Here is a 72,089-nt window from a genome sequence, read left to right as displayed (position 1 = left end):
AGCCAGGCAGAATGGCTGGGCCCCCTTGGAATTCTTGGAGTAGCCGGGCCGGCTTCCTGGTGAGGCAATAGCTTGGGTGATGGGCCATTAAGGGGAAGAGAGGAAGGGGCTCTGGCATCAAGCAGGTGTCTGGTGCCCCTCTCTCAGCTCAGAGGTGGTGAGAAGGGCAAAGGCAGAGTTGGAGATCAGAGAGTGAAGTGATGTGAACTAGAGGTGAAGCAGCAGGCTAGGAAACCAGAAAGAGATGCTCAATTTCTCTTTGACTCCAAGGCTGTGACTATGAGAGAAGAAAGACCTTCCTGGGATGTTGATACTGTGGGTCCTTCCATAGTAGACTCAGGTTGTATAAATGTGCAAATAAAGTATTCCACTACAATTTATTATTATTATTATTTTTGCTCCCAAGGCAGTTGAAGGGGACATAGTGTGCTACTTCATCATCTCTCTAGTTCAGGTGGGTTTGAATAAATGCCTTTATAAACTATTAACATACCTCAAATGACATTTCTGTAGGTTTATTAACATAGCCTCTTCTTATTTCTTCATCAGCCCAGAGTGTAACAGTTAGACAGGAGGGCCACAGGAACTGGCTGCTATAGAAACGACAGCTGCCTCTCAGAAAAGAGAAATAAAGTATTTTTCTGCCTCTTTCAAAAATATCCCTTCCACCTACCCCAGGTGACTCGTTTATTTCTTCCAAACATTAAAGGGGCAAGCATCTGTATAAGCAACATCCCATGGTCTTCAATTCATCCTTTCAAACAGTGTAGCTTTCATCACTGCAACAGATGTTTCCCTTCTAATTAGAGTTTGAGGACCAAATTTTCCTCCACTATCTTTCAGTTTCCTCCATCACCACCTGTTTTTGTTTTCAGGTTCACAGCAGGACATCTTTAAATGATGAAATGACTTTCACTAAATCATAGAAAATTATCAGCATTTTAGTGTGAACTCCTAAACAAATTTGATGCAATATCCTCTAGTATACAGTGGTACCTTGGTTCTCAAAATTAATCCATTCCAGAAGTCTGTTCTAAAACCAAAGTGTTCCAAAACCAAAGCGGGCTTTCCCATAGAAAGTAATGCAAAATGGAGTAATCTGTTCCAGACTTTTAAAAACAACCCCTACAACAGCAATTTAACATTAATTTTACTATCTAACGAGACCATTGATCCATAAAATGAAAGCAATAATCAATGTACTGTACTATAAATTAAATAAAAAAGTATTGTAGATAATTAAAATTATAATTATTATTTTTTCTTACCTGCACTGATGATAGTCATTTTTTGGATGGGGGGCTTTTATCCATTTCTACAGTCACACAATCAATCAATCAATCAATCAATCAATAGCTGAATCCACACAGTCACAAAAACAAATTAACTGAAAAAGCCTCAAAGCAAAAAACGCAAAATAAATAGCAAAAACAAAAGCACCAAATATAAGCTCCAAATATCACCTTAGAACACTGTAATCAGAAACAGAAGGCTTGAATTACAATGGGGGGACTCAAATTAGCAGTGCAACAGGAAACACAGAGGCACTCAGAACGGAGCATGTTTGGCTTTCGGAAAAAAAGTTCAAAAACTGGAACCAACTTCCGCTTTTGCAACGTTCGTGTTCCAAGTTGTTCGTGAACTAAGCTGTTTGAAAACTGAGGTACCACTGTATACATTTTTGCAAAGCAATTTCCCCTAATATAATGCATTTTTGTATGCAATCTTTACTAATATATGCATTCTTATGAACAGTTTGTTCTAGTATCTGCATCTTTATTCACATTTCTTGGCTGGAGAATTACACTGCAAAATTCAGAGAAGTGTGAATTTCAAAGGATAATGGTGTTTTAGTTTACAGTGGTACCTCGGGTTAAGAACTTAATTCGTTCTGGAGGTCTGTTCTTAACCTGAAACGCTTCTTAACCTGGGGTACCACTTTGGCTAATGGGGCCTCCCACTGCTGCTGCGCCGCCACACGATTTCTGTTCTTATCCTGAAGCAAAATTCTTAACCCTAGGTACTATTTCTGAGTTAGCGGAGTCTGTAACCTGAAGTGTCTGTAACCTGAAGCATCTGTAACCTGAGGTACCACTGTATATATTGTTTCAGAAAGTATGAATTCAGTAGATTTGCCTTTCAATGCAAATGTAATCAAAATTCTCCCCTGTCCCTAGAGACATATATGCAGTCCCAAAGCTGAGAGGAAGCAGGATTTTGCAGGCTCAGAGATCTCTTTGTGACAAGCCAATTAGTAGAGAAAATTGATGCAGTATTGCAACCTCTCGGTGATTATGAAAGCAACGACTGCTTCTAGAAGTAGTGGTAGATAACACTGTTTTCCCAAAGAATAGCTGGTTCAGTTGCTTATTTCAGTTATTACTCCTCAGATGTTACAGGTTTTTAGGTTTTAGATGGCAAATGCTTAGCTTGTTTCCAGTTTTGTTATGTAGGCATTTCAGCTTAATACTTTGTTTCTTAAGCAAGGCACTACATTCTCTCAGTTTCCCCACCATATATCAATCACACACCTGGGGTACTTCTGGCAGTATAACAGACCCAGGGGGTCCCCTCATCCCTCTTCACTGGCTTGGGATTCTTCTCTCCCCTTATTACTGACAGGAGACCCAAGGAGATGCTATCCTCACAGCTCTACTTCTCCTGGCTCAGACTCAGCCCTCCAGTTCACTCCTGTCTGAATACTTTCCCTAGACATTACACTGTCTTCCAGTCTAAGCTCAGAGGCTCCTTTTTCTAGCTGTAGGTATTTTCCTCAGTGTGGTTGTTCCACACAGACCAGACCCAGCTCTCCTTCTCTCCCTCCGGCTCTCTCTTCAACCATCTCTCCATCTGAGCTCTTTCTCAGAAATGAGTCCTTTTATACACCCTCCCAAAGTGCTGGCTCCACCCCCTATGACTAGCTATATTGGTAGCCAATCAGAGAGAAGCTCCAGCCCTCTGGTGGAGTTCTGAGGAAATGCACCACCAGACTCTGGTCTAGCTCAGCTGTCTACCACAGTAGCATTGTTTATAGCTATTCACAAATTATTAAGAATCACATTAAGATGCAATAAAGCTATAATAATTCCTATATATAATGAAACAGAGAGCAACCTGGTAATTTTTGATCTATTAGTTTACTGTCAGTAATGAGTAGGATGTATGGAATGCAAAGACTGGACTGAAGACTCAGGGCACTTTCAGACTGCTGCTTTTTTCAGATGAGATTCAACCATATACCGGCAAATTCTGGTTGTGCAATAAAAGCTGATCTGGAGTTCCTGAGCAACAAACTTGCTCCCCCCCCCCAAACCAGTCTTTGCCCAATAATGTGCCTGGAGATTGATCCTGGAGCCATGCAAATCAGGTGCTGTACAACTGAGCTACAGCCCTTCCCCTTGAAACCGAAATTACCGTATTTTTCGCACCATAGGACGCACTTTTTCCCTCCTAAAAAGCAAGGGAAAATGTGTGTGCGTCCTATGGAGCGAATGCAGGGGGGGAGGCAGACGGGAAAAGCCCCCAAGAGCCGCACACAAGCTGTGTGCGCTCTTGCGGGCTTTTCCACAGGAGGGAGAAGGGACTGACTGGCCGCATCAGTCCCTTCTCCCACCTCCCAGGAAAGCCAGGAGAAGCCGTGCAGCCCTTTTAAAGTGCGCGCGGCTTCTGCCGGTTTTGCGGGAGGTGGGGGAATTCCCCCACCTCCCAGAAAAGCCAGGAGAAGCCGCGCAGCCCCTTTAAAGAGCTCACGGCTTCTGCGGGCTTTTGCGAGAGGTGAGGGAATCCCCCCACCTCCCAGGAAAGCCAGGAGAAGCCGTGCAGCCCTTTTAAAGTGCGCGCGGCTTTTGCCGGTTTTGCGGGAGGTGGGGAAATTCCCCCACCTCCCAGAGAAGCCAGGAAAGCCCTGCGCAGCGTCTCCCGGCAAGGAGACGCTGCGCGGGGCTAAAGGGGAAGGCAAAACAGCGAGCGGGATCCATCCCACTCGCTGCCTTGCCTTCTTCCATAGCTGCGCGCAACCCCTCCGCAAGGAGACGCTGCACGGGGCTATGGCTTCTTTAGCCCTGCGCAGCGTCTCCCGGCAAGGAGAGGCTGCATGGGGCTAAAGGGGAAGCCAAAACTTGGCTTGCTCCATAGCTGCGCGCAACCCCTCCGGCAGGGAGAGGTTGTGCGCACCCTGTACGCTGCTCTTTGGGGCTGGGGGGGGGAAAGATTTTTTTCTTGATTTCCCCCCCTAAAAACTGGGTGTGCCCTATGGTCCGGTGCGCCCTATGGTGCGAAAAATACGGTATATTAGAGGCAAGTTGCATTCTTACGCTGGTTAACATTACTCGGATTTTTATTTTTATTTTATTTTTGTATGTGTTTAGTTGCTATGCCTTGCTCTTAACATGAGTAGTTTGATTCTCTCCCCCCACATAACACACATATTGAGTGTGTGCTTGAAAAATGGAATAGACATTGTAAGTTAAACTATATATATATTCAGAAGCACATGGGGCAAAGGCAAGGGGAATTCTACATTCCTATTTATTAACTGTGAGAAGAACTTCACATGTTCTAAGAAAATATCTCAGTGACACTTAAATAGCTGTCATGCTTCAGAAAAAACCTATTCCATTTTTTTAAAATAAGGTAATTTGAAAAATGAATTGATTTTTTTGTCTTACAATCGTATCATTTTCACTTTAAAATTCTAGGCCAAGAAATTAAAGCCACTCTCTTCAAGTTTCTATGAAATGTTTTTTTTTTAAGTACCAAATTTCCACCCCAATTTTGTACTAATAATGGAGGTACAATGCCTGCTTGATATGTACTCTTTTTCAGCTGCCAGGGTTTTCACACTAAAGGTTTGTTTCATGACTGTGAATAAAGGGCGACATCACATTTCTCAAGCACTTTGAAGCAGCTGCGGGGGTCACCCCCTTCCCGCTTGGGACTCATCCATTCCAACTTCCATGGCAACATGTGGAAGAGCAGCAGGCCTGATCCTGGCTGGGTGAGGCCTTCGCCATGGGAACTGCATGAGGTCTCCTAAAATTGATTCAGCATAGGAAGAACAGGCAGCATTTGCTACAACTTTCAGTTCCTTCCATTTATTTACATTTCTATCCACCATGTTATAGATGCTATTAGGTGCAAAACACTTTAAAAGTGAGCATGATATTATTGCTTAGTTTATTATTGCATAATCCATGGCAAGATTATTCTTGTGTAATGTCGCACCTATGTGCAGGTGTGCTCCTTCCTGTGCACTGATAAAACACCACCCCAAAAGAGTCTTGCTACACGTATTTATTTTTATTTTTCAAAAAAATCACATCACTGCTGTTTTTATCAGTATATACATGTGCTTCAGTAATGTTCAAGGGAGTGGGGAGAATGCAAATCAACTGAAATAATTGCTGTGGCAGACCTCATACACATAATGCTCTCTGCAAGATATGAGAGCAAAGAGGGTACAGAACATCAGCACAGATCAGCTGAGGAGAGGGCACATTTCACCCCCATGGCAGTCATAGCTGCAGAGGTTTAAATCTTCCCATCAACCCCATTGCCACAATGTGGATGAAAACAGGGCCCTCCTATAATTAAGCTCACTTTATTTATTAGCAGTCAACAAAATGTTAACACATATCATACCAGTTGACAATGACAATTGGTGGCCCCAGAGAATGAGAGGAGGAGCAAGGTTCCTGTGCAGCTCCTTGAGGTTCTTGGAAATCTATACAAAATTCAGAATTGGGAGTGGAAAATAAAAGGAGCCATTTCTGAGGGCTTAATTTGAGATGGGAGATAGTGATTAGGATAAGGTTTGTCAGAGAGAGTTAGTTCAAATTTGAGTTTAACATCCGCTCTGAGAATATCTAGAGCTAGAGGAAGGAGCCTTGTAGCCTAGATAGGAAGACCATGTTGAGTGTCTGGGGAGAGTATTCAGTGAACTGGAGGACTGAGTTTGAGCCAGAAGAAGGTGAAGCTGTGAGGAGGATATCATCTCCTTGGGTCTCCTTCCAGTCAGGAGAGGAGACATCTTCTAGAAAGAGAAGAAGAACCCAAGTCCAGTTAAGAAGGCTGTGGAGATCTCATGGGTCTGTTGTACTATTTGAAAGTACCTCAGGAGTGGGATTGTTAAGAGGTTGGGTAACTGACTGTTAAGTTGTGGGTGAACATATCAGACGACACAGCGATTCTGCAAACAGCTCTTGTTTATTCACAGGACAGAACAGAACTGAACTGAAGGGTTCGGCCAGCCTGCTTATATAGAGCTCCACTAGAATGCAACAGTAACCATTTTCTGTAACTATCCAATCACTGAACGTCACTTTCGATCCCTTATTTGCATATGTGGACCTGAGTGAAAACTATCTACAGTATCCTCCTGCTGGCCCAGGGTGAGAACTTCAGTATATAACACTGACCAAAAGAGTCCCCTGCTCCTGAACCAAATTAACAAGCTGAGAAGGAAGCTGTGCTGTGTCAGAAGTATTTAACTGCAATGTCTGTCATAACTAGGTAAAGCAATGAGAGTGAAGTTCAGAAACTGAGTTAAGCATTTTACCACCTATTCTAGAAATCTGAACATCTACCTGAAGTGTAACAACTGATTTTTAGCAACTGAAGTTTAAGAAAAGCTATGCATATACTACTGTGTTTAAGCCTGTGATGTCTTGATATTTAGTTTAAGTAAGTTAACTTCTACCTGAAAGGAAGCATATCCTGACCCATCTTTGTTTTACCAACTTTGTTTTGTAAATAAAACCTTTCTTCTTTGTTCAACTTCTGCCCAAGTCTCCAAATTACTTGTTTTCCCTTACACAAACCCCCCAAAGGATAACTTGTGGTAATTTAGAAATTTAATTTACTGGTGTACCGTGTGGGAAGGACGTGGGTGACACTGTGGTCTAAACCACAGAGCCTCTTGGGCTTGCCGATCAGAAGGTCGGTGGTTCGAATCCCCGTGATGGGGTGAGCTCCCGTTACTTGGTCCCTGCTCCTGCCAACCTAGCAGTTCGAAAGCATGCCAAAAAGTGCAAGTAGATAAATAGGCACTGCTCCGGCGGGAAGGTAAATGGCGTTTCTGTGCACTGCTCTGGTTTCACCAGAAGCACCTTAGTCATTCTGGCCACATGACCCGGAAAAACTGTCTGCAGACAAATGTCAGCTCCCTCAGCCAGTAAAGCGAGATGAGTGCCGCAACCCCAGAGTAGTTCACGACTGAACATACCTGTCAGGACTGTCAGGAGTCCTTTACCTTTACTTTTATCGTGTGGTAGGTTCACCACAGGTTTAATTGGGGGCAGTTAGTGGTGGGATCTGCTACACACATCAACAAAGAATGCTTAGTTTATTACACGAAATGAATGTGACAGAATACATACATGTTGTTTCAGACAGTAAAATTACAATTTAGGCAGACAGCAAATCATACCATACATATATGCCTTTATCTGGAGAGGAACAGAACCCCTAACTATTTCATAGCCTATAGAACACGGACCTGGCAATTTTGCCAGCGAACCCACACTAATAGCAAGATAAGAAATGGAGGTGGGGGGTGGGGGAGAAAAATAAGGTGTCCTTAAGGTGTGTGCTGATTCCTTGGGAGCACTGGACAAGTTCTGTCCTGTTGGAGCTAGAAGAGCTAACTGCCTATTTTGAACCTGGGGTCAAGGCATGGCAGTGGCGAGGGAAGAGGGACCTTGAGATAAGCAATTAGTTTTACTGTGCTTTTGAATTTATTCCCTGCCAGCTACTCAACTCTCCCATCTTGCAAATTAAGTGTTTGAATGAAAATAACTCTAGTGGGCTGGGATTTAACTGGCGATCTTTTGTCTGCCCCCTGTCTTGCAGTTATCTTGATGGCCCCAATTCAGGAGTTAAATAGACTGTACTTGGCAACTAAATTTGCATTATGCAAACTCAGGATATCCCTGAATGCTTTTCAGAAGACAGGCTGGAATCAGACTTGCCCAATGCTGATCAGAAGGTTGGCGGTTCGAATCCCCGCGATGGTGAGCTCCCATTGCTCGGTCCCTGCTCCTGCCAACCTGGCAGTTCTGGTTCGCCAGAAGCGGCTTAGTCCTGCTGGCCACATGACCCGGAAGCTGTACGCTGGCTCCCTCGGCCAATAAAGCGAGATGAGTGCCGCAACCCTGGAGTCGTCCGCGACTGGACCTAACAGTCAGGGGTACCTTTACCTTTACCTAACTTTGTCAATTATCAAAGCAGAAAAATGACAAAAGCCAGTACATGTATTTATTTATTACAATATACCATGTATATGCATGATGCTTCGGGTGTCATACATCAGCATAATCTTCACAACCACTATCCAGAGGTAGCCAGAATGCTTCAACCTGAGGGTACATGAGACCATTCTTTTGGTTCAAGCACAACACACTGGGCAAAATGCATTATTTTCCAAATGCTCCATTTTACTTTAATCTTCCAGCCAGATTTCAAAATGCTGTACTTATTAGTGAGAAGCACCTCCTGCAATGATATTGTACATTATTATTAGTGATTAAATTCTGTCTAATTACTAATTCCCAAGAGAACACTTAGAACCATCTGAATCTTTATAATGGGGCCTGAGAATTAAAAGAACAAGCTTGCATCTGTCTTTGAACAGTGAGAGTGACACCAATTATTTGTTATATTCATTGCTCAGCTATTATTTGATCTGTTCACTGAACATAATAAACATAATTAAAATTAATGATATTTAAAGAATACACAGAGGAACAGATGTCAAAATTGGTTGTAAGAGTGATGTCTGGATGTTGGAAGATGCTCAGTTCACACATGTATGTTCAGCACTTAATAATGGCAGTATTATGAGGACTTGCAGATGTGAAAAAGGCACAGCAAAGTAAACATGAAAGATACACCTATCATTTCACTCCCCAAAATAATCATTTTTCTGTGGACTCAATCCACGTGTATTTGAAGATTTCCCAATTTTTCCTCCTGAATTGTGCAGGTTTTCCCTAAGCAGAAAAAATGCAAAAATCCAATTAAAAGGTGCAAAAAGTGGTAGTTCTTTTGATTCAGCTGAAACCAAAGTTATTCAGTATTCAGAGGAGATGCCTCTGATGTCATTTTTTTGTGAGTGCACAACACAACCCTTCTTCCTCTCTTCCATTCTGGTCCCCTGCAGTGAACCTGCTTATTTTCATTTCTGGGAACGGCTACAGCAAGGTGTCTTTCCTGTTCACTTTGGAAAATACGGCTGCAAGCTGTGGTTGCAGTGACAGAGGCATTTCATCATACTGGCAGCAAATGACACTGTATCTCATAGAAATTTGGGAGGAACAATTCAGGAGCAGCTCTGCAGAAGCCACAGAAATATCAACTGTTTTGAGCATGTTGCTTGGGAGATGTGTGCATAGGACCACAAACATACAGCTTTTGTATAAGAGGAAAGTGCAAACATGTACTCAGTGGTCACTGGGCAAAAGATTCTCTCATTGCAGGGGGTTGGACTAGATGACCCCCGTAACACCAGAATAGGGGCTAATTCTGCAATCTGCCCTTATTTCAACCAGTTTCACCACATCCCATGTGAAGCCAAAGGGGGTTGCTGGAAGGCTCAGCTTCAGCTGAAAAAGGCGTCCTGAATGAGAAATATGTCACTCAGGAACTTCAAAGAGCAAATGTGTCTGAGTACCTCCAGGAGGATGATACTGGTCTGTTGAACTGCAATTATTAAAAAACAAAAACAAATGAAAAGTCTGGCATGTCTTGCACTCCAGAAAAACTGAGGAAATTTCCTTACTAATGGGCATCACTAGCACACCACATAAAAGCCAAGTCAAACTTTCCATTCTTAGTAAAATGTCATTTTATCATACCTCCTTTTCTATTAGTTGCCCACCAGAACTTGTATACCACAGAAAGACTCGTGTTAGTAAACTTTAAACGGCACAATATTTCATTATTATTATTGACCATGCAATTAAACACGGCAATTAGCTGCTTCAAAACAGAAATCCATGTTTTTACTCCTTTATCTTAATTTCTAAAGTAGAGCCATTACATAAATAAATAAAAACAGAAACTGAAGAGAACATAAACTGATGACCGTATGGTGACCTTATGTGTGGGCATGACTCCGTGAAAAAGCAGGGCCTGAGGCCAGTCTTCAGTATTTCCTATTGCTAAACGTTCATAGCATCTGTTTTGGATGTTTTGAATGTCTATATATAAAGCATGTTGTTACTTGAAACAAGGTTTCCTTCTGTCCCTCCATTGCTTGCTTTCCCAATCCCTGCCAACCATGCAGCAGTCAGAGTGCCACCACTAACAGCCCCCCCCCCCCGTCGATTGTAGGGCTGGAAATATTTGGGTCCCAAGTCATTTAGGGCTTTGTACACTAGCACCAGAAAGTGCAGAGCTTTCCAGATGGGTGACACAAGGTCCCATCCGAATGGCCCACTTATCAATCTTGCAACCACGTTCTGTACTAACTGCAACCTCCAGTCCATCCTCAAGGGCAACTCCATGTGGAACACATTACAGTAGTGGGAGATCAGTAGAGCATGGATAATGGAGGCCAAGCTATCCCATCCAGGAACAGCGATGGCTGGAAAACAAAACCTAAGCTGGGAATAGGCACCGCTAGCCACAGAAGCCAACTGAAACACAGAAAATGGGTTGGGAAAGGGTAAATGATACACATGGCATCCCCCTCAATTTAGTTTGGAAGACGAAGGGGCAATGTGCTTCCTCTGCTTCACCTCCTTGATCCCGGGGACTGGGCTGAGTCAAAGTAGGGCTGGAGGGCTGGATTGCTGGAGAGATGTGCTGAATGCAGGTTTTAAATTTGCTGCTCAGGAAAGCAACAAGACAAGTGTCAGAGGCTGGTGCTCTGCATCATCACCTTCATGCCTGACAGTCATGTGGCTAATGGTAAAGAACAAGTTGAAGATGAACAGGTGCAAAGAGGAAGTGAATTTGCTTCCCAAAGTTCTGTTCTGTGTTGTAAAATATTCACTGAACATTTGTTGAATATTCAGCGCATAATTCATTTTGGTATTTTACATTCAGTGATATTTCATTTTTATATGTGATATTTTACAGTATTAGTTTTCAGGCATATTGGTATTTAACATTCAATTATATTTCATTTCACTATGATATTTCATGGTATTTGATTGTTGTCAGGCCATATTAGATAGTGTTTAACTGTATTTCTATAATTGAAGACCAATTCCATTAAGATAACATGCAAGGCATCCGACACAGTTTGACAGCTTGAAAGAGTTTAATTCTTTCTTTTTAATAAGAATTTCTTCTTGTCTGCTAAAATCAAAAATATGAAAACACTGATGTCCCAAACATTCTATTTTTACATTTTTAGGTAAATATTCTGATTTTTGCAAGATTCCACAGGGTTGCAAATCAATATTTAATTCTATTCTATTTCAAATGCAAAAACTTCATGAAAGTAAAATTCAGTGTAGCAATGATGGTCCTGTGAACAGCAAAAATAAAATAAAATAAAATAAAATATATACACAATGGATCTTAAAAAACGTATGCTGCATTTAAGCTGAATTTATGTGCTTCAGTAAGGTTCATTCTCAGAGAAGGATTTAGAGTTTAGACAAACGGTTGGTTTTTAGGTCAACCACAACTGAATACACTTCAAATACTTTGTTCATTAACATTCTATAAAAATTGTCAAAAACAATTAAACTTTTTTTCCAGTCAACTTGAACCTGATAAACGTTTATGCAATGTAATCCTGTCACGTTGAGATTCTAGGCTAATATATGCTTTTGATGATTTTCAACCCAGATGTTAGAAAATCCGTATGTTTTAGAGGCCCTTGATGTATTTATTATGTATGAATACTTGTGTTGCGTATCTCAAAATGCATTTATAATTATTTTTACAGCTCATACAATGCTCTGTTCCAACAGGTATAAAACTGGATAATAAATAACTCTTTTGGATTAGAAGATGCCGGAAAAGTTGCACATCATGCCAAAACTGCCTCTGACAGCAATTAAGTCTGAAGGAAAAAATGCCCACTGGTTCTAAATGGGGCAAAGAATCGGGGGGGGGGGGGTGTGTGTCAGCAATACTGATGCCAAAAAGAGCTGTCCTCTTGAAGACAAAATCATTTATGTCAGTTCAATTTACTGGCAGTACATCAAGTATGCAAGAAGAGCACACGAGGGTACATGAAGTTTATTAATGGTCCACAGGCTCTCAGATTCCAAAAACAAAACCAGTTGATTTTTTTTAAGATATGAAAAAACTCCACCAACATTGCATTTAACAGTTAAAATGCGATAAAATAGAGCAAAAAATATAATGATAATCCTTAGCATTTCTTTAAAACTGCTTACAAACCTTTACAGCTTGGAATAGGAAGAAGGCAGCTGATTCAGATAAACGTGGTTGTGTGTCCCTGTCCCGGATGGTGACAGGCCACCAGTTCAAGATCTGCCCAGGAAGGAAGCCATCATGGGGCCAAAAAGCCTCGTTGCTTCATTTATATACGTAATATGGTTCTGATATAGAACTCTAATAATCACTTTTATCACTTGCAGTATCCAAAACCCTTTCTTAATACATGGGAAATGCCGTAGTTTTAGTTTTATCATAATCTAGGCAAAACAGGGGTGGTGGCAGTTTTACTCTCTGGGTGTTGACACCACCTAAACCACAAGGAAACACTGGCCTTAATTTTGGGGTCAGGTTTACTTGACATGTATTTTTGACATTAAGAGGGTTTTATTTTTAAAGGGCATGCTCGAGCCTTTCCTTAAAAACTATATTAAATGAGCAAATCAGCTCCCGCCACCTTCCCTATCCTTTCACAGTTCACCCTAACCCCTCACAGCTCACCTAGACCCTCGGTCAATAACATGTGGCCTTCTGTCAGGCCTTGTCCAAAAAGGTGGTTCCTTTTTACTCCGTCTTCTGGGTAGGAAGTTTGCCTGAGGAATAAACTTTTTTCCACTATTTGAAAATGATCTCACGAGACGCAGCTGCGTTGTTTTGTTGGTTCCCCCTCTTCCAGGCCATGGTGGCAACCCAGTGAGTTGGGGGGAAGATTCCTCAGATGCGAGAGAATGGGAAGTTCTGGGAAGCCTGTGAGCTGCGTGACTAACTGAGAGACTCGGGCCAGTTGCCAGATGAAACCAGAATGTCACCCATGCTTCCTTTGAGAGTGCCCCACTTGGGTTCCTCACCTTTGCACCTGACATTAATACAACACCTGTGTGCCTCTTGCTTTGTTTCTGTAGGGTCAAGTCTTCTCCATCACTAACACCAGCCTGCTCAGGGTCTCTTCACATAACACATGGTGAGTGCCTACAACACAGAGGGAAAACAACCTAGAATATGTCTATGTGTTTACTATATGTTTTGAAGGGTGAATTGCATTAAACATCGAGTAGCTGCTAGGTTTGAGGCTGTCCTTTGCCATTAACATCAAAGCTTTGCTTTTGTCCCTGCAACCAACTTCTTTTTTCCCCAAATGATAATGTGGAGCAGATATGCCACACTGCAATATTACAATTCTAAGGGAAACTGGCTACGCAGAGCATCCACAAGCCATGCAAAATAACCAGAAGACATTAAAACTAGGTACCCATGGAAAATTATGTTGGCATGGGGGTGGGATAGGGAACAGGATGTGGGTCGACCACACCTGGAAGAAACTATGGCATAGGGAGTGGGGCAGGAGAGAGAGGAAAGCTGCTGGAGACGTGGGCTTTTTAAAATATGAAATTGTTATGTAACATGATGAAATGAGGAGCGGCAGAGCTCCTGGGGACAATCATCCTCTACTCGCTTAATGCTTGGCCATGCAAAAAACACTTCCAAACAACAAATTAGCCCACCAGGGTTTGCAGCTGCATGGAGAAAAGGGGCTGGCAAGCTTAGGAAGGGGATATTGTCTGAACAGCGAGCAAAAGGCCCCACAACTCTTTTATTTACAGATGCTTGCAACTCTGCAGACATAGTGTTCCTATGTTCCTACGTATGTGAAGTGTTCTAATTATTAGCATTCACTCCTTTTAATTTCTCTCTCATGCACTTTTTAAATCTCATTGCCTTTCTGCCTTCGCATAGCCCAAACCTTTGTACTGTGTTGGAGTAGCAGGAAAAACATGCCTCTCAAAGAAGAGCTCCAGAGTGAATTTCTTTTTTCCCTTCTTGTGGTATTTTACTACAGAACAGTTGCTCTGATTCAACAGTAAAGAGTGAGTTTTCCCCGGAGAAAATGGTGAGGCCCACAGAAGTGTGGGCAAGCCCTGAAACGCAGTGCCCCCAGGCACGCTCTGCACAATGCCAGTCCACTCCAGCACACATCCTTGCCCTCCAAGATCCCTGGCCTCTTGGTCAGCTCTTGCTTCAGGCAGTGTGGGTTTGGGGCAGCCAGTGTGCAAGTCTGCTTTAATCACTTTACTCATCAGAAAACACCACATTTTGTTGATTCAAGCTGCAAAGCCACCTGACTCTTTAATGCCAGTTTGTGACACTTGTAAAAAACAGCTGTCTTTTTATTTGACGCCAAAGCGAGGCTCTGCGGTTTTTGTGTGTGATGCAGTGAGTGACTATGGATAAAAGGACCCACACAGCATAATGTGGGGTTAGGGATACAAGCAGCCTTGGTTACTTGTTCTCACGATTACTACTATGTTTTGTCTGAAGGGTAAATCCAAAGGGACTTTGTAGGGCTCCCACTTCAACTAAATATCAGGGTTTCAGGGAGAGAGAAAACTACCGTATTTTTCGCTCTATAACACGCAGATTTTTTATCCTAAAAAGGAAGGGGAAATGTCTGTGCGTGTTATGCAGCGAATGTGTGGTCTCTGGAGCCGAAAAATAAGGCAAAAATCAAACCGCGCTTCAGGGAGAAGGGAGCTCCGTGAGACAGGAAGTGGCAGCTTTCCTGCATTCTGCCTCAGGGTCTTACTGCCCGCCCTCTCTGTTTCGTTGCTGTGTTTGCTCAAACGGAACAAAGAGCAGGGAAAGCCCCTCCCCTCCAGGCAAGTAGAGAGGAAAAGCAGAGTGCCGCTCTATCCTGTCCCTGCTCCGGAGGGAACAATGTTTGTGAAGGGAAGAGAGATTACAGGTTCGGCTTAAAATTCTGATTTGACTTCCTACTGTTTGTTTTTGGAGACACACAGCATTCAAATATGCTTTCTTCCATTTAAAAGGATGAAATCCTTAAACAGTGGCTGGCTTGTGTGGGTGGGTGGGGGGGAACTTTTGCCTTCCTTTCCTCACGTTATAGCCCTCTCCTGCATTCTTAGCCTTCTGTGTTTTTCCTTCCCTCCCCACTTAAAATGTGGTTACAAAGCATGGATCCACATGGATCCTCAGGATCTTTGCATTGGGTCACCCCAAATTCCCCATCAGAGCACATAGCATGTCCATGGCTACAGCATGTCCCCCCCAAAAAAAATCACACACCCACTGTTGCCTGGGGCTGCAATGGTGCAAAAACGTGGTTACAAAGCATGGATCCACATGGATCCTCAGGATTTTTGCATTGGGTCACCCCAAATTCACCATCAGATCACATGTCTGTGGCCACAGCATGAAGCACAAAAATGATACGTCCACTGTTTCATTCAGAATATTTTTTCCCTTGTTTTCCTCCTCTAAAAACGATGTGCGTGTTATGGTCAGGTGCGTGTTATAGAGCGAAAAATACGGTATTTTCTGTTAGACCAGTGAGATGTATTTGGGAGAAACCAATTCAAGGTAAAGGTAAAGGGACCCCTGACCAAATTCAACATATCCCTACCTAAAGCAAAATTTGAGGTTGATTTAGCTTAAGCAGAAAAATGAAAAGAAAGTTTGTGAAAATTATGTCTGCATACCCCTAATTCTAGAATACCTTTAGTGAGTACAAAGCCAAGTCTGCTGCAGGCACACCATGTCAATAGTGTACCTTTTAAAACCTAAGTCAAATAATTTGTTTCTCCAGCCTGCAATTTTCCAATATAAGAATTTTAGAGGCTGGGCTAATTCCTTATCAATCGTTAGTCAATCTGCAGAAGAATCTGCTAATAATAATAATAATAATAATAATAATAATAATAATAATAATAATAATAATTTTATTTATACCCCGCCCTCCCCAGCCAAGGCCGGGCTCAGGGCGGCTAACAACCTATAATAAAAACAAGTTGAATGAATACAACTTAAAACAAGATTATAAGACAATGTTAAAACATTAAAACATTAGAATGCCACCTCATCACAGGAGGAGAAAGGAAAAAGAAAAAAGAAAGAGGGGGAGGGAATCAAATTGACTCCAAGCCAAAGGCCAGGCAGAACAACTCTGTCTTACAGGCCCTGCGGAAAGAAATCAGATCCTGCAGGGCCCTGGTCTCATGAGGCAGAGCGTTCCACCAGGCTGGAGCCAGTGCTGAAAAGGCCCTGGCTCTGGTTGAAGCCAATCTAACTTCCTTAGGGCCCAGGACCACTAGGGTGTTGCTAATTATGGACCTTGAGGTTCTCCGTGGGGCAGACCGGGAGAGGCAGTCCCATACGTGCGAGGGTCCTAGGCCGTGAAGGGCGTTAGAGGTCAAAAGCAGCACCTTAAATCTGACCCTGTACTCCACCAGGAGCCAGTGCAGCTGGAAAAGCACTGGGTGAATATGCTCCCATGGCAGAGACCCCGTGAGGAGCCTCGCTGCAGCATTCTGCACCCGCTGGAGTTTCTGGGACAGCTTCAAGGGCAGCCCCGCGTAGAGCGAATTACAGTTGTCAAGCCTGGAGGTGACCGTCGCATGGATCACTGTGGCCAGGTCGGGGCGGGAAAGGTAAGGGAAATACCATGAAGCATACCTGTTACTTATGCGCCAATCAGGAATTGACAACTGCTGGTTTTCATTTGATACTTTTAATATAAGGTCCCTCTTTTTGGACAACTTCTGTAGATTGTGACTTGAGAAGAACTGATTCTTTAAAATAGATGTCTCTTATCTTAGGAAATCTTCTAAAATTATACTTTTGGACATTAGATCTAGCCTGTGGGCCTTGAAAGTACCCTATGGGGATATTATCAGGTGGTTATACTAAGAAGCACAAGTGTCCTGTTCAAAATAAGGATTCAGGGACAAATTACTCTGGGACATAGCCTTCTGAAATTTAGATTTATAGGTCTTCTCACTAGACACAAGCTTGCAATTCCTTGATGAAAAAAATATCCATTTCTTCTGGGAGTTGATTTTATGCAGAGGAACTGTTCCTCCCATCTAATTTCTATAACAGGCTCCAAAAAAACTGGGCCTGATGACTATTAATAAATCACAGGTTGACTATTACTCTTTGTAGCTTAGACCTAGTGGGGTCTATGCAGAAGCAGTTTATGTTCATTAATGGATCCCAGTCTTTCCTTGTTGTAGCTCAAATGTCCTGTAGCACCTCCAGAAACCTTGCTATCGGGACCTATTAGCGGCCAACTGAAGATGGTAATACAATTAGAATGTGTTAAAGTCCTTTCCTCATGCAATAAAGTATGGTGATTAAAACCTGACTTTCCTGGAGTACCAATCCATCTGGAGTTCCTACATGAGACCCTTATGAGCAAAGACCAGAAGCCGATTGCATCCTAGGCATCATCATATCGGAGAGCTGTTAGAGATGGTGCTGAAGTTGGAATTGGTTAGGGAAGTTTCTTCATTAAAAAACCCACAAAATCCACTCTGAAACTTCAGCCCCACCTATGAACTACCAGTCTTGTTTATCTCTCCTTAGATGGAATGGGGTGGAGAGCTCATGGACAGAGACATTCCCATTCTCACTCCTAACCAGTCCAGTTCCAGGTTTGTCAGCCTGGGCTGCTTCTGATTCTCTCACAAAATCCAAATGGTACCCTTAGTTCTATTAGGGTCACTGTGGAATCCAAAACAGCTCTCAGACCTAAAATCTCTTGTGTTATAGAGCACATGAGGATGTTCTGGCTAGTCTGCACCGATAGATAGCACACGTATTTCAAAACGAGCAGTAGTTATAACCAGCAGATGCTCTATCTGGATTATGAAGAGCACCAGAAAAATACTATTGGCATACTGTTTGTCCTGGGAGGGGTAGAATTTAAAGAGTCACTTACAGGTCTGCCAGATTCCTTTTCAGAAACCCTGGGTCTGAGGACCAATTGCAGGGAAGATTTTCATGCCAGCATTCTTGTATCTCAGCCCTTAGATGAATCCCTTCATTTCCCAAATCCATGGCATCAGGATTAATTATATTTCCCTGAGCTGTAGTTGAAATTTGGCTGCCCATAATGGAGTTTAGATTAAATTGTGAGTGGCTTACTTCTGTCTGTAATTAGTCTCTGTTGGAGCCTCGTGTGGGCTTTATCTGCTCGCATGTGCAGTGGCTGAGCTTGGGCAGCCACCACTACAAAATGTCTCATACGAATGACAGCAGTATCTGCTAGCATCCCCTCAAGCTCGCTTTCCCCTTTTTCCAAGCAGGCAAACAGTCAAGCAAAGAAACTTGTGTTTTGTTTGTTGGCAGGCAATGATAAGCAGTTATGTTAAGTGGTGGTAGAGCATTGAAAAGTTTAAAAGGTTCTAAAGGTTTTTTAAAATCCTTAGAATAAAGTTTAAAACCTGTATAGATAAACGCCAAGAATGCCAAAGAGACTGAGCCCTTTGAAACTGATTTATGATTTTTAGCTCTTTGAAGAATAAAAGAACACTAAAAAGAGCCCTGCCCACGATAAATTAGATAGCTGCTCAGCCATCGACAGTACTATCACATAAGAAACAAACAATCGAACAAACACCAATTAAACAGTCTGGGATAAAACTGGCCACAATTTTATTGATTACAGATGCAGTAGGCTTTGGCATGAGATTGGGGATGTATCCTAAATCAACCTGAATGATAATCCTTCAGGGCTGATTCTAGGTTTAGGGATCATCCCATGACGCACCTAAAATGAGCTGATCCTGCCAACATGCCATTAGGGTGCTCTATGCCCCTCCCCCCGCGTGGACCAAGAAACAGAGCCCTCCCCCTGGACCTCTTTAGCGGGGGACCTGAATTTCATTCCAAATTAGTCCAACCTTATGCCTTTTTCTGCTGAAGTTGTGACAAGTGCTCTGAGGAAGGCAAAACCCAAAGACTGGCCCAGTTTGTCTGCATACAAATTCCTTCCTGGCCCTGACTATGGCCATGAATTAACGCACACGTTGCCTGCTCACCTTTGAGCAACCTGGAGTTGTCTGTCTGCCGTCTGCCCTGCCTGTACCAAGTGGGGCCAGCATTTAAACTGGCGAGAGTTCTCCCATCAAAGGCCACGAGTGGACAATTCAAACAGAATTGTGTGGGAGATCCTGAGAGCGCCCACAGCCGGCCAAGGCCAGCTGGACATGCGGGTGACGGACCCCGCTCCCCTGGCTCACTCTCCAGGACCACAACCTCTGCTGTCCCCCAAGAGGCAAGCAGCATTTTGATGAACATGGGGAAACTGACGAGAGAGGAACTGTGGCAGACTATTCTGAGGAATCAGAGGAAGAAACGCAAGCCCTGATAAACTGGCAGTCCAGATCTGCCTTCCACTGTCACACCTCCTACCCAGATGCTGAACAGGAAGGAGCAGAGGAGCAGATTCCAAGAAGAGGAAGCACCAGAGGGGAGGAGACTGTTGTCAAGATGAAGAAGAGACTGATGAAGTTCCAGAGCCAGGTGTCAGGTGCTCATTGAGACCAACAAAGATGTTCCAGCCCCAGGATTGTCCCATCCCACAAGGTCAGTGCAAGCCCTAGAACATTCCACCTGGGAGGAGACTGAGCAGATGCCAGCCACTGAAGCTTGCCTGTGGAGGGAGGATGCCCAGGAAGAGATAGATGCACTACACCAGAACCAGACCAGCAGGGGGGCCAACTTGGGCCCCAGGTTATGGGTGCCCAGCGCGCGTGAAGTCATGATATCACGCTCCCCGGGGCCTCAGAACCTGAATTCTGGTGACACAGGAAGTCAGGTTCTGAGACCTCACAAGGCCTCAGACAGCATCTGCGAGGTCTTGCGAGGCCACGTACGTGACTTCCAGTGCTTCGCGAGGCACTTGGAAGTTGTGTCGGGGGTCCTGCGATGTGGATCCTGAGCATGCACAACAAAATCTGTGGGCGCTCAGGCCTCCAGGGCCCCCTAGAGATGATGCCCCTGCAGACCACTATATATTTAAAAACAAACGGATAATTACAGTAAAAGCAGCACAGCACCAGCCCTTCCATTAAAAGCAGTCAGTTCCAAAAAGCATGTTGGAACAAGATGGTATTCACCTGCTGGTCGGACGACAGCAAAGAGGGAGCCAGTCTGGCTTCTCTGGGGAAGGAGTTCCAAAGTTGTCTGGGAGCAGCCACCACCAAGAAGGCCCTTCCTTGTGTCCCCACCAAGCATGCCTGTGAAGGCGGCAGAATCGAAAGAAGGGCCTCCTCTGAAGATCTGAAAATGTGGGATGGTTCACATGAGGGAATACAGTCTTTCAGATAGTTTGGATTAATTTGTGTAGGGGTCATAGGTCATATCTAGTACTTTGAATTTCCGCTGGAAATAGACAGGTAGCCAGTGGGGCTGATGTAACAAAGGAGTTGCACCCTCCCTGTAACCAGCAATCTCGTTTGAACAAAACCATAGATGTTTCTGAGTGCTTTTCTAAGGCAGCCACATGTAGATTATATTGCAGCAATCCAGAGCCAACTCTGACAAACTGAATCCAGAAAAAAGCTGTGAAACTGTTCTTTTGTGTGTGTGTGTGTGTGTGTGTGTGTGTGTGTGTGTGGCAGCTGGGAGTGATCTATTCCACCAAACATGAGAGTCACCAGACCCATTCAGCCTCTGTTCAACTTGCCCATTATTGAACCCAGGGATCAATCCAGCACTTGCACAACTTCACCTGATTCAGGCGGTGAATGGAGAGATGGATGGCTAAATGAACTGGATATTATCAGCATCCTGAGGACACTTTGCTCACCCACTGGTTTCATGGTATTATTAAAGAGAATTCCACATAATGTACACAGTTTGAAGTGGTGCAGTCAAGAAAGAAGCCAAAGCAATCATTTCCCTAGGTATTATGAATGGCTCACAAGTGTGCATCATTAAAATCAATGTTAACTATGCAATTGTTGCAAAGGGTTTTAAAAATTAAAAGCAGTTCCACAAAGCTACATATATAGGCTTTCTTCCAGCTCTGACATGATGGGAAATGTTTTTAAGGATGAGATGCAGGAAACTAGCAATTTCTCAAAAGCCTCCCCCCGCTGCAAGTCAGTCAAGGTTTCAAACAGTAATAAGCTATTGTGACAGAATTGCCACAACTCAGTCTAAGTGGAAGAACAGGAAGCTTCATTCTGAAAAGGAGCTTCAGAGCTAAGTGGACAATTACACTGAAAGGGGCTGGTCCTTTCCAATGATACTTAAAGAGTATTGCCAAAGAAGCATTCTCTTCTTGCTATACATCTATACAATTTCCCTCTTTCTTGTAAGCAGATAATTGGGACTAGATGGATACTGCTTTTTGATCTTTGGAAAAAGATTGTCACAAATGTTCTTTAACATACCCTTTGTGGTTTAAATAGATTTACTATTTTGAGACCTCCTCGGAAGTTTCTTTCATCATTATTCTTTGGTTGTATTTGAAAGAGTGACGTACCTCTCTTGTGCCAAAGATTTTGTTTGCCAAAGGCAGGGGTTCTTGTGGATTTGAGATCAGTAAGCGCACTTACGGGCAAAGCTTTTGTCAGCTTGCATGTGCACAATACACAAGCACAGAGCTTACTCAGACCAGGCAAGGCAAACTCCTAAAGCCCATTCCAGGGTGCTTTGTTCTCATGTTCCATTTCCTACCAGAGAACCCTTAGACATGACAGACAGTGACTGTTCCCACATCCCCGCTTGGAGCTGGCAGATACATAGCACCCTCTCGAGGTCTCCTGGTCTGTCCTGGGTTCTGTCCAACAGCGACTCCAGCTCTCATAATGATAACATGTATCCTGGCAAGTCAGCTAACAGGTGTATTATGCCCCATGAGCCAGGCCTCCAGGACCCTTCTATAAGGGTCAAAGGGACAGGTCAGGTCAGGAGAGTGTAGCTGTCGCTCAAGGCCACATCCCATGACTGCAACCCAGCTGGTTTCCAGGAGATTGTCAACTGAGGAGGGGGTTGTTCATCACCTTGCGGGTTATCAACTTTTTGATTCATCTACTGTGCATTCCAGTTATTAGTGCTGGGTCCAGCAAAGTATAATCAAACCTTTCAGGACTCAACCCTACACTCTTATAATTGCTAAGCCCAGACATTGTGGGGCAATTGCTGTGCATCATTCCTCACAATACAAAGGTCTGCTATGAGGTCTTCTGCATGTTGAATGGGTGGCAGTATAACAGGGCCGGTGTAACAGAGAGGCTCCAGTCAGGTACTTTTGTGGGAGCGTGGGGATCCACCCAACTTCAGGCTGGTTTCCTGGGAAGTTTGCTGAAGGATGGGGTGATGGCGGCTGGGACAAGAGAGGGCTGGGGCCAGGCAGGGTGTCCTGAGGGCAACCTCTTGTCTCCCCGTTGCTTTCTTGGTGGTCCTCATGTCTCCTAGGCATCTTCAGGGCATCCTGCCTACTCCAAGGAAGCTTACTGAGTAGCATGAGTGGGTCTGAGGCAGGAAGCAGCAGTCCTGTGGAGCAGTGAAGCTGCTGCTGAGTCACGCAACCTGACAAGTCTCCCTTCAGGGGTCCTTGAACAGAAAAGGTTTCGACCTGTGCAGAAGCAGCACAACGTTTTGTTTTATTTTTAGGGATCCTGGCAGCACCTTTAAGGAGACATGCCAGACCAAGTCACCTCTTCTGGTGGAAATTAAAGGAATTGTTTTTTCACAGTGAGATCAAGCCTCTACATGTTGCTTTACCCCTCTAAGCACTGGCTGGAATTCACAGTCACAATTTCACACCCTCCGTTTGCCTTTGAACCGTATACCCCAGGAAGAGACAACCACTCACCCCCTGAGGCCTTTTCTGTTGCCCTTGCTATCCTCCTTCCCAGCAGCTAGCTGCAGGCACAACACCCTCATACTTGAAATTAAATGCAGTTTTTACATTAAAACTGGGTTGGCTTGTCCTTGACTTCTCTTCTTTTAAATTTATATTTGCTATGGCCCCTGCTGTTTCCAGCAGATCCAGCTTCTTTTTTAAAGAGGCAAGAAAAGAAGTTGTATCAATGTTCAGTTGCATCTGCACCTCGGCTATACATAAAACTCTTTCACAGTAGACATTAAATATTAGACACAGGAAAGGGCGAAATAGACCGATTTTTCCATTTGGTTGCTACTTCTCTCCGTCATTTATCTCTGATATTTTTCTGCTCTTCCTTGTAGTCTGGATCTGGCAGGTCCCCGAGACAAACTGGGCATACTGTATTCAGAGAAATCTGGGCATTGGACCAGTTGGGTAAAGGCAGCCATGGATTGCTATAGGTCAGGCTGGATATATACCTGACTGCCATGGGGTGGGGCATCAGGCAGCAAAGAGAAGCCCCCCACAACTCTCCTTCCTGCTTGTTTCAGGGTGTGCATCTGAATAAAAGATTCAGGATCAGCCCCTCTGCTGAACAGCTGCTCGTTTTAATGTTCAGCAGAGGGGCTGATCCTGCTTGCCGCAGGGCAGTCGGAGAAGCCGCTTGCAAGGGAGCACACACAGAATTAACTCCCCTGCTCTCGGAACAAGCTCTCTTTCCCCTGCCCCCTGTTGGCTGTATGTTTAAGTAGGGTTTATTTAAAAACCAAGACAGGGCAGTGTCCCCAGGTGAGCCTAGGGTGGGTTGCCCTAATTCTGGACCCCTGGGTCATGACCATGGGGTGGGCATCATACAGTTTCTCAGTGTAACTCTTGCTGCAGAAGGCTGGAACAATTGTGAAGTGGGGGGTCTCTTGTCACTTGGTTGTCAAAAGGTTTTTTGTGACCTTTCAACGTACCATGGCAACATCTTATTTGGTTCATCTCTGAATTATATTATGCCAGTTGGAGACACATCCCTCAAAGTGTCTGTTTCTGACCTACTATCCAAATCTAGTGTCTGAAAAATACTACCACATTGCGCTTAACAAGATATTCCCCACTGAATGCTCCCCACACAATCTTCACACAGTCTTCTTCCCTTCGGTTAATAAGTAGACACTCAATGCTGTGCTCTGTCAAAAAGCTCACCCTGGCCAGCACTGTCACCTGTGTTGAAGAGCAGGTAGAAGTGAGAGCCACCTTGCTGGCCTATGCTGAAGCACATATTTGTATTCCATTCCTACAAACAGGGCACTACTTTCTTGGCCAAGGAGGAAAACTCACTGAAGACGGATGTTTCTTCATCAAAACTCAAAACTGTGGATTACATGGCTTTTGCATCTCCCCTTTAATCCACTGTACTGTGCTTCCCAGAACTTACAGGGCCACATTTCTCATGCAATTCTGAAATCATTCTCCTGTAGAGTGTTGGAGTTGCACACTGCCAACTAAAAAAAATTAAAATAAATAAATTGTCTAGTAGCACCTTATAGACCAGCTAAGTTTGTTCTGGTAAAAGCTTTCGTGTGTCTCCTCATCAAACTCAAGCAAGCCATGCTTTCCCCTCTGCCACAGACCAGTAGCATTGGCTTTAAAGGTAAAGGTAAAGGTACCCCTGCCCGAACGGGCCAGTCTTGACAGACTCTGGGGTTTGTGCGCCCATCTCACATCTATTGGCCGGGGGCCAGCGCTGTCCGAAGACACTTCCGGGTCACGTGGCCAGCGTGACAACGCTGCTCTGGCGAGCCAGAGCCGCACACGGAACGCCGTTTACCTTCCCGCTGGTAAGCGGTACCTATTTATCTACTTGCCCCCGGGGGTGCTTTCGAACTGCTAGGTTGGCAGGCGCTGGGACCGAGCAGCGGGAGCGCACCCCGCCGCGGGGATTCGAACCGCCGACCTTTCGATCGGCAAGCCCTAGGCGCTGAGGCTTTAACCCACAGCGCCACCCGCGTCCCCATTGTAAAGCATTGGCTTTACAGAGGCCTTAAATGCAGTTGAACAAAACCTGCCTCATCCAGGACCTTAAACAAATGTCCTAGTGATTTTTGTGCCAAAATGTTTTCTGTTATGCTGGATCCATTTGCCCATCCACAATGCTCCCCCCCTTCTGATTCCCCCCAGCCTTTCCATGATTTTCTTTTTGCAATTTCAGAATCAGGCAATATAAAAATATTTTGTCTTGGCATGCATAACATTTAAATGGTGGAAAATACTGTGCTAAACCTGCCCTGCTTCAGCTAATGCCATAATTTTTTTGGAATGTCTCTATGGATTAAAAAAGAGATATTTGTGGCATTTTTTCCCCTATTGTGTGTAAAACACTGTTTTATGCTTTTCTGCCTCATATTTAACTGAAAACCCTTGGCAGTATAGAATGAATTCAGTTGCAACTGTGTGAAGCCAATTTTGAATGAATCTTCCTTGTAACACACAAATACACAAATACCCCCCCTTTTTTTACTGTGTCACTGCCTAACACCACTACCACTGTCTGTTATGGATTTTTGTTTTTGAAAGAATAATTGCATGCCAAGAATACTGTAGAGGCTTCTCTGGCCGTGTCCTTCTATTCCCAAGGGCCTCTTATTTCTCAGTGTCGTCCCCTCCTTCACCCCCATTAAACAACAGGCTGCAATCTTAGATTTGGTGCACCCAATCTTCCCGTTTTCTTTGCATCTTGTACGTAATACGTTAAGTTTAGCACGTGGTTTTTTTCCTTTGCCATAAAACCTGGATAAATCTTTTTGCCATTGTTTGAATGGCAAGTCATCTGGAACAAAGACACAATTCCAGGCAATATATTCATCTTTTTACATTCTCAAAAAGGCCAAATATATAGACTTAGGAAATGTGGTAACAAGTGTTATTATCAAGTGGGACTGATTGTACTTACATTGCCCTTTTTTCATTTCCTTTTTCTTTTCCACACTGCACTGTGACCCATGAAGTTGTTTCAGTTCTAGTCTTGATTAATTTTTTTGTTATTAGTTATAGTACTGTTTCTGATATTCACTGTCTCTTTTTATGTTTCACATAAAAGCTGCGCAAAATAAAAACAAAATAAAAAGCAAAGAATAGAACATTTTGCAACCCACCCACAAAAATATGGAAGTGGATATTTAGAACTATGATTCAAAATAAGATACATCTGAACACTGGGGCTGTGGATCTGTTGAGTTGGTCCATGACACCTGCCTCTCACAAGATTAAATTTAATATTAAATTAAATATCTATTTAATATTAAAATGGTAAGTTTCAGCACATAGTTGAATTGAGGAGAACAGGAGGGACCACTGGTTAAATGTCGGGCCAGTTCCTCATTTTCCCATTTGACAAGGCGCATGAGACCTTTGGACATTGGGCTTCAGTCTCCTCTTCTCTGAGAAGCCAAGGGCAAAGCCACTTCTGACATTATGGGTGGAGGAAGGAGGTGCTCTTTACATCATTGTATTACCTGACCTCAATGAAAGGTTCCAGAGCAAATTTGTCCACTGGCCTGATTAACCCAAGGTTACTGCTACTCCCCAGGGCAGCTGAAGGAATCTGACCTTATCTGCTCCACACAGACAGATCTGAACTATCAAGCAGGTTTAGCTAAATGTTATGACTGATTCTGTGTTTACTGTCCAGCCAAACTTAGCAAGAACAAAGCCTGGTGCCATTTTCACAGTTGTTTTTTTAAATACAGACCTAATTGGCAGTTTTATGCTTTGTACTAGCTCAAAACTGTAATAGAAATTTTCTTATTTAAATTTGTGTGTCGTTGTCAGTCGTTTATGCCCATTAGGGTGGTAGCATGCAGAGAATATTTGAGAACAAACTGACAATTGCCGAGTTCACCATGTAAGTTCCACATAAATATATTAATTGGTAGAATTCAGTCTATTAGTTCCATAAATAAAGTCGGAATATATGCAATTAAACCTTTTACTTTGGTTCAGTAGATCCATGCTGCTTTTTGTGCCTTAGCTTAAACCTTGCCAATTAGCTCAAACATCATTTGAGCCATTAAGAAATAACAAGGCAGAGGGACAGATTAACAACACAAGTTTATGCACTCAGCTAGGTACGTAGGTCCTTGGAGAGACTTCTAGAGTCTTGCAAAAGACAATGGCAGCTGCCTTGTTGAGGCAAGTTTGTGATTAGGATGTGGTTTTATAAACTGAAATGTTTTGTTCTAATTCAGTCGCCTTCTAAAGTTTTCTCATAACTAAAAGCTTTTCATTCTGTCACTCCAGCACTAGGAGGATGTTGCATAGGTGTTTGTTACATACTGTCAGGGTTGCTTCCAGATCCTGGCTCACAGAGGATCTCGCTAGCCAGCTATCATTAAATAAAAGTCTTTATTGAGTTACAGTCTCCATTCTCAAGCTGCTGCGCGCAACTCTATGTCTTATGCTTAGATCGGCGAAGCTCCGTCTGAGTCTCCGCCCCTTGCGCACCAACTTAATATCCTAGCCCTGCTCCACCTTTTCCGCCTGACAGTTCTCCTCTGGGTCCCTCTGCCCCCCGGGGTCTCTTCCTTCCGGGATTCTTCTGACGCTGACCCCCCGGACCCTCCTGTCTCCTTGCGCCGGGCTTTAGGACCTGGCTCCCTTTCCGGGCTGCCTACTGCGCCACCTTCCTGTGCATTTGAACTTAGCGCGCGCGCCCAACCTTCCACCTTCCGTCTAACCGTCTCTTCGCTCCCCGATGGAGGTGTGGCCACTCCTGACTCGTGCCCTCCCTCCTGTTGTGAGCTGCCAGCGCTTGATCCCTGGCGCCCTTCCTCTTCCCTGCTCTCTGGCGGTGACGCTGGTCCCGATTTCCAACTGCTCCCCTCTGAGTCCCCTCTGGCTCTATCTTCCTGGGGTGTCCCCTTAGTCTCCCCCCTTGCCCTGGCCACTGGTGCTCCTTTTTGTGAATCTTCTGATTCACTGGACAGACTCGGAGATCTCGGGTCGTCGTCATCACTCATCCTTTCTTCTGCCTCCTCCCCCTCGCTCTCTGTTTCCTCCCTTTCCCTCGCCTCTGCTCCTGAACCCCTGACACATACAATTTAGGTTTCCGCTACGTGCCACAATGTACTGTACTGTACTTAAAAAATATAGAGTTGTATATCTGTTTATTGGTGCATGTTTGGACAATTGCAGCATTAAGTGAATATTTTAATCTGTGAATGAGATCACAAAATATACACAGCAGGTGAAGATCTCAATCTTTCCTATAGAGTCAAATCATTGTTATGAAGCACACCTAAAACCTAGCTTTTGCTGTAGTTGCATGGGGGGGGGGGCCTCTGTTGGCAGGGAGAGGCAAAGAGAGAGTGAGATTCATTGTGTTTGTCAGACTGCTGTACATGCCAAGTAAGCTAAGCTGCAACACCTCCTTGCAAATCCATAAATTGTCTCCTTCCTCTGTAAAAATCTGCCATTCTCACATATCACATGTAAATGTAAAAACAATAGCATCGACTCCTTCAGTAGAGAGCCAGTGTGGTGTAGTGCTTAAGAGCGGTGGACTTGTAATCTGGGGAACTGGGTTCGCATCTCCGCTCCTCCACCTGCAGCTGCTGGGTGACCTTGGGCCAGTCACACTTCTCTGAAGTCTCTCAGCCCCACTCACCCCACAGAGTGTTTGTTGTGGGGGAGGAAGGGAAAGGAGAATGTTAGCCTCTTTGAGACTCCTTCGGGTAGTGATAAAGTGGGATATCAAATCCAAACTCTTCTTCTTCTTCAGTAAGTGTTAAGCCAAGGTATCAGCATCAAAAATGGAAAAAAAATATCCTCACACCCCCACTATTAAAACCAAGTAGTTTCAACGGCCTGAGGCTCACATTTGAGTCCCTTGTGGGACTATTGAGGTTGAAAGTACATGGTCCATCAGGATAGGTGGGTCTGCTCCCATCTGTGAAGGTGACACCTGGTTTTAGGTGATAAGACTACACCTTCCTGTTCAGACTCCTGTTCAGGCTTTGTGATTCCAGCCTCATATAATGCTAGCATGTTTGGATCTAGTTAGTGCATGAAGGGGTTAAAACCACGGACTACACTGCCTTGCCAGGCTTATCCTACGTCATCACTTCCCACCTTGGGAGGAAATAGGTCACCAAGACTTTGTGACCTCTCACTCTCCATGTGGAGTTCAATATGAGGAGTTCTGCGTTGGTCACTCCAGCCACTCGGCTTTAACTAGCATCTTTTGTTTCAGACCAGAATGGAGTATGAAAGAAGCATTTTCTCTACCAATAAAAGAGACCTAATTAACACTTGTGAGTGCTACTTATCAGCTGCACGCCATGGAGATTAATTGGTTCCTCTGTAAATTGGATGTACTCACGGCAGAATTGAAAGGATCACTTGTCAATCTTTCCTTTGGAAATAATAGGTTTTTATGAATGACCCCCCCCCCCCCGGTTTTATGAATGAAGCTTATGTCAAACGTTACCGTGAAACAAAAAGGTAGACAGGAGAGCAGTGTTTGGTGCATGACTGACCCTGGCAGCCACCTCCAAAGTCACATAGGTAGGAAACACGGAAACTCCTCTAATCTATAACTGAATTGAAGGGAGCTGTTCAGCAGGAGAGGAGGAGACTTGCCAAATGAAGCAAGGGCAAGGGCAAGAAGAATGGATCCGGAGGGAAGAAGGAGATGGGGTAATTATAATTCCTAAAGGCATGGTCAAAAGATGTCTGAATAGGAATGAGAAATGCAGACAGGCAATTCGTAAATTATCTTGATTGACAGGCTGGAAGACATGCACTGCAATTTTGCTGGGCAACTCCTCCTTGTATGACATTTTGATGGTGTTTATGTTATGTTTTGGGGTGGTCTTTATGTCAAGGGTGGGGGCAGGGCAAGGTGGGTAGATACTTTCTGAGTTTTTAAACATTGTTTCACACTTGTGTTCGGGGCTTTCTTCTGACTTTGTTGGAGCGAGACTCTGTTGCAACAGAAATTATGAAGCCCAAGCTTATCAGCTTGCCTTGCTCATCCCCCCCCCCAGTTTGACGCCTCCTTTGCTTCCTCTTACCCCTCAAGGGATTCCCTGCTCCCCATTTCTTCCTCCTCCTCTGACAGAGCTTCCAGCCCTGATCCCAACAGCACTCATGACCGTTAATGAAATTCTAAGACCTTGTGCAGTATCCTGAAATATCCACAGCAGTCATTCCTGGCCATTGGATGGCCGTCTGTCAGGGAGATGTTCCAGGTTCAGCTGGGAGGAAACAGGATGGGAGCAAAGGGCCGTCTTGTTCCCAAAAATTACACCACTGGGATACAGAAAAGTTTTCTATTGAATTTTTCATTGGTAACATCTCAGAACCTTGTTTCAATAGAGAGTATGCAGAGTTTATTTGAAAGAACATTGCAAAAATATAAATCCGTTGGCAGGCCTGGATTGACTTTCTGCATGTACAAAATTAATGTAATTGAAACAACCTAAAGGAGAAAAAGTTTAGCGTGCAGATAACGAATGTAATCTGGGAACCAATTGTTACATACAACAAGCACCAACTATGGAATGAATGTTTGTTTATTTTTCTTTTTGTTTTCTGTTGATCACTTATGTTACACAGTTTTTAAAACCAATAAAGCATACACATGCACATGCACACACACACACACGATACAGAAAAGGTTTCATTGTCCTTTCAGCTTTGCTCTTAGACTCTTCATCTCAGGGTCGTGGGGTTCAAGCTCCACACTGGACAAAAATATTCCTGGACAAATTGGACAAAAATATAGATGACCCTTCTGGTCCCTTCCAACATTAGAATTTTATGATTCTAAGTATCCCGACAGCTTGTTTTATTTAATTATTTTTTTCATGCCATTGCAGCAACCAGATAAGACCCCATTTTGAAATATGCTACTAGGTTCCAAGTAGATCTTTACTGCTGTGGCCTGAAATTTCTTTAATAAATTAAGTACATTATTTAAGCACCAGACATGGAGTGGGTAGCACACTTCACCTTGACACATGGTGACCGGTAGCTGCATGCATGATTTTATGCTCAGTTTGCACTGAGGAAACCTGCAGTTCTCACATGCATTCCTGACACTCAACTCAAGCTATTTTTAACACTGAGAAATGGATGCAGTCCAAAATAAGGCACCCCAAGGGTCAAGACAGAGATTAAGCAAAAGTAAATTTATTATATCAAAAAAGAATTAGCTCTTCACTAGAGATGGTTAGCAAAATTAATAAGAGTTCAAAGAAAACAAATAATTAAAACCCAATTAACTCTAAAAACATGCCTGACAGCACACAGAAATGAATTAGGGTGTGATTAATTTGGTCAGGAACTAGGGGTGGGGGTGGTCATGAAATTTGGCTTCAGAGATCCTGAAGGTGTTACTTGCTTTTATAGACAAAAAAAGGTTGCAAGAGGAGCAAAGAAATTTAGGTAGTGATTTTGTGGAGCTTTTATTTTATTTATTTAATCTATTAGTCTCTTGTCATCCAAAGGCCTCCAGCAAAGAAAAATATACAATACATATTACCATAGGGGAGGAAAGGGACAGAATCATATTAATATTTCATATAACATAACATCCATAGGGAAAAAAACCCAGTTGTAGAAATAGTAGCAAACAACATTAACATTTCTCAAAGAATAAACAAAGCAATACTCTGACCCACTAATTAGCAACCTTCCTGTAGTCCAAACATTACCCACATTGAACCAACATTCTCCGGATTCTCTTCTCTCTTTGGGGGCAATAGCAAAGCAAAGCAGAAAGATGGCAGCAAACATTTTACCTGCTTTGCAGTTGACCAAGCTACTGCTCCTGTCCTGCTGCTGGTAGAGATGCAAGAATCAGAAGGGAGCAATTGGAAAACAATTTCATAAATGTTCTGCTTCTGCAAAAGAGCAGTGGCAAGTGGCTAGGAGTGACAAGAAAGGGGAAACCTGAGATTTCAGGCTAAAACAGCAAAAAGAAGAAAGGAACAGATCACCCTCAAAACCAAAGAAAGTTGATTTGGCTTTGAAAAGCAGCTAAATAATGTTATGCAGAGGTGTGCTATGTTGTACCTACAACTTCTCTGCATCTCTTCAAGGCATAGGTGCCTTTGCCTTCTTATTATATGCCAAGCAGAATGGAAGCATTTCAAGAAAACCTGACACTTTAGAAGGAGCTAAAACAATAGGGCACCCTTCTTCCTTTGGAAGATGTCAATAATTTTATCCAGTAGGGCAGTGCAAGGCTCCCACAATTCATATTAGGGTCCAATCCAGTGATCCTGATTGGACACTGGACTGGTCAGACCCAGACTGACGTGGACCTAGGAACCAATCCAGGCCCCTAACCAAATTGGGGGACTTGCACAATCCTAAACCTTAGTCAATGGTGAGGAGTGGGGAGAAGGAAACAGGCAGGTAGAGACTGTTGCCTGCATTGTCTCTCCCCACCACAACCTGGCAGCTATTTACGGGTGTAAATCAGGACACTTTGGGCCAATCCTGAATTTTGTCCAGAGTATGTTCAGGCAGCCCTGGATCACCCTAAATCAGCCGAATTTGGTTTCAGATGTTTCCAGGCTGGATGAACAGCCCTAGGCTAGGGTTAATAGTCAAATGTTATTTGTCAAATATTGTTCTCCCTTGACATATGTTATAGCTATAATATTATTGTAAGAAAAAGCAAATAGTTCAGGAGTGGGATTGCTAAGAGGTTGTTGGGTAATTGACAAAAGGTGCCCCTTGCTCATGAACCAAAGTACTGTATTAAGCTGTGAAGGAAGCTGTGTTGTGTCAGACGTATTTAACAATAGCACCTGTTTAGCACTATAGCACTCCATTTCTGTGACTTCACAGAAACTGAGTTAAACATTTTACCACCTATTCTAGAAACCAAAACATGTACCTGATGTGTAACAACTGATATTTAGCAACTGAAGTTTAAGAGAAGCTGTGCATTTACTACTTTGATTTAATGCCTGTGACATCTTGTAAAAAAGGTAAAGGACCCCTCACAGTTAAGTCCAGTCGCAGACGACTCTGAGGGAGCCAGCGCTTGTCCACAGACAGTTTTTCTGGGTCATGTGGCCAGCATGACTAATCCGCTTCTTGCGCAATGGAACACTGAACCCAGAGCAGCGCACGGAAATGCCATTTACCTTCCCAACGGAGCGGTACCTATTTATCTACTTGAGCTTTTGGTGCTGTTGAACTGCTAGGTTGGCAGGAGCAGGGACCGAGCAACGGGAGCTCACCCCGTCGTGGGGATTTGAACCGCCGACCTTCTGATCGGCAAGTCCAAGAGGCTCAGTGGTTTAGACCACAGAGCCACCCGCGTCCTTGTGACATCTTTAGATTTAGTGTCATTAATGAGTTAGCTGTTTTCTGAAATAACACAACTCCTGACCCACCTTTGTTTTGTAAATAAAACCTTTCTTATTTGTTCAACTTCTGCCTAAGACTCCAAATCCCTAATTTTCCCTCACACAAGATCCAAAAAATAACCTGTGGTAATTTAGAAATGTAATTAATTGGCATACTGTGTGGTAGGTTTGCTAGGTTCATTGCAGGTTTAATTGGGGATCCACTTCAATGTACCTGTAGCAGCAAAATCAGACACATTCCTCTGCACCAGCTGCAATAAAACATGTCTCTCCCATATTAGTCTCTACAGCCACAGCAGACACTGTAACTCTCCAGTGGTTTGATTTTACCCCCAAAGGCACACTATTCCATTGTCTCTTAAGACAGATGGATGGCAACAATTATTGCACTCTAAATTAACTTCTTGAGAGCTGAAATTATTGTCCTTGGTATTTGTCCCGGTATGAATCCAGACGCTTGCCTCTTGTACTTAGAGCTGTGTCACAAAACAACTGTTTAAAGTTGGCAAATAATGCATTTGAGCTCATCCTGTTGAACTCCATGTGCTTTGACTGCACACTATTTTGGCCTTAGGCACAATCCCTGGAACACAACCCCCATATAAGTTGCAGCCTTACTGTATGTAGTATATGTGTACATACCATACAACGATGATATTCTTTCCTTTCTGAAACTGCAGACCACAGAAACCCTATAGCAATAAATCCTCTGCGTTCAGCCTGAAAACGGGGGAGGGGAGGCCCTTTACTGTAATAATGGTTGCTATTCCTCAGCATCGTCCTCCCTGCACCAATCCAGTGTGAGTTTTGTTTCTCTGTGATGACTGCAGAAAATAATAGAAGCAAGAAACATACTACCCATGATGAACTGAAGACCGTATATATTTTTGACTCCATAAATCACAGCACAGAATGGGCAAAAATGCCTAATCCTAAATCCTACTGAGTTAACAGAAATTACTCCCAGGGAAATGTGAATAGTATAGCAGCTTTAGATAGATACTTTGCTGAGCACCTTCCAAGCAGGAGTGCTGCATACAAATAGGAACAGATTTGGTGTTCCTTTTCCAATTGTTTTGGTTATTTGTGTGTAATTGATTGATCTTCTGGTCTTGCTCCTAAGGATTCCTGTGTGAGATGATGTGCGAGAGAGGAACTATTCAACCAGCCTCCAACCATCTCACAGATCTCAGTTGTCACACCCAATGCAGGATTAGACAGTTTCCCAATGCAACAGATTTATACTTCCAATGCAAGTCTTGGGGCTGTATACCACACAACCTAAAATGCAGGTGTCTTCCTTTGATTTCACCAGGTAAAGTAGGAGGGGGAACCTTTTTTGCCTCATTTTTTGCCTCATTGGCCAGATCCTTTTCACATCTGCTCACCTACATGAAATATAATCACAATGACAACTTTTGTTTCAACTCAGATCTCAGTGGTATCAGGCCACACATTCAGCTACCAGTTGTCAAGTATCAAAATCAAACAGATATTCATGGAAGCAGCCCAAGAATCAGCTTTCACATTTTTGTCTGTGTGGGAGATTGGCAACCAAAGCAAACAATGCATATCCTTGCAAGTTAGCATGTGGTTAATACCATAGAACCACATTGAGGGTAGGCTGACTCAGACCATAGAAATGTAATTAGTAGAGAAGACTCTGTGTGATGTCATTTCCCCCTCCTTTCTTGGGCAAGAAGAATCTAATAAATATTTTCTGTTCCTTCTCTTTTTCTTTGACCAGTGATGGGACAGGCCTACTGCCAACTTCTCCAGCATCAGACACATGCCTGAGGCTGCTTAGCCTATAAATATAAATATTTTCCCTGCATTTATTTTACTGCTGCTGCTTCCAAGAATAAATGCATGTCTGAGTAAGTAAATCACATTTTAAACTTACTTCTCAGTCTGTTGTGTGATTCTTTGTTAACCAGGGTAAGAAAGGGGGAGCCAGGTTGTTTTGCAGCTGGCCTTAATTAAAAGAAGGCTTCACATCTTATTCCTATTCTTTCAATTTTTCTGCTAAGGATGGGACCTCAAACTCTGCTCCGCCCTGCTGATCTCTTTATATGTTCAATCTGCACACGTGGGCACCTGGAGAGATAAATTGCAATTTATATATTCTCTCCTACCTATTAAAACTCCCCCTACAGTATATGCTCTAGTCCAGCATCCCCAACCTGTGGCCCTCCATATGTTTTAGCCTACAACTCCCATGATCCCTAGCTAACAGGACCAGTGGTCAGGGTTAATGGGAACTGTAGTCCAAAACATCTGGAGGGCCAAAGGTTGGGGATGCCTGATCTAGTCTCATTTCAGCAGCAGGTGAATATGTTTATTTAATCAGGCTTTTTAGGAGGTTTAGCTTAACAGGTGGGTGAGGGGAGAAGACTTTCTGCTGGCAATGGTTTTTCCCACCTGCCTTGCCCCACCCTCCATCCTAGGAGCCCTAAGACAGGCATTGTGCAGATGTTGATGAACTGAGTGGAAGATTGTGAGTCAAAGGGGTGGGAACAGTGTGTGTGTGTGTGTTATTCATATTGTTTTGTGGATAATGAGTGCTGTAGCGCTTCATGAATCTTGTAATATGACTTTGGTTGTGTTGTTTAGCTTATTTTAGTTGTTTTGTTAACAGTATTGTACAGAAGATGGCTGTTTTACTGATGGTTTGTTGATAATTCTATGTGATATTTGCTGCAATTGTAATGTTCTATTATTATTTATTGTTTGTGAGCCACTTTGTGATTCGTGTGAGTGAAAAGCAGCATAGAAATATAACAAATGACATGACATGAAAACCTGTCCATAAATGCCCCAAATACACAAAAGGCGCCTTTCTGACCAAGTGCAATGGCCCTCCCTCTGGAACCCGTGCCTGCTGCTACACGCTTGCTGCAGTCCTCCCCTTTTGCTTTGCAGTCTGGCTTGCCTCTTTACAAAATCCCAGCCACTCTTTGGAGAGCTGGGAAGAAAATTGCAGCAAGGAATGAGCTGGCCCAGCACCAAAGTTCTATTAAAAAGTAATGAAATTCTATCATCAAGTAAATAGGCAGAGCTGGTGCTGTTCGGAGAGCAGCTTAGGAGCAATACATCATTGCTGCCCCCTCAATGAGTGATTAAAATGTGAAAGGGGGCAGTCAGAATGAATTTGGGTCTTGTGTTTTGGAAGAATGGGAACCAGTTATGTTGCTGCTCCCTTGGCGGAACTAACAGTAATTGAGCTGGGCGTCTCAGAAACAGAAACCCTCCCGTGCAGCTGCTGACACCTACTTAGATGAAATAGGGGTTAAGAATACAAACTATATGCTAAAGAATGAAGCCGCTCCTGTTACAAAGCATAGCCTATTTTAACTTGCTGCAGAGCTGGGAATGAGGGAGCGTCTTTAGGGAGAGCGAGAGAGCGAGAGAGCAAAACACTGAGCATTTACTATTTTCTTAGCATAGTGAACATTCTGACATGTCCAATAACTTCCTAGTTGTTGCTCAAGCATGTCTTAAGGCAGAAGTAGTTGAAACTCCCGATGGAGTACGATGACCCCTTCTCTGTGGAATGGATCACAGCTGCGTCCCAGAACAAATGACTTGCATGCATACATAAATAAAATTCGGTGGCCTGGTAGTTTAAAATTCAGTCTGGACTTATCTGAGAAATTTTACCAGCACTAGATAACAAAATTATTTGGCAGTTCACCTCTTGTGCATTTTATTTTCTTCACCATCCAGCCCAGTTCTACTGGACCCAATTAAAAAGATTGGAGAGGGTTTTTTTCAGCACCACCTGCAAATGAGTTACCGTATTTGAGACATGGTCAGTCAGCATCAGAACTGGCCTTCTGTCATGTTTCACGGTCAGCAGCTTCTCTGCATATCAGGCAGCTGAATGTCTTTGAAATGGGGGACCCACCAAGAAACTCTCCTCTGCCACAGCCTGTGAGCACAACAAAGGAGGCCTCCTTCCCAGGGCTGACCCAAGACAAGGTGTTGCTTGAAGCACAGAGCAAGATGGTGCCTAGAGTGCAACTAGGCTGGCAATAGGACAGTGTCCTTCCCTACACTTGCAGGTCTGATCTGGTCAGTAGGATGGCAACCCAGAAAGAAACAATAGGGATCCAGCTGTGAGTGGTCCTCTTGCCCACATTCCTCCCTCAACAAATCACCTCACTTGCTTCATTATCTGCCCTACTGCGAATAAATGCAGATGGAAAACATGGCGAAGAGAACAAGAATGTGAAGGGTGTTTGTTTGTTTGTTTGTTTGTTTGTTTTAGCAATGTTATTCATTTTTTTCCACCCAGTTTAGTTGTTGATAGATAGTTGTGGTTAAATGGGATTTTCTCTTTTGAAGTTGTTTCCTGCAATTTGTTCCAAAATGCTTGCAATTTGGAGCTACACTGTTATTGAGACATTATTTAGCATTGTAGCATTTTGCAGTCTGAACTTCAGTGTCCTCTTAACACCTGGGTTGTGTTCTCTGCTGTTTCCCTCAGATGGCTGCTACCAGCCCTTCTTACCCTGCAAGGCTGGGTTAAGTATGTTTTTGCAATCTGCAGTCATGCTGCCATATGCTTGCAACTGTTCTTAAATGCTCTTTGTCGTATGAACTATAAATGCTGCTGCTTCTCAATTTGAACACACAAAATACCTTGAACTAGATTTTTATTAGTGGGAATAAACCTTCTTTTTGAGGGTATCTGTGTTGTGCCTCATCTTACCAGGAGATTTTCACAAAAGCAGCTGCAGCAGTAAAGACCCGTGCCTGACCTCAGAGGCTGTTTTGTGCTAGTCTGGGTAATCAATGTAACCATTGCGATCAGCTATCTCATCTGATTTTATCAAAAGGGAATCTGGGGAGGGATTCAGCATGTAAATTAACTTACAAAGACTTTTAGCACTTTTGAAGGTTATGTTCTGGGCCATGTGTATTCTGTGATCAAAATAAAATCAAAATTTTGTGTCATGGTAACCCCAAAATCTTTATGCAGAAAAGCTGGATTTTTCAACCGGTATAAATTATGCAAGGAAGAATCTGCATAATGTATCTTATATTGCATAATTCATTTCGTGATGTCCCTTTTAATGAATTTATTAAGTTAATAGAAGAAAAATAGTAGATGTGCAGCTAGGATCAAATCAATATCTGAAGAACGAAAATGACATATGCTGGCTAGTTAGTAACAGTGAGTCTCAAATATAGACACGATTGGGAACCAATTAAAAAAGGGGGTGTTTGGGTTAGTAGCCAATGGGAAAGTGACTATGAAGAGCAAACGCAGCATAGGATGGATGGATATATCCTGCCCTTTTCCATCATGGGACTTCCGGTGGCCCTACAGATAAAAACAAGAATGCTAAAAACAAAAAACCCCAATAATTAAAAACCATTAAGAATTGATAGCAACCATACAAACCATACAAATAATTGCAATAAAAACAGCATAGCACCAGCCCTTTCATTAAAAGCAGTCAGTTCCCAAAAGCCTGTTGGACCACAAAGGTCTTCAGCTGCCACGGGAAGGAGGAGGTTCCACATTCTGGGAACACCCACTGAGAAGGTTTAGAAAGAGAACATTTTATAAAATGTCTCTGTAGGTTTCTGATCATTATCTAATGGTCATTATCACCAAATGCCGGGCAGAATGAGAGGGCGAAAGACACTGAAAAATCCAGAAATGAGCAGAGCAACTTGGTTCTACTAGGAAATGTTTTGGCATTCCACTCCACCAATACTCTGGGGTGGGCTTTGAATATCAGAACACCTGCCCTGAGGGGCCCATTGAAGGAAGCAAAAATAAAATAAAATGAAAAAGAGGTGCAGCAACAGGGCTTGGAGAGGCCCACAAGATGTGTGAGCTCTGCCCTGTAGGTTGTCTCGAGAACTGGCCTAGAACCAGCCACCAGGTGTTGGGTCTGCTCTGGGAAATATAGGGCCCATAGTTGGGGAATGGACAACCAGTTAATCGAACAGGTCAAAGTTTCCAAATATCTTGGCCTTATTTTCCAGTCTACGGGGTCATGGGGAGCACACCAGAAATGTACAAAAGAAAAAGTGTCCCAAAGCGCCAAAATTCTGGCATGCTTTTTCTATACAAAAGGTGGTAAACATACCATCGATCCTGGAAGTGTTCCAAGCTGAACCCCTAGCACAGCTATTATATGGGGCTCAGATTTGGACAGGCACTCACCTTGGATCTATGGAAGCTGTCCAATCAAAGCTCTTAAGGCAAATTTTCTCTGTCCCACTTGTGTCCCAAATGCATCATTGCGTCTAGAGGCTAATCTTTGCTCGGTAGAATTATAGATCTGGCATAGGACAATTCACTATTGGCTTCGCCTAAACTCAAATCCCCCCGGTCTAATATCCCTAGTGGTGCAAGATTGTCACTAGAGCGCCTGAACTAAAATTGTGTATCAAAAACTTCACTCCTGTGGTTTATCACCACAACAGCTGCTCACTTTGGGTTTTAGTAAAGCAAACAGTCTAGTTTGTCAGCGCCTAAATGATATCGAGCGTCAGAACAACTTGACAAAAATAAGGAAATTTTGCCCATGGTATAACTATTTTCCACCTTCCCATTTAGACTCTCTGGCGCCCTTTCTGCATAACCTAGTAATTCTAAAATAAAGACATGTTTTTACACTTGCAAGATTGAATATATTGCCCTCAGCTGCACTTGAGGGACGATTCCAACAGATTCCACACGAAAAACGCTTCTGTCCCTATGGAGATGGCAGTACTGAATTGGTGGCGCATGCCCTTCTGGCTTGCACTCTTTATAAAGACTTGAGGAATGAGGTTCTCACCCCTCTTTTATGGTCCATTCTGGGCAGTGGCGGAACATATGCCCGCGCTGCCCAGGGCGGGTGAGCTCCTGAGGGGGGTGTGTGTGATTCTGAGGGTGCCCTCCCAGGCACCGAATAGCCGCTCAGGTGCTGGAGCAGGGGGCAGAGCGAGCCACCCATGGCGGACATTTGGCGCACTGCCCACCTGCGACTCCCAAGTCTCCCCCAAGCTGTCAAAACAAAGGGGGAAGGGGGGAATGCCGCCGGCAAAGCGGCACAGCTCCCCCCTTTCCCCAACAGCTCGGGTAGGCTTGGGAGTCACAGATGGGCAGCACACCAAATGCCATCCCCCTCAGTGAGGGTACCTGGGGGGTCCGCCCCCCCTCCTATGCCCCTGATGAGCAGGTGACAGCAAAGGTTGCAAGTTTTTAGCTGAGGCAATCAGAATAAGATCCACTATTTGACTATTGATTCAAAACCCTAAAATGCATTTTATATAATTGACTTTTTATTTCTATTCTTTGTATATCTTGTTGTTGTTTTATTGCTATGGCTGATGGCTGACGCAAATAAAGATTCATTCATTCATTCCTCCAGGGCTGGGGTCCTGGTGGTGGGAATTTCTGTTGAGGCAGCTGCAGGGGTGTCATTTAGAGCACAGCTGAAAGTTATTGGATTATTTTTTTAAAAAAAATGTGTGTGGGATTCTTTTTCTTTTTCTGAGCCCCACCCCAAGCAGGAAAAATATTCTCCTTTTTGTGTGTGTGTCAGCTCCCCCCCCCGCTGCCCCCCCAGCACCTCAGAATGATGCCAGGCCCAAGCTCTTGTGAGGGGTGCCAAATGGTGGACAATTTTGAGGTGCCACAGGCACAGTGCCAGATTTATGTATTACATAGCTAAACAAGCTCTAGCTTAGGGCCCCACTCTCTTGGGGCCCCTCAAAAAATTAAAGGAAAAAACCCACTGGGTGTACCTTTCCAAAATATAAGATAAAAAAACTAATAAAATAAAACCTACATACAGCAACAGTGTTTTGTGTTGTGTAGGTCCATAAATTACCATATAGCATATATTCAACACAAAAAACAGCAACAATTTGTGGTTGACAAAGGTCAGCTGGACATATAAGAGGCCCCATTACCTTCAGGAGCTGGGGGCCTCGTCAGACTCATCTAATGCCATTTAGAGAGAGAAACAGTCCCCCCCCCCGGGTGTTTCTGATGACATGGGGCTATTTTTCAGGCTCATCTATATCTTTGATTATGAGGAGAAGGAAGTCTAAAAAGTAATCACTTCAGATGCTTTTAAGATTACACTGCTGATTTACAGTTTGGTTTTAAATCTATGAATATGCATTCATACTTGGGCGCATTATCTCTGTCTTGGAGCCTCTTCCTATTTCTGTTGCTTTTCAGAGACATTTTTCTCTCATGAATCTTGTTAGCCAGAAGATTTCTGTGGTGCATCCCTGACTGGCATATTAAATTTGCCAATGGCCCATAAAACCATGTTACATTCAATCAATCCCATAAGCCTCTTAGTAGTAACACTGAAGAAGAGGACATTTCAGTAGATAGATATGTATCTTCTTTCAGTAAAGAGTTAGGTAGGAAATGTCAATTCTGACATAATTATGTTATAATTCCAATACTATGGTGACTCCCACCCTTGAAATAGTTCACTGTTAATAATTGGATATCCATCAAATCTCACTACTGTAATAACACCTGCTAATGATTATATTAAAAGAAAACAATTTTAATTTTTTTGCAGAAAAACTCCCTCTAATACCAACACAAGGGATGGCTGGCAAGAACATTGGGCCCAAATCAAGGCCACAGAGAAAGCTTGTCAAAGAGGATTCCATACTCTCCAACATTTCTCTGATGAAAATAGGGACATCCCATTCCATAATGCTACTATTACTATTTATACCCCAGATATCTTACAGGGTTGCCTCAGCCACTTTGGGCAGCTTCCAACTTGTATAAACACATAATAAAACATTAAACTTTTTTTAAAAAACCCTTCCCTATACAGGATTGCCTCCAGATGGCTCTGGGTTTGGGTAATTCCATCCCCTCCAATATTTCTCCAATGGAAATAGGGGCATCTAAGGAAAAGTGGGACATTCCAGGATCAAATCAGAAACTGGGGCGGCTTCTCTAAATTAGGGATGTCCCTGGAAAACAGGGACACCTGGGGAGTTTGGGATCCACGTTAAGTTTTGTAAGCAGTCATAGAAAATGTAATCATCACCATCACCTGGAAAGAAGTGTATGGCTTTGAGATTTGGGAGGATTTTTTAAAAATTGCTTAACCTCCTTCTCCGGGCAGGGCGAGTGCAAGTGCCCAGCGGGGTCTTCTCTGCTGTGGCCCCACGGCAGTGAAATATTCTCTCCTGAGGTGGCTCATCTGATGAGTGCCAGAGGAAGAGCTTTTATCTAGGCCTTTTAAAACAATTTTATATTCATTTTTATTTTTATTTTTTTAATAATATTTATTGAAGCACAATTTAAAAAAAATACACAAAAAAGATAAAGTTACAAAAAAGAAAAAAGAAACACAAAAAGAAAAAAAAAACAGTAAAACCATTTTTTCCAAATTCTCCACATTTCATTACCTTCTTTCCCTGACCTCCTCCCCCTCCCATCTCTTGTTTCTTGATTAGTAATTGTCCCAGCAAGTCCTTTCCATAGTTCATAATATTTTATCTTTATGTTATCTTTCTCTAATCTCATTTTGTCTTTTAAAAACAAGCTTAAAGTTTAAAACTCAAATCTTTTTTTTATCCATTTCTCAAAAACCAACCCTTTTACCAAATTCTTTAAATATTTTAACCAGAGCCAATTAATTTCATTTCAGCATTTCCCAACATTCGTAAAGCTTTTCTAATAATAGTAATAATAATATAAAAAAGTTCAATTCAATCTTCTTCCAGTGTCCCCTCCCCCCGGTCCCGGGGTTGTCAGTCTTTTTTCCCCATTAGTCTAGCACATTAACCTGGTGCCCTTATATCCGAGGCCTTCAAATCTCTTCCATGTCCCTTTCGCAGCTCTTCTTCATTTCTTCCTTTCAGTCGCAGGAACTCCAGCCTTATAGCATTTTTGACCCTTTTCGACAAATCAACCCCTTTCACAAAATCCAGACTAAGCTCCATGTAATGTTTTACAGCATGTTTCAAATTCCCTCCAAACTTAAAAAACCCAACAGCTCCAAATCTCTGATGGCCCATTTCCAAACTCTGAAAGTCCAAACATCCCAGCATAGGGGGTTTAATCCAACCCCCCATTTCTAGTCCAATCAAGACTTTATCTTTCCAGGTCTGGTTTTTCCCAACTTCATTTATCAGATCCAAAGGCTCATTTTCCTGCTGGGCCAAAAGTCCCTCCATCTCTGGCTCCCAGGATTCAACAAAGTCCTCTTCTTTTCGTTGTTCTGGCTTGGCACACTCCTGATTTAATTCCTGAATGGGCTCCTTATGATTTTCCACTGCCTGATCAAGAGTACTGGCAGCTTTTGTCATAAAGTCCATCTTCTGACTTAATTGGTCCAATAGGGCACTTATGTTACAGAGAGCACCCAGCAGTGCTTCTGAAGATATTGTGTTACAGGGTCACAGAACTCTTCCCACGATCAAAATCAGTAAACAATTGCAGTTCCCAGGTTACAGTTTCATAGCTCCCCTCTAGGGGGAGAAGCTTCTGATTGTTCTTTACCTCGAGTGCCCAAGGAACAAAGTATCTTCCTCAAAATATTCTGTCCATTTTATTTCTTTTTTTGAAAGCGAAGAGAAACAATGGAGTCACAATGTTTCCCTCCTTTTAACTATCTGTCAAAATATTTATTTCTGGTCAATGAGCTTCAAACGTCAAGTCTGACCCCCCGCTCCAGGGTCAGGACGATGGAAAATTACTTTACTTTCACTTTATTTCCCGAAGGAGGGTTCCACTGTTTTAAATGGTGAAAGATGATCTTTTAAAAGAGGTTTTTTTAAGGCTCTAGTTTGCATTGTCTTTGCTTTGTTATAATACAAGGGAACGGAAAGGCGACTTCCTGTTTAGCTCTTTCCGTTTCAGTACCAAATTGGGGTAAATTTTAAAGTCCAGGTTCCTTTAACTTCGCCAATACTTGTTTAAAATCCAGATATTTAACGTTCCAGTACTCACGGTTCGTTATTTCAGTGCCAAATTGTCTCAGGAAAAAGGCAGCGCTCTCCGGTGACAGCTATGCGGCTTCGCTCCGCAGAAAAAGCAGTCGACTCACAGCACAGCGCCACTTCCCCCTCTTCACTTTGGAGCCCGTTTCAGGGTTCCTTAGTGGGTTGGGGGGCGCTAAAGGTGCCCGCCGAGTCCCACGGTCACAGGCTTCATCCGCCTGTGATTTCCAGAATGGTCCCTGCTACGCCGCAGAGGTAAAGACCCGTTTCATGCAGAGCTTGTCCCTCCTGTTCAGAGGGAGTCCGCCATCACTGGAGGCGCCACCCCGGAAGTCTCCAATTTTATATTCATTTTTATGCTATGTATGTTTCCAACGTTTTTATTTGTCCTTAGTTTTATTTGTTTCTCATGAGACTGTACGTATGCTTTGGTTCTTAAAACATTAATATAAAATTGTCCTTTATAGTTTTATGATTTTAAATTATCTGCTGCTCTGAAAGCATTCAGAATTAGGAGTCACATGGAAGTAATTGTAATAAACAAGTAAATACATTTTTCAGTTTAAGAATTATAGATACTACATGCTTGTTGCCCATGCTTCTTTAGCTCAGTCCATGGTGGTGTGGCCTCCTGCCCCCCTTTCCTCTGCCCCCATCTCACTGCCGCCACTCACGCCCCCCTCCTGCCCCTTTGCCACCACCTCCTCCTCCATCTCGGCTGCTTCCCACGGCTGCAGGCACAGCCACCCTCCCGGAGGGGCTTTGGCGCAACCCTTGGGGCCCACAGTGCCTTCTGGGAAGGTGTCTGGCAATCGTAAAAAGGTCGCGCCAAAGCTTTACGATTGCCGGGCACCTTCCTGGAAGGCTCCTTTTTTTAATGCTTTGCGCGTCTGAACTTGCCTCTTTCTAACATTCATTTAGTGGTGTGTGTTTTTCTTTTTGTAAATCTACCAAAGAATAAAGTGCAGTCGGGATTAAGAGGTTTTCTGAGGATGGTGGAGGGTGCGCCTGCTGTGTCCTGTTGAACTCACCCACCTTCTGATAGGAAATTCTCTGTGGCGGGGGGGGGGAGAAAAATGGGGGGGTCCGAGGAGGGTCAGTTGGTGGGGAGTGAGAACTCGGGGAGGGGGACAGGAACACAGATGCCAAAGGGCAGAAGAGAGACAGATACACACAGACACAGAGACCCACCTGCTCATCACATGCTCCAATCTTGGGAGGGGGCGAGGGGGTCCATGGGCAGAAAGGAACCCACTCCCAAAAGGACATGCTGAGTCCCGTTGGTGTAGTGCAGGCACCCCCTTCCTCTGGTGGGTAAAAGTGGGAGGGGTCAATGAGGGTCAGTTGGGGGGGGTGAGAACTTCTGGGGGCAGCAGAAACACAGATGATGAAGGAGCAGCAGGACCTCCAACATTCCTCAGATGAAAAATGTCACTATTTTCATCTGCGGAATGCCAAGTCAAAGTGTTGGCTTTTCTAAAGCCCTACATGATTTAGAATACAGCGGTGCCCCGCAAGACGAATGCCTCGCAAGACGGAAAACCCGCTAGACGAAAGGGTTTTCCGGGTTTTTTGTGGTTTTTTTTTAAGTAATATTTATTGGAGTTTCAAGTAATACAGAGAACAAAAAGAAAAAAAAGAAACAAAAAAGAATTCATCTTTTACAGTCCCATTTTCAATAACTTTTTTCCGCGACTTCCCCTCACCTCCCCTTCTTGTATTCCAAGTCCAAATATTTATCCAACAAGTTCTTATCTCTAAATTCTTTTTTTATATATATAAAATTTTTATTTGGTTTTCTGCTTTTATAGAAACAAAACACACACAAAAAAAGACAAAAGACAAAGACATGTATAAAATCAGCAAATCCCGGTTTCATAACCTTGTTCCCTGACTTCCCCCCACCTCCCCTCGTGCATCCCAGTTTCAAGATTATATCAGCAAGTTGGTATTTCTCCTCTTAAGCATCTTATTTATCTTATTACTTCTTTTATAATAAAAATTGATTTTCCTAAGTTGGACTTAAGTTCTCTTCCATCGATTTTCATTTTATCTTAATTAAGAGTCATATTGACCAAACCTAAAAGTCTTAAGAGTTTTTAAGAATCTCCTCTTCCCTCCCTCCCATCCCCGGTTTATGTCCCTTCCAAATAAAAATCCAAATTCGAGATTCTCAGCCTGGGTTCCTCACGTCCGAGGCTTTCAAGTCTCTTTCAGTCCCTCTCCGCCTGTCCTGTTGGTAGTCCTTTATGTCAGTCGTCGGGTCTGGAAAAAGTTCTTTCACCATCAAAGTATATCCTCTTCCCACAAGGAGATTCAAAAGTAACTGCTGAAAAATTTCCACAAAGCCTGTATCTTCAAAATCAAAGTCCAAACAGAGGCCCCAACCATATTTCTTTATTTTAAATTCCTGTATTCCATTTTGTCCCGGAACCTCCTCCTTCTTCTTCTGTGTCTTTCGCAGACTTGTGGTGGGTATGTTCCCAGCGTCTCCTTGCTTGTGTTCCACAGATGTCAGCTTTTGGTTGTTGCTTCCCAAGATTACTTCTTCTTTTTCTTGTTGTTTAGTCTCTTCCACCTCTGTAGATATTGTTTCCCATTCAGCTGTGGATTCTTTCTCATTCAGGTCCTCAATACAAAGAGCAGAGTTGCCTGTTCCCAAGGTCATAGTCACAAGTTGTTTATTCATGGCCAAGCTCTGCTCTTGTAAGATTCCCACCAATTGAAACATCCTTTCGATTTCCACTAGTAACTTTCCTTCCACAGCCATTGTATCCATTGTAGTTTCACAAAATTCCCCCTAGGGGGAATCTGGTTACTTACTAGCTTTTTCACCAACAATCCTTTAACTAATTATTATTACTTTGTTTCCAACAGCTTTGACTCAATTGTAACTCGTCTTAGTCCAGAGGGATCTTAAATAGCAATTTTTCCACTTTAAACCGCCCGTTTGGCAGCTTTGACAGCTGTCAAACTCCGCAGCTCTTACACAGGCAGAAAGGCAGGACGTTCCCGAGCCCGGGAGGGGGGGTTGTTTAAAACAAAAAGAAGGTTTCCAAAACTCCACTCTCCAGCCCAAAATTTTCTTTAGCTAAATCTTGAAAGTTAGTGTCCTTTTTAACTCACCCCACCAAGGGTAGGCTCTCCAGCTTAGCTCTTGTGTCGTTGCTTAGATCGTCTGCAAGGGGGGGGGGTGCGGACTTCCTTTTAGCACACCCCCCGGTCGTCTCAAATTCACAGGATAATATTCTTAAAGTCCAATTCCGTCTTACTCACGGGTGATTCTTTCGATCCAAATTTCAAGGAAGGAAGTCAGCGCTCTCTGGTCATGGCTCGCGGCTTCGCTCCACCGAGGTAGCGATCGACTCTCAGTGCCACGCCACCCCCGTATCCCCTCCGCAGCCTTTAAAAAGGCTCTTCGCGAATCAGGGGGGGCGCTTAAGGCACCCGCCGAGTCTTCAGTCTGCAGGCTTCCGCGCCTGCGGTTTTTAAGGGTCCCCGCGTCGCCGGTGCGGCAAAGACCCGTCCTCGGTAGGGCCGATTCCCTCCGCAGCTCGGAGGGAATCCGCCATTTCCAGATCGCGTCAACCCGGAAGTCTTTATCTCTAAATTCTTAACCTTCATTTGTTGTTATGTTTATTTATATTAATTTTTTAACCTTAATTCATTTTTATATTTAACTCAATTTATATATCAACTTTTAACTTATATACCTCAATCATTTATAGAAAACTTTTTCTAAGGTCGACCCTATTTCCCTTCCACGAATTCCCCATTCTTATACTAATAACAACACAAAAAGGGTTTTCCGTTTTGGAGGTGCTTCGCAAAACGAATTGCCTATGGGCTTGCTTCGCAAGACGAAAATGTCCTGCGAGTTCCTGTGGGGTTTTTTCCCTCCCCCCCTTTTCCCAAGCCACTAAGCCACTTATCAGCTGATCCGCTAAGCCGCTTAACAGCTGATCCGCTAAGCCGCTTATCAGCTGATCCGCTAAGCCCGCTAAGCCGCTAATAGCGCTAATCCGCTAATGGGCTTGCTTCGCAATATGAAAAAACCGCAAGACGAAGAGACTTGCGGAACGGATTCTTTTCATCTTGCGAGGCACCACTGTACTTACAGGACTTTCCAGTGTTCACCCTCTGAGGCCTTGCCCCTTATTTTGCCACCATCTGAAACTTGGCTGCTGGCTATGAAGGACAAAGTCTTCTTGGGAATAGCACCCAGAACAAAATTTTCCCCTCTCTGTTTTTTCTATGATAGTTTTTAGATTTGTAGAAAAGACACTTTTATTTTGCCAGGAACTTGGTGGGTTGCAATTTTATTTGGTTTTATTAATGCTTTTTTATTCTTCTATTGATGCTTGATATTATATTGTTATAGATTTTGAGCGCCAGAATTTGTGGGTGCAAGGCACCCATACTTATTAGATTAAGTAAATTTTAGGATTTAACCAATACTTGGAGTATTAAGAGAAGAAGCCAGACATTGGATTTAGCAGTGCAAAAGCAAAGGCTAGACTTGTGTTTTTTTCCTGACTAGGGAATTGCCTGGAGATAAGGCATTAAGAAACAAAGACAGAAAACAGATCTTTAATCTAAAGGGGTCTACAGAGCGTTTTCCTGTTTGCCAAGATAATCTCCCCTTCACAGTCCTTTTCCCATGCACTGAATTCCACTCCAGAATGAAGGCCCAGATTTGCAGTGCCAAACGCTGTAGATTCCATCCTTCTGAAAACTGCTGCTGATGAGAATTTGATACAGCATGCATGCATATTGTGGCCCATCTCAGATGAGAATCTGTGATAGCTGGAACAATAACTCCCCGTCATGTAGTCACATTGTTGAGAGGCTGGTGCACTATCAGATCAGTGTAATCTTTTCCTCTTAGGAGGAGAGTAGCTAAGCTAGACGGCAGGACAGCATCTTCCAGGGCACCGCAGTGGATTGTGTAACTGGCATAAATAACCAGAGGAAAGCTTTCAGTTTTGACATCAAAGCTGCCCCAAATGTCCTGCTCATAGGTTCTTTGTCCACATTTCTCACCTCACCAAGGTCTTTTAGTGAGTCTTTTACTGCAAATCTTTGATCTAGGTAGATTGCATCAAAACCATTTTGCAGTTTCTTACAGCAATGTGTGTTTCTCTAGTAACAAGTTTATCTGTATCACATGACTTTAGTTATCTGACCCTTCAGCAAAACCATGTACCGTAATTTCCTTCCAGATGTGCAAAATATGTCAAACCCATATTCAGGTTTGAGTGACATTCACACATCTTAAATGTGATTAATTTGAAAACCACTGATTATCAAATAGGAGCTTCAATATTTTGACTGCCCTAGTTGAAATGGTCCCCATTGTTGTGGTCCAAACCTGATGGTTACCCAGATGCCTCCTGTCTCCTTGGCTTCTTTAGCTTTCTTCTAGGGAGGATCTGACAAGCGCATGGAGGAAGCAGACCTGAGTGTACGCTAGACGTTGATATGAGACAGATTTGCCTTCAATGCCTATCGGGGGCAAGATCTTTGGGCATGTGCCATTTCTGCACTCTGTACCTGATGTTTTTGCCAACTCCAGAACAAATTTACTTTTTAATGCTATTTTGGCAATTGCAACAATAAATAACTCTTTTTAAAATTCAGTGGTTCTCTCTAATCCTTCCCAGTAATAAACCAGACCAGTGCAGAGTGCAGCCCCTCCACGATGTGCTGCGAACCTGTGCCAATGATCTAGAAATACCAGGCTTGCATAAGACCACAAGTCACACAGATGTTAAGTGCAACATGTGTGATCAGGGACATGTTTTATTAGTCATTCTGGATAGCTCAGTTGGTTAGAGCCTGGGGTTGAGAATGCCAAGGTTGCAGGTTCGATGCCCGTGTGGGACAACTGCAATGCGGGGGGCTGGACTAGATGATCCTCAGGATCCCTTCCAACTCGGTGATTCTATTATCTATGCGCAAGCCTGGTAACATAAGCCAAGCAGCTTTTTTTTTTCTACCACAGGCAGTTTCATTTCAAGATGAAATTTCAGAAATAGTAATTTATTAGTTGTAACTTGATACCCATCTAATGGAAAATTAAATAACGTCTTTAATGTGGCTAGAGATATTTTTTCTCCCTCTTTCACCAAAATATTAGAATTTGGGTCATCCAATGAAGCTGATTAGCAGTAGAGTCACACAGCAATTAACAAATCTATAACAGATACATATACGGTGGTAAATCATTTTTAATGATAGTGCAGCAAATAACATACCTTATAAATAAGATAAGATAAAAATATGGAACTCTGCTCAGCAAGACATGGCAATGGCTTGTCACTTAGCTCTTATTCATGAAGGATCTGCCAAGCGGATCTCTTGGCAGTCAGTGAACCTCCTCTGTGCCAGATGCTGGGATCAAAGCAAGGGAAGGCTGCCTTTTCCAAGCCTTGCCTATTATCTGCGGGCACCCAAGTGGCCTTTCTTAGAAGCAGGGTGCGGGACTGCATATATCCCAGACTTCATGGCTATTTCTTGCCAAATTCCAATGACTAAATGAATCAAACTCTTGAAACAGCTTTATAACATGCGAGTGAAGTTCCTGAATAAATCTGTTTTCTGAACCGTTTTGCTGAAGATGAAAGCTGTTTCTGTCATGTAACAGCTTTCAAATACGAAAATAATAATAATACATAATAGGTATTAAACATGCATAATGTTACTACAGCCAGTGGACATTAATTTTTCGCATGAGTATTAACATTTGTCTGACTCAAAATGATTTGTCTGACTTCTAAATATGATTTTGAGAGCAGAGGATGAAAGGCAAGGATACTTATCCAATTACTTTCCCCTTACCATGGCATCTAAAAGTTTCTTGGCTATGAAGCATAGTTCATACTTCCTCAATATGGCATTAGTGATTTGTTAATTATGTTATGAACTTCACTGCATTCCACCCCCACCCCCCAATTTAATCTTTCAGCTGTTTATCCTGTACCTAATAAAATAACAGATAATTAGAGGCTAATGCCAAATTTCCCTGAAGAGGGGAGCTTCTGTCCCTGACGCTTTGTAAACAGGGAAATTTAAATTACTTTTTCTGTCCAAATATGCACCCAGCAGTTCAAGATTTCTGCTGGTAACACAATAAATAGCAATGTTGTCATTAAGTTACATTCCAAGCAAGCATAGGGATGGAGTTCCAACTTGTCCTGCCAAATCCTGAAGGATGCCATGGACTGTAAATTTAAAATGCAAGACTGCCCCTGGTTCACATGGTGTTGTTAAATATAATTAAACAAAAATTAGTACATAAATAAAATGTCAGTGCCAGGAAAGGGGGTGGAGAGAGAAATTTGCTCATAGAAAATGTTTTACCAAAAACTTTACTTTCATTTTAGTGGAGGAAAATATGGAATATTATTTGTTACTGTACTGCAAAGTCAACATAGGAAGACTCCCAAGTGCAATCAAATGCATATTTTCTCATTATGAACCCTTTTGGCAGTGACTCCATATCTATGAAACTCCCTCCCGGGGGAAGGGGAAGGTTTATGCAGACAGCTCCTTTGAGCAGGCAGTGAAAACTCATTTCCTTCCGATGGCTTCTTTCTTCTTTCTTCTTGTAAAAGAAGATGATGTGGTCCTAAAAGTTTTAAACTGACTGTGCTGTTTTTAAGGCGTGGCTGGTTTTAATGGTAGTATGCTGGTTTTATTCTATTTTATTATTTGGATATCTTTGTATCGTTGTTTTTGCAGTTGGTTGCTTCTTGGTTTTGTTGCTTTTAGACAGCACAACGCCTTGGGCTTGCCCTGGTCGCTTCTGATGAGATGGAGAGTGGCATTCACATGGCACTTTATTCCATTTTCACAATTTCCCCCTAATGTTCCATGTTACATTTGAGCTGTCACACGATGTAAAAACCACTTCTGGAACTATAGTGGTATATAGTGGAAGTTTGGAACTCATTTCCACGTTATCTGCCTCCAGGGGGGGAAAAATCAAATTGCACATAATATGAAAATGGGCACTAAACTAGTGCTGTGTTCCTCTTTATATGGCCCTGGAGGGAATTTTACAGTTTATGTCTGAACCCATGTTCATGTCTCCCATTCAGGTGTATTCATATACACTCTGTCAGAGAGATTTGGTTTCTTTTGCTGGATTTATAACGTGCATCCATTGATCACTATGTGTTTTATACTTAATCTTATGCCCACAAAAAGTTTTCATGCAAAAGTTAAAAATAGCTTCATTTATTATATGAAATGAAAGTGACAGAATATATAAATGCTGTTTCAGACAGCAAAATTACAATTTAAGCAGGCAGGAAATCCTACAAATCCTACACCTTGATATGAAGAGTGAAAGATTCCTTAATTTTTAAAGCCTATAGAAATGAAAATTTTGCCAGCAGGACTCGCACTAATAGTAAGTTCAGTAATGGAGAGCAAGGAAGGAAGAGTAGACCAGTGTTGTGAGCACTGAATGAATGTCCTCGCTGGAGCTAGGAGAGCCACTAGCTACAAATTTGAGGGCACCTTTATACCCTTTCCTTCATGGAGAAGGGAGGGGGCTTTGAGATTAACAATTCCTGTAGTTTTTTTGTCTTTCCCCCAGAGTTCCTGCTAATTTATCACCTCACCATCTTGCAAATTAAGTTTGAGGCACTGTTATTCTAGTGGCCTTTGATTGGTTATCTTTTGTCTGCTCTCTGCCTTCAAATTATACTAACATTATATTGATGGTCTCTATTCCGGGGATGAATGGACTGTACTTGGCAACTAAATCTGCATGTGCTGACCTTTGTGCAAGGTGTGAAGAACTCAGAATATGCCTGAATGCCTTTTAGCAAAGGAGTCTGGGATCAGACAAGTACCAGGCTCACCAAAGTTCACGGATGGGGTATCTCTTGTCATATTAGGTTATGTCCGTTTTCTTACGTATGCCATGATCTACAGTAATAAATCATAGAATAACTTCATATTGACACACAAACCTATTCACAGGGAGATCTGTATATCACCAGGCTTCAGATAAAATGTGGCATAAGAACATGTGAGTCCCTTTCACTCTGCATCTTGGCCAAAGTTGACATATGTTTAGAAGTTACCATCTAGTTTTGTCCAAAATGTGGTGGTTCTACTCAGTTGAAACATCTGTATGAATTTTGAGAGAAGGTGAAATAATCTGATTTCAAATTTCTTTGTGTGGGGGGAGAGATGCAGTTCTCAATGAGGCCATCTGTTCTTGTTCAAAGTGCAATCTGAAACAAATTTGGACCTTACTGAGGGAATTTTGAGCAACGCTAAACTGGAAATGCTACCTCTCTCTGAAAAGCATTCCAGTCACTAGAAATCAACTTTAGAAAGAGAATGGCTTACTCTGTGAGTTCTTTGCATTCTCACCATTTTCACTTACTTTCCATAACAGTAGCTGTGTTGGTCTGTTGTACTAAGAAAAAAATTCTCTTTATATCCTCATTGAATCCAGGGCTGCTTACTTCTGAGCAGACCTGCATAGGACTGGGAGTTTTAATCTGAGGTATCTATGGTGATATACCAGAAAGATATGGATGTCTCGTACACCCCAGGTAGTGTGGTTGCTGACCTTGAGCCAGACATCCTGGAGAGTGAAGTCAAATGGGCCTTAGAAAGCACTGCAAATAACAAGGCCAGTGGAAGTGATGGTATTCCAGCCGAACTGTTTAAAATTTTAAAAGATGATGCTGTTAAGGTGCTACACTCAATATGCCAGCAAGTTTGGAAAACTCAGCAGTGGCCAGAGGATTGGAGAAGATCAGTCTACATCCCAATCCCAAAGAAAGGCAGTGCCAAAGAATGCTCCAACTACCGCACAATTTCACTCATTTCACATGCTAGCAAGGTTATGCTTAAAATTCTACAAGGAAGGCTCAAGCAGTATGTGGACCGAGAACTCCCAGAAGTGCAAGCTGGATTTAGAAGAGGCAGAGGAACCAGAGACCAAATTGCAAACATGCGCTGGATTATGGAGAAAGCTAGAGAGTTCCAGAAAGACATCTACTTCTGCTTCATTGACTATGCAAAGGCCTTTGACTGTGTTGACCACAGCAAACTATGGCAAGTTCTTAAAGAAATGGGAGTGCCTGATCACCTCATCTGTCTCCTGCGAAATCTCTATGTGGGACAAGAAGCTACAGTTAGAACTGGATATGGAACAACTGATTGGTTCCAAATTGGGAAAGGAGTACGGCAAGGCTGTATATTGTCCCCCTGCTTATTTAACTTATATGCAGAATTCATCATGCGAAAGGCTGGGCTGGATGAATCCCAAGCCGGAATTAAGATTGCCGGAAGAAATATCAACAACCTCAGATATGCAGATGACACAACCTTGATGGCAGAAAGTGAAGAGGAATTAAAGAACCTTTTAATGAGGGTGAAAGAGGAGAGCGCAAAATATGGTCTGAAGCTCAACATCAAGAAAACGAAGATCATGGCCACTGGGCCCATCACCTCCTGGCAAATAGATGGGGAAGAAATGGAGGCAGTGAGAGATTTTACTTTCTTGGGCTCCATGATCAGTGCAGATGGTGACAGCAGTCACGAAATTAAAAGACGCCTGCTCCTTGGGAGAAAGGCGATGGCAAACCTAGACAACATCTTAAAAAGCAGAGACATCACCTTGCCAACAAAGGTCCGTATAGTAAAAGCCATGGTTTTCCCAGTAGTGATGTATGGAAGTGAGAGCTGGACCATAAAGAAGGCTGATCGCCGAAGAATTGATACTTTTGAATTATGGTGCTGGAGGAGACTCTTGAGAGTCCCATGGACTGCAAGAAGATCAAACCTCTCCATTCTGAAGGAAATCAGCCCTGAGCGCTCACTGGAAGGACAGATCGTGAAGCTGAGGCTCCAATACTTTGGCCACATGAGAAGAGAAGACTCCCTGGAAAAGACCCTGATGTTGGGAAAGATGGGGGGCACAAGGAGAAGGGGACGACAGAGAATGAGATGGTTGGATGGTGTTCTTGAAGCTACTAGCATGAGTTTGATCAAACTGCGGGAGGCAGTGGAGGACAGAAGTGCCTGGCGTGCTCTGGTCCATGGGGTCACGAAGAGTCGGACACGACTAAACGACTAAACAACAACAATCTATGGTGAAAAATGAAGTATTTATCCTAGATTACTTTCCTCTGGCTCCATAATCTGTTGGTATGGGGTCCTTGACAGATTACCCCTGAGAGAATGAGACCCTTGACAGAAAGAGGCTTATGAACCACAGTCAAGGCATTTCTGGAGGAAGAAGACGAATTTACCCTGGCACGTCAATATGAGAATTTATTGTAGAAAATATTCAGTGGTCAAGCAATGGTTTTATTAGGGCTACCATATGTCCGGAATGGGCAAATGGGCCTTAGAAAGCACTGCTAATAATAAGGCCAGTGGAAGTGATGACATTCCAGCTGAACTATTTAAAATTTTAAAAGATGATGCTGTTAAGGTGCTACACTCAATATGCCAGCAAGTTTGGAAAACTCAGCAGTGGCCAGAGGATTGGAGAAGATCGGTCTACATCCCAATCCCAAAGAAGGGCAGTGCCAAAGAATGCTCCAACTACCGCACAATTGCACTCATTTCACACACTAGCAAGGTTATGCTTAAAATTCTACAAGGAAGGCTCAAGCAGTATGTGGACCGAGAACTCCCAGAAGTGCAAGCTGGGTTTAGAAGAGGCAGAGGAACCAGAGACCAAATTGCAAACATGCGCTGGATTATGGAGAAAGCTAGAGAGTTCCAGAAAGACATCTACTTCTGCTTCATTGACTATGCAAAAGCCTTTGACTGTGTTGACCACAGCAAACTATGGCAAGTTCTTAAAGAAATGGGAGTGCCTGATCACCTCATCTGTCTCTTGAGAAATCTCTATGTGGGACAAGAAGCTACAGTTAGAACTGGATATGGAACAACTGATTGGTTCAAAATTGGGAAAAGAGTACGACAAGGCTGTATATTGTCCCCCTGCTTATTTAACTTATATGCAGAATTCATCATGCGAAAGGCTGGGCTGGATGAATCCCAAGCCGGAATTAAGATTGCCGGAAGAAATATCAACAACCTCAGATATGCAGACGACACAACCTTGATGGCAGAAAGTGAGGAGGAATTAAGGAACCTTTTAATGAGGGTGAAAGGGGAGAGCACAAAATATGGTCTGAAGCTCAACATCAAAAAAACGAAGATCATGGCCACTGGGCCCATCACCTCCTGGCAAATAGAAGGGGGAGAAATGGAGGCAGTGAGAGATTTTACTTTCTTGGGCTCCAAGATCACTGCAGATGGTGACAGCAGTGACGAAATTAAAAGATGCCTGTTTCTTGGGAGAAAAGCGATGATAAACCTAGACAGCATCTTAAAAAGCAGAGATATCACCTTGCCAACAAAGGTCCGTATAGTAAAAGCTATGGTTTTCCCAGTAGTGATGTATGGAAGTGAGAGCTGGACCATAAAGAAGGCTGATCGCCGAAGAATGGATGCTTTTGAATTATGGTGCTGGAGGAGACCCTTGAGAGTCCCATGGACTGCAAGAAGATCAAACGCATCCATTCTTAAGGAAATTAGCCCTGAGTGCTCACTGGAAGTACAGATCCTGAAGCTGAGACTCCAATCCTTTGGCCACCTCATGAGAAGAGAAGACTCCCTGGAAAAGACCCCGATGTTGGGAAAGACTGATGGCACAAGGAGAAGGGGACGACAGAGGACGAGATGGTTGGACAGTGTTCTCAAAGCTACTAGCATGAGTTTGACCAAACTGTGGGAGGCAGTGGAAGACAGGAGTGCCTGGCGTGCTCTGGTCCATGGGGTCACGAAGAGGCAGACATGACTAAATGACTAAACAACAACAACATGTCCGGAATGGGATTCACCTGTCAAAAATGGAATTTTCATAAAGCGGCTAAAAATGTCCAGGAAAACCTGCATGGTAGCCCATATTGGGATTGCTATTATTAAAAATAGGTAAAAACTTTGTATTGGGGGGGGGAATGGAAAAATGTTCAACAGTTTTTGGGTCTGGATTTTCTCTTTTAGAAATATGGCAAGTTAGTTTTATAAATAGAATAGACCCATCTGAGGATCTTCTGTGTCATATGAGGCTAAAAATTCAGCAACTTGTTGAAGAACACGCGCAACATAATATAGTAGTAACATACTGAGTATATGCTTTCTGCTTACCTGAGCACTATTTCTTTTAAACAGATTAATATTATTTTTAAAAGAAGCCATTGATGTGAAAGACCCTGTTCCACTGCTTGGTCTCAAGTATCCATGGAAACTCTGCGGAGCTCACTGGATAGTCTTGCTTTTAAGAATTATAGGAATAAATGGCATGCACACCTGAATGTGTCTCCAAGCGCTAGCCATTGCTTTTAATGTATGCAAATTCATATCCTACTGAAAGCAATGGGCAGCAGCATCAAAGCAGAGTCCTTTTGCTTTTGATGTGTCACAGATATAGAAGCACATTCTTAAAGGATTTGCGTATCCAGCCAAATGAAAGTAAATAAAGTAGAGAGGTACAAAAAAGGCGAGGTCAAGCTAATCATCCATAGGAGTGAAGCTGCAATACATCTGCTTTGGAAATTTAGCTTGCCTCATTGTACTAGCATTGTTTTTTCTTTAAAAAATAAATGAAATGTGTGTTCTATTATTCACAGCGGTATAGCCAGTGTCTGGGGGCAAGCAGGGGCCGACCAGGTAGGTAAATCAAGCGGAGAAGCCAGAAGGAAGGGAGCTGATCAATCAGGCAAGTGGGAAAGCAGAATTGTGCAGTCTGAGAACAGCGCAGTCTGCGCCCAGGGAATGAGTTGCTCAGAAGCAAGGCCAGAGTCAGAAGCTTTCTGAAATCTAACTAAAAGTCTGCAGGTCCTTTGCAGTCGTCCATCTCCTGCAGAGCTGGGAGCTGCAAGAGCACCTTCTGACCATGTGTCAATGAAGCTTGGCAGAGCACAAACCAGCGGCTCTGGCAAACTAATACAGTTGCACAGAGCATAAGGTACTTAAACACTTGCTGACAGACTAGCTCCTCTTTGACCCCTGACACCGTATAGCTGTTAGCAGGAAAGTCTGCTGCCTCTGATTGCTTAGCTTTATGGGTGACTTCAGGAAGGAAAATTACAGCGTTCCAGAGAGGTCAGGGTTATTCCAGAGAAGATTGCTCAAGCAACAATGAATCCGATCTAGGACTAGACATTTTTATTTCTCTGACTTCTATCTATATCCAATTGGCTTTGAGCCAAAATATCTCAATTAAACTCCACTTAGGTCTCAGGTGCTTGATACCTGATAGCTGTAGGTACTCTGGAACAGCCATAAATTCTCAGGGTAGAGTGGAAGGCTGGGGATCAGACCTTATTGTAAAATAGTACTAATCTAAATACAAATACATCAAAGTTACATTTAATACATGAACATTTAAAATCCTGGACCCTGAAATATTGGGGAGACCCAGTTTTCTGAGTGCATGTCTGGAAGTTGGGCAACAGTGGTAGTACAGGATTCCTAATGGTGTACTAGCCTCCTCGCTGCACCAAAGATTCCCTGCCTGAGCTGCTTCAGGTTGTGGCAGATGTTCTCCTGGAGACACAGAGGCTACATGTACATAGCTATTTAAAATGCTCTGAAAATGCACTGAGAAAACCCGTTTTAAAGCTCACAATGGAAATTTTCATAGAGTTCTGATTTCAGCTCTACAGCACAATTGGGTGTCATAGTGTTATAACACATTTATAACCTTTTATTTTTACTAATGTAGCTGAGTCCCTAGTCTGGTAGTCCTAGTCTGGTGACACAAACTTACGAGGGGCCGCTTGGGACTTTATGGAAAGCATGGACTGTCCCTGAATAAATCTGACCCTACTAATAGTCAGGAACATGCTTTAGATCTGGTGTTCACCTCTGTGGATGTGGGTGATTTGACATTAAGTTCCAGTGGAACAGAAGAAGTGTCATGGTGAGATCACTTCCTCGTGCAACTAGACCTCCATGATCCTTCCCCTCTGCAGGGAGGTGGGATCAATTCTAATGGTCCACTCCACCACTTAATAGATCCTGATGGCTTCAGGACTCCGTCTCCCTCATGCTTTTTAACATCTACATGAAGCTGCTGGGAGAGATCACCAGGGGGTTTGGGCTGGGTGTTCACCAATATGTGGATGATACCCAGCTCAACCACTTGCTTAAATCAGAACCAGTGAAGGTGGTGAACGTCCTGTGTGAGTGGAGGCAGTTGGAAGATGAATGGCAGTTAATGGATTAAGGCTGAAACCTGACAAGATAGAAGTACTGTTTCTGGGGGACAGGGGGCAGGCAGGTATGGGGGACTCCCTGGTCCTGAATGGAGTAATTGTGACCCTAAAGGACCAGGTGCACAGCATGGGGGTCATTTTGGACTCACAGCTGTCCATGGAGGAGCAGGTCAATTCTGTGTCCAGGGCAGCTGTCTCCCAGCTACATCTGATATGCAAACTGAGACCCTACCTGCCCGCTATCTCGCCAGAGTGGTGTATGCTCTGGTTATCTCCCACTTGGACTACTGCAATGCGCTCTACGTGGAGCTACCTTTGAAGGTGACCCGGAAACTACAACTAATCTAGTCACCAGCTAGACTGGTGACTGGGAGCAGCCATCGGGACCTTATAATACCAGTCCTAAAGGATCTTCACTGGCTCTCAGTAAGTTTCTGAGCACAATTCAATGTGTTGGTGTTGACCTTTAAAACCCTAAAAAGCCTCGGCCCTGTATAAATGAAGTAGCGTCTCCATCTCCATTGTCTAGCTGGTTCCCTCACTGCAAGACATGAAGCTACAGGGAACCAGGCAAAGGACCTTCTTGGCAGTGGTGCCCACCCTGTGGAATGCTCTCCCATCAGATGTCGAACAGACAACTATTTGACTTTTAGAAGACATCTGAAGGCAGCCCTATTCAGGGAAGTTTTTAATGGTCAATGTTTCATTGTGTCAATAATAATAATAATAATAATAATAATAATAATAATAATAATAATAATAATAATTTTATTACTTATACTCTACCCATCTGGCCGGGCCTTCCCAGCCACTCTGGGCGGCTTGCAACCGAATATTAAAAACACGATAAAACATCAAACATTAAAAGCTTCCCTAAAGAGGGCTGCCTTCAGATGTCGTCTAAAAGTCAGGTAGTTGTTCTTCTCTTTGACATCTGATGGGAGGGTGTTCCACAGGGCGGGTGCCACTACTGAGAAGGCCCTCTGCCTGGTTCCCTGTAACCTCGCTTCTCGCAGGGAGGGAACTTCCAGAAGGCCCTTGGAGCTGGACCTCTGTGTCCGGGCTGGATGATGGGGATGGAGATGGAGATGGAGATGCTCCTTCAGGTCTACTGGGAGCCACCCAGAGTGGCTGGGGCAGCCCAGTCAGATGGGTGGCATATAAATAATAAATTATTATTATTAATTTTTAAATTATTAAATTACATATAAATACAGTTAAAAATGAAGTTTGGCACCATACTAATAGTATTGGATAATAGCTTGTCCCTGCAAGGGACTAAAACTCAACTCTCTCTATATTATATCACTCACAAAATTTATAAGAATAATAATTACTATTATTTATTTATACCCAGCCACTCGGTGCGGCTCCCAACAGAATATTTTTATTATTAATAATAATAAATAAAGTGATAAAACATCAAACATTAAAAACTTCCCTGAATTTATATATTCAAGACATGTTCATAGCTGACAGAACTCACCTTTTGTCCTTTACTGGCAGGATATATATTGTCTTTCTTGCAATATTCTTTCTGAAGGTTGTTTGAAAGCTAGGGCTCTGCAGATGTCAACGATCTGGGTCAGTTTTATCTTGGTGTCTTCAGACAAAATATTGCCTACTTTGAGATTCCTGTGTTGTCAACTTTATTGTTTGCTACCTAGGAAAGAGAATGGCTAAAATGAATCCAGGTTGTGAAATGACTGAGGATTATTTAACACAAAAGGGCTATATCCTAGTGATGCAAGTCAGAGTTTAGTTTAAGTTGATTACTTTAAAATGCCATGCTATTAACATGGCCTCAAGATGTGGGACACTTAATACAGGGTGGCAAAGAGGACTTGGTAGGCATTACTGAAACCTGGTGGGATGAGATCCATGAAAGAAATGTAGAACTAGAGGAATAGACCTGTTCAAAAGAATAGACCAAACAGGAAGGGAGAGGGAGCAGCATTATATGTAAAGGATATGTACACTTGTACAGAGATCCATGACCTTAGCATGAAAGGCAGATTGAGAGTATTTGGGGGGAAACTGTAGGAGAGAGAAACAACAGTGACCTTACATTTGGTGCCTGCTATAGACCTCCAAGTCAGACTGAAGACTTGGACAATGCCTTCTGGGAGCAGATTACCAAACATTCAAAAAGGAGAGATACAGTAATCATAGGCTTCAACTTCCCCAATATCTGTTGGAACTCAAACTCTGGGCCTCACCAACAGGGAGGGATGAATGAAGTGGAAGTACCATGTCCTCTTGGGTGTCATGACACACAGGCAAGGGGAAGCTGGGTATAGTCGGGCATGAACTCTAGACTTGAAGAAGGCTGATTTCAAAAAGTGTAAGGAGCTCCTGAGTGAGATTCCATGGTCAGAAATAGGCAAAGAGAAGGGAGTCCAAGAGTTTCTTAAATTGAGGAGCTCTGGATCTGGCTAATGCCTGGATGGCACCCGAAGATTCCTGGAAAAAGAAGTTGAGATATAAATATCATAAAAGTATACACTTTATTTTGACAAGCTGTTTACTGGAGGCACGTAGCAAAGGATAAGGCCCATGCATAGAATAAGAGAACTCTGGATTTGGAAGGGGCCCCATCTAGTCCAGCCCCTGCAATGCAGGAGACCAGTTCCTGCCTGAGAGCTGCTCCTGGTAACCAGAGGATGAAGTGCCAGAACAAGGAGCAATAGCCATTAAAAACAAAGACTAAAGGCTGGCTGCTGGATTTGATGGAAAGAAAGAATAGACTTGGGTGTCATCAATATACAAATGGACTGTCTCCTCCAGAGGTTGCACACAGGCATTTAAAAGCAGAGGGGGCAAGATATAGACTTACAGGACCATACAGGCAAATTGTTGTAGACTAAAGCAGCTGCTAGCCTCTGGCACCGACTCTTTGGCTCAGGGCCCCTGTTTCATAACTATCTCAGTCCAGAAACATTATATCACTCACTGCATCAAAAGCTACCAAGAGTTTCAAAAGAATGAGCAGTCTTGTTTTCCTTGATGAAGACAATTTTTAAAGTGTACTAAGCAGTCTCTTTCCCAAGGGACACAGATCAAGGTAATATACAATGAGCACAACTTCCCTAATTTAAGTGTAGAATCACCTGTAGTGACAACATTTATTTTCCTCAGATGATTCATCCATAAGCACCTAGACAGTTTTAGGTTATGCTCTTCTGAGCAATGTGCTCATGCTCCTCTTTTTTGCTGCTGCAAGGCAGGCTTGTTTTTGAGGCAGACAGAAAAGCAGACAGAAAACACCATTAAAACCCTGCCTTTAAGTCTAATGCCACTTGAACAAAATGCTGCAGTTCAGCTCTGCTCTTTCTTTTATCAGTAATTGGGGAGTGGGGGGGGGAGCACACATTAGGAAAAGGTCAACATCAAGGACACATAGAAATCATTGTTTAGAGTGCTAAGCAAGGACTCTGTAAAGTATAATATTCCCGTAAATGTAAGTATAATAATGTGAGATTTTAATGATTTGCTACTGCAAGCTTTCTTACACTGAGTTTTCACTGGAAAGAAAAGGCAAAATCTAAGGTAATGGTTTTGGGTTTATTGTCAAGTAAAACAATACATAAAAGCATCTTTGAAGAAGGAAGCAGAAAAAATAAGAAGGGAGACACTGGCAGGTTTATAGACCTTGTTTTTCCTGGCTCCCTCCTGGAGATGTGGGTGTCACAAATGGATGTGGCTGTATCACAGAATCTTGAACTAGTGTGGCGCAATGGTGAGAGTGTCAGGCTAAGACCACCAGGGACGTCCAGGTTCAAGTCCCCACTATGAAGCTTACTGGGTGATCTTAGACCCAGGGAGAGGGCAGATTGCCCAGCCTGCCTTGCAGAATTGCTGAGAGGATGAAGTGGGAGGGAGGAGAGAAAGAGAGGAGCCACAACTAAGTCCCAGAGCTGCATAAGGTTTTGGGGGTGTTCCTCTTGACAGCAGCCAGGAGAGCGGCTTCCCAGCACCAGAAAACTCAGGAGGGGTTCATATCGCTTCACATCCATCCAGTGAGTGGATGAAGAGCGTTTGGCGAGTTTGGCTGCTCTATGAAAAAATTACTCAACCCCATAGATTTTGTGGACAGTAGATTGCACAGGTAGCTGCAGAGACCCAGATGCCATTTATATCATACATTGCGAAGGGGTTAGTAAGACTGGTCCCTCAATACACCCAAAGTTACCTTGTTGCCTGATCATCAGTGCTCTTTGATCAACAAAATGGCTGTACTGGAACAAGTTGTCAAATGGTTTAATTCTTTTGTACATTACAAATTATTTGTAATATGAATGGCTTGTGTATCACCTACATGCCAATCAATCTCTCTTACTCGCCTAGGATTGCCAAATCAGGAGCATCGCAGAGCCTGAGATTTCAGGGCCCCAATCTGGGTCCCAGGGCAGCCCCTCATGGCATCATCAAGCACAACACACGAAGTCTCCACCTGCCACCTGGAAAGTGGACTGCCCTGGAAGCAGAAGGGGGCAGATACTGGAACTGGATTAGGAACTTCCCAGGCCAGCATTTTCTTTTCTTCGCCCCCCCCCACCTCACCCACTTCCTCCTGAAATGAGCCACCCAGTCTCCACTCCTAATGAAAGAAATATTTCCTCCAGTCCAGAGTCTCCAGTCACCACGCCTGTCTCTCAGCTCCCCAGTGTCAAAAGGCCATTGAGGAGAACTGGCGGAGGAAGGGGCAGGTGGGGGGAGTCCACCGCCCCCCCCCCGGCAGCGTGATCCTGGTCAGGTGCCATCGCGGCTGCCCCCCCGCCCGCACTGGGTGCCATGCCCCTACAGGTGGCACACCATGCCCCCGGGACGCGCGCCAGCCCCGCCCCCGCCTGCTCTCTGCCCTGCCCCCCCCCCCCGGTGCTGGAGCATGAAGCTCTGTCACTGCTGAGGAGTTGCTGTGGGCAGAGGGGGCAGAAGGGTTTGGCTCCTCCTGCTGCTGCTGCTCTTCACATGCTTCTCTCACTTTTGCAGCCCTACTTGTCACACACTCTTAACCCCCCTCCTCCTCTTGAGCCCAGCCCAACTCCTGGAGTGTCTATGTAATAATCTGCAGCCAGTTCCTGCTGGGCTGAAACTTGCAAGCTGCATGCACAGTTTTCTTAAGTGGTGGTGGTGCGTTTTAAAGTGCTCCCATCCACCTGGAGATTCAGGTCTTCCACCTGGGAGTGGCTACGCAAAACTGGAGACTCCAAGGTCAGCCCTGGGGCTCTTTCACCAGGTGTAAGTTACTTGGGCTCACAACCTGTTGAGCCCTATCCTGATTCCCCTTTTGTGTGTGATAGCCAGTGCTTTTTTCTGGGGGGACCTAGGGGTACACATACCCCTAAACATTTTGTGAATCTAAGTTTGGCCTCATTGAGGGGCAGTATTTCGATGAGTAGGAAAAGGAGAGTACCCTTAAACATTTTTTTAGGCAAAAAGCACTGGCGATAGCTGTGTCCAAGTAGGAATGGATCACCTCTGAATTCCTTTAAAACTGATATAAGGGATCGTGACAGCTTTTCTGTATGATGTCAAGAAGGATGGGCAAATCTATACATTTCAGTTTCTCTTTTTTCCGATCTTCAGTTCTGGAATGTCCAAAGAGGAATCTCACAATTCTACCCTGATGTGAACTCTATACAGTGGTACCTTGATTCTCAAACTTAATCCATTCTGGAAGTCCATTCCAAAACCAAAGTGTTCCAAAACCAAAGCACACTTTCCCATAGAAAGTAATGCAAAATGGATTAATCCGTTCCAGACTTTTATAATAATCCCCCAAACAGCAACTTAACATGAATTTTACTATCTAACAAGACCATTGATCTATAAAATGAAAGCAATAAACAATGTACTGCAGTCACACAATCAGTCAGTAGCTCAACTGGGTTCTACACAGTCACACACACAAAAAAGAGCCACAAAAATGCATAACACTCCAAACGGAAGTATAACACTCAAATTGTCAGTGTAACACTCCAAATGGCACTCAAAACAGAAGTGTGGCACTCAAATCAGAAGCATAACACTCAAAACGGAGCATGTTCAGCTTCCAAAAAAAGTTTGCAAACCTTCACACTTCCGGGTTTGCAGTGTTTGGGTTCCAAGGCATTTGAGAACCAAGGCAGTTGAGAACCAAGGCATCACTATACTTGGCTAAAACCCAAGCAACTTGCCACTTTCAACATGAGAAGGAAGCCCAGAGTGAGTGTATATGGGACTTATTAAGAGTGTTGTTGTTTTTAATTACATTTGAAGGGATGTGCAGAGTACATAAGCAGATGCACATCTATAGCATATTTAGTGAAGTATTAATAGAGGATAACAGGTTTAGAGCTTATGCACAGTTTTCCCCTGTGCTTTCCAGGCACAGGCCCACACTTTAAAGCTCCGTGTCAGAGCACTTTCTTTTCCACCCCAGAGATTTCCCCATGGAAAACCAATCTTTAAAGCTGAAGCACAACAAATGGCCCTTTGGGATTTTTGCAGATTGCAATCTTTAAAGTGCAGGCCGTGCCTGGAAAACATGGAGGAAAGGTAAGTGTGGATCAGCCCTTATCTAGGCATAGGGGAACATAGGCATTCTGGCATGAGTTAGGCCTAAGCTGACATGCTACTGTAAAAGGCAGAGAGCAATAAACATTTATTTTAGTTGAAGTTACAAATTACAGCTGTGGCCAAAAGAGGGCGTAGCATAGATAGCAACTCCCTGGGACCCAGGGTGCTTGAGCACCCACAAAATTCCCCATGAAGAGGCCAGGCACCCACAAATTTGGGTGCCAGGGCCATGCAGGCTGCATGGCACCCACAGCCCTGGGCACCCACGGTCGCAGGACCAAGCTGGCACTCCTAGGGCGTAGAGACGCTTTTGCTAAAACCACAGAAATCCCAGTTGTCTGATTCAGAACTGGGGAAAACATGCATGATAAAGAACTGTCATTGTCAGGAACTGGTCAGAATTATGAAAGGAGGAGACAGAATTCACCCAATCATTAATGTGGGGCGTTTCAAATTAATGGCTAATAATAGCGAGGGTGATATTGAGTCTGCAAAAAATGAAAACGCATGCCGATGGGGGCCACTCCTGAACCATCCAGGAAGATTCCCTAGCCACTCTTCAGCTATCAAAGCCACTGGGGGGGGGGAGCCTCCACATGCGGAAAGATGTCTTACTCTACCTTATTTAAACCTTGTAGGTTTTTAAAGCTCTTGCTGTATGAAAAGGGTGCAGAAGGTCTGTTTCTTTATCTCTTGCTAATTAATAAAAGCATTCAGTTAGCATTTACCGTATTTTTTGCACCATAACACTCACTTTTTTCCTCCTAAAAAGTAAGGGGAAATGTCTGTGCGTGTTATGGAGGGAATGCCTACGGGTGGCATGTCTACGGATTTTCCTCCTCTAAAAACTATGTGCGTGTTATGGTCGGGTGTGTGTTATAGAGTGAAAAATACGGTACATTAGTAAAGAAAAAGTGTTTTATATTCATTAAACCACTGTGGCACCAGATGGCGCTGTGGGGTTCCATCTTTCGCCAACATGATTTCCCACTTTCAGGTTTACAACTAGTTTTCCTGAAATGCTTTTTTGATGTGTTTAGATCCAGCCAGTGTCTCTGTATTAGTAGAATATGCATCAGGTGTATTCTAGGCAAATTCAAAAGCTAGCCATGAGGTTGCTTTAAAAATAAAAGAAAGCTAAGATCCAGTGGAGGTGAACATTGTACCAATACCAGTTTCTGTGCTCTGCAGATTGAATGATCAAAACCATACAGATGAGAGTAGCCACTTCTTGATCTGTCTCCCTTTAAACCCAGCAGGTGTCTTTCTACTGTTCTTTAGGCAAGATGGGATCATATTCACAAAACTGGCATTTGGTAAGACCAGTGTACAATTTAAGTACACCATTAAAGAATTTCCATGAACAGCATTCTAATATGGCCCTTGCTTTCTCCAGCTGCTGTCACAGCTGCATAGGTTTCCACTGGTATCAGAACAGCACGTTTCAAATGAATGGTCTCCTTGGTATTCCTGATAACAGAAGGGGCTTCACTCTAATAAAATTCATTGTGCTGTTTTATTGCACTTGGCATCTGAAGTATCTGGTGCACCCTTTTTATTCACACATTATGCAAACAGATGAGCCTGACATGCAATATGGAAACCTGGAACAGGAAATACTCTTCAAAGCTCCTTGGTTTTAACCAATAGACAGTAAGTTGCCCTGAGAGGAAGCTGCTCTCCAGCATTCCATTTCTTTTGTCATGTGGCAGACAAAACCCCCATCCCTGCCAGGGTCGCAGTTGTAATCGTCATACAAGCATGTAATTATGTGACAACACCCTAAGTGCAACCTTTTGCTGTCTTGACACACAGTGTAGTGCCCCATCCCATTCACACATCCATACATTCAAAGCACTCTTATATAACTTTGCCCCCCCCCCATCAGCAGTGAACTCAAAATAGGAATAAGGTAAGAAAGATAATGGATTCCCTGCAAAATCTTTTGCTACGTTGTCTGCATGTGGAAGTGTTTGTGGCTTGTTTGTGCAACCTCACTGAAAAAAAGAGCAATAAAGTTTGATCTTGGTAGAGCAATCAATGGGCAATTAAAGACCTGAATAACAAAAGGAAATGGCAGCAGCACAAAGAAAAAATGGAACTGTGCCTTAAAGAAGCAGGGGAAGTTAAATTGCAAGGTCTGTGAGCCCGGTTTCAGCACATCTTGTTGTGCTACAGCAGAGCAACATCCAAAGGACAGAGCAAATTGCCTCTCAGGAGAAGAGTTATAAACTGGGGCTGCTGCTGCTGAAGAGAGACACGTGGGGCCCCCTCCTCACTTTCTTGAAAGTTGGAAAGTACAGAATCACAAAAGGAGGTGAGGAAATGAGGGATGCCCAGAAGAAAAAGTGCATATAAAAATGAAACCAGCACAGCACAGCATCCCCTCAAAGGACCCAAATAAATGTCCAATGTACTGGAGATGGAAAATTTATGGTGGAGCTCTGCTCTCAAATAAAAAAAAATGTGACTGCAAATGGCAAAAGCATCTCAGCAGGAGGGGAAAACCCAAAACACATTCATAAAGGGGAATGGAAAGAGGAACAAGGGAGTATAAAGGGAAGAACCCGCTGAACACTTTGATTTACATTGTGGGGGGAGAACAAGGAGTGTCAGGGAAGGCAACTGGAAGATAAAGCTGCTAGGCAGAAGATGAAATGGGGAAATTACTGGTGATTCCCTCCCTAGCAAACATAAGAAGGGGATCAGGTGAAGGAATTCCTACACATGATATCCCCAATGTCAGCTTGGATAAAATTTTGTAAGATATTTTTGGATTTTTGGCATATCCTTGAAATTGGGCAGGAGACAAAAAGTGCATGCCAGCTGTAGACATCATTGGTGCTAGGAATTGGTAAGAAGATATATTAATTATTTAGAGGCCCACATGTGTGGGTTAACAACAAAGAAAAATGGTTGCAAGCCTATATTCCAAAGTGTGGGGCAAGTGTAGTAGAAAACCCTCTAGCAGAATGTAATTCTCATCCTTAGGCAGATTAATGAAGCACAGAACTAGGATATGAAACCTTGTTTATTCAGTGCAACTGTGTGAAGCAGCTGACCCCTTTTTACCCCTCCTGCAATGAAATAGACTACACACTGCAATATGTTTAAAATGCTTTACTTACAGTCACAGTCATGCATTGTCCTATGCAACAACTATAAGAAACTATAAGGTAAAAATGTTATTGGGTAGGATTGGCAGCAAGATCTCTGAAGCTGAGATACGTATCTGATGCCAGGAGCTATCGAGAAGCACGTCCTCCCTCCATGACTAGATCATAAAGAGGATGACAAAAAGAAGAGAAATAATACATCACTAACTCCCGAACCAGGGGTGAGCGGCCATGACCTAACTGAGCCTACTCTAGCAATTAAAACTCTGTGGTCCATAACCCTTTCATATACTAACTAGCAAAATAGGCATATTAGTTATGTTTGACTGCAAAAAAAAATAAAATAAAAATCTCCCACAATTAGGATATTGGAAAAATAGCAATCAAGCTCACATGGCAGATTTCAGGTACATGTGAATGGGCCTTCTAGCAGTCCTGTCTTCCCTCAAAGAATCCTGGGAACTGTTGGTTGTTAAGAGTGCTGACAGTTGTTAGGAGACCTGTCACAAAGCTACAATTTCCAGCGATGGGCTCTGCGGGGTGCCGAATGCTTCCCTCTGTGAGGGAGCCTTCCCAGACCCACTGAAAGAGGCGGTCATTAAACTCATAGAATCATAGAATCATAGAGTTGGAAGAGACCACAAGGGCCATTGAGTCCAACCCCCTGCCAAGCAGGAAACACCATCAGAGCACTCCTGACATATGGTTGTCAAGCCTCTGCTTAAAGACCTCCAAAGGAGGAGACTCCACCACACTCCTTGGCAGCAAATTCCACTGTCGAACAGCTCTTACTGTCAGGAAGTTCTTCCTAATGTTTAGGTGGAATCTTCTTTCTTGTAGTTTGGATCCATTGCTCCGTGTCCGCTTCTCCGGAGCAGCAGAAAACAACCTTTCTCCCTCCTCTATGTGACATCCTTTTATATATTTGAACATGGCTATCATATCACCCCTTAACCTCCTCTTCTCCAGGCTAAACATGCCCAGCTCCCTTAGCCGTTCCTCATAAGGCATCGTTTCCAGGCCTTTGACCATTTTGGTTGTCCTCCTCTGGACATGTTCCAGTTTGTCAGTGTCCTTCTTGAATTGTGGTGCCCAGAACTGGACACAGTACTCCAGGTGTGGTCTGACCAGAGCAGAATACAGTGGCACTATTACTTCCCTTGATCTAGATGCTATACTCCTATTGATGCAGCCCAGAACTGCATTGGCTTTTTTAGCTGCCGCGTCACACTGTTGGCTCATGTCAAGTTTGTGGTCAACCAAGACTCCTAGATCCTTTTCACATGTACTGCTCTCAAGCCAGGTGTCACCCATCTTGTATTTGTGCCTCTCATTTTTTTTGCCCAAGTGCAATACTTTACATTTCTCCCTGTTAAAATTCATCTTGTTTATTTTTGCCCAGTTCTCTAATCTGTCAAGGTCGTTTTGAAGTGTGATCCTGTCCTCTGGGGTGTTAGCCACCCCTCCCAGTTTGGTGTCATCTGCAAATTTGATCAGGATGCCCTTGAGTCCATCATCCAAGTCGTTGATAAAGATGTTGAATAAAACCGGGCCCAAGACAGAACCCTATGGCACCCCACTAGTCACTCTTCTCCAGGATGAAGAGGAACCATTGATGAGCACCCTTTGGGTTCGGTCAGTCAGCCAGTTACAAATCCACTGAGTGGTAGCATAGTCAAGACCGCATTTTACCAGCTTCTTTACAAGAATATCATGGGGCACCTTGTCAAATGCCTTGCTGAAATCAAGGTAGGCTACATCCACTGCGTTCCCTTCATCTACCAGGCTTGTAATTCTGTCAAAAAACGAGATCAGGTTAGTCTGACATGACTTATTTTTCAGAAATCCATGCTGACTATTGGTGATCACAGCATTCCTTTCTAGGTGCTCACAGACTGTTTGCTTAATGATCTGCTCCAGAATCTTCCCTGCTATTGATGTCAGACTGACTGGGCGGTAATTATTTGGGTCCTCTCTTTCCCCCTTTTTGAAAATAGGGACAACATTTGCCCTCCTCCAGTCTGCCGGGACTTCGCCTGTTCTCCAGGAATTCTCAAAGATGACTGCCAGTGGTTCTGAGATCATATCTGCCAGTTCTTTTACTGCTTCTTTAAAAAACATATTTACCAGCTCCCGGTGCTCAAGCAGGCAGCTTCGCCACTGCCGGAAACTACAACTAATCCAGAATGCAGCAGCTAGACTGGTGACTGGGTGCGGCCACCGAGACCACAAAAAGATCTACATTGGCTCCCAGTACGTTTCCGAGCACAATTCAAAGTGTTGGTGCTGACCTTGAAAGTCCTAAATGGCCTCAGCCCAGTATACCTGAAGGAGCGTCTCCACCCCCATCGTTCTGCCTGGACACTGAGGTCCAGTGCCGAGGGCCTTCTAGCAGTTCCCTCCCTGTGAGAAGTGAGGTTACACGGAACCAGGCAGAGGGCCTTCTTGGTAGTGGCACCTGCCTTGTGGAATGCCCTCCCATCAGATGTCAAGGAAATAAGCAACATTAGTTTGCCTGTCTTCCCAAGTGATGTCTAAAATGTTTTGGAGACACAGTTGATGGGATCTTTCGAGGAGCTGGAGATGGTGTTTCTAAGTGGTCCATGTTTCACAAGCATACAGTAAGGTTGGTAGTACAATGTGCCACACTAGTGCCATGTAAGGGAGACCCCTGTTTAAACTCAGAATGAGACTATCTAGCTAATTACTAGTAATTACTGCCACCTCCTAAAGCATGAGCAGAAGAAAAAGTGAGATAATTCATTGCAAGTGGAGAAGTCTTTCACTAGGGAATTGAGCCATTTTGAAAATGCAGGATGGCATTTGCCAAGTT

The 72,089-nt window shown here is 43.4% G+C and overlaps 1 long non-coding RNA gene across 1 annotated transcript; it reads left to right on the top strand.

Annotated features, from left to right (window-relative positions):
- Positions 1-44,793: 44,793 nt before the first annotated feature.
- On the top strand, positions 44,794-65,518 carry LOC309516393. The gene is made up of 2 exons (XR_014212874.1): positions 44,794-44,851; positions 63,927-65,518. It is a non-coding gene; the product is annotated as an uncharacterized lncRNA (long non-coding RNA).
- Positions 65,519-72,089: the final 6,571 nt, after the last annotated feature.

The sequence above is a fragment of the Podarcis vaucheri genome (genome assembly GCF_965113315.1).
Source record: "Podarcis vaucheri genome assembly, chromosome: 13".
Lineage (NCBI taxonomy): Eukaryota > Metazoa > Chordata > Lepidosauria > Squamata > Lacertidae > Podarcis > Podarcis vaucheri.
This window is presented reverse-complemented; position numbering and strand designations above follow the sequence as displayed.